The sequence below is a fragment of the Pinus tabuliformis genome, chromosome 4_2 (genome assembly GCF_031772625.1).
Source record: "Pinus tabuliformis cultivar Carrire ecotype Pingquan chromosome 4_2, CPIR1, whole genome shotgun sequence".
Taxonomy (NCBI): Eukaryota; Viridiplantae; Streptophyta; class Pinopsida; order Pinales; family Pinaceae; genus Pinus; species Pinus tabuliformis.
Genome location: NC_142304.1, coordinates 371,628,717 through 371,700,805, shown reverse-complemented (window position 1 = coordinate 371,700,805; position 72,089 = coordinate 371,628,717). Strand labels below are relative to the sequence as shown.

The 72,089-nt window shown below is 34.6% G+C and overlaps 3 protein-coding genes across 3 annotated transcripts; 2 read left to right on the top strand and 1 right to left on the bottom strand.

The window, feature by feature from the left end:
- Nucleotides 1-27,891: 27,891 nt before the first annotated feature.
- On the top strand, nucleotides 27,892-28,677 carry LOC149169479 (uncharacterized). The gene has a single exon (XM_089425215.1). It carries the CDS (start codon nucleotides 27,892-27,894, stop codon nucleotides 28,675-28,677), a length of 786 nt encoding a protein of 261 aa, XP_089281341.1.
- Nucleotides 28,678-39,924: 11,247 nt separating this feature from the next.
- On the bottom strand, nucleotides 39,925-43,005 carry LOC149169478 (cell division cycle 20.2, cofactor of APC complex-like). Its single transcript, XM_089425214.1, has 7 exons — nucleotides 43,001-43,005; nucleotides 42,838-42,850; nucleotides 41,878-42,077; nucleotides 40,968-41,062; nucleotides 40,786-40,838; nucleotides 40,244-40,513; nucleotides 39,925-40,158 (listed from the first exon to the last, which is right to left on the bottom strand). The coding sequence occupies exons 1-7, from the start codon at nucleotides 43,003-43,005 to the stop codon at nucleotides 39,925-39,927; spliced, it is 870 nt and encodes a 289-aa protein (XP_089281340.1).
- Nucleotides 43,006-43,199: 194 nt separating this feature from the next.
- Nucleotides 43,200-44,606, top strand: LOC149169477 (uncharacterized). The gene is made up of 3 exons (XM_089425212.1): nucleotides 43,200-43,308; nucleotides 43,404-43,533; nucleotides 43,880-44,606. The coding sequence occupies exons 1-3, from the start codon at nucleotides 43,200-43,202 to the stop codon at nucleotides 44,604-44,606; spliced, it is 966 nt and encodes a 321-aa protein (XP_089281338.1).
- The last annotated feature ends 27,483 nt before the right edge of the window (nucleotides 44,607-72,089 follow it).

Genomic DNA, 72,089 nt, shown 5'->3' with positions numbered 1-72,089 from the left:
TATTAACCAAATAAATAAATATGTTTTGTGTTTGAATTATTGCATGGCTTCTACATACAGATTTCATGAGTCAATTTTCAAAGCCTTTTCTATGTACAGACAGCTTCTTTTGCATAGTGAAAACCACAATGAAAAGCTTCCCCTTCCCTATAAGGACTTGCAATTGATTCGGTTCTAGCATCATTGGGTAGAGGAGCAACATAACAACACTCACCGAGGGAATGACCACTTATAGAGTTAGCTTTTGTTTTTTATTTTTAAAATGAATTGTTGATTACTAACAAATACTGAAAATAAAAGACCTTATAGTAAGGGAATTATGTCCCATTAGAGCTCCGTTAGCTAATAAAAAATTAAAAATACGGTTTCCAAAAAAATAGAAAATATGTTTGAGTTTACAGGAAAATAGAATTATTCAACATTTTCCCAAAAAAATAGTTAAAATTACAAAAATCACAAAAACTAATTAAAATTACAAAAATCAAAACCAAATAATTAGAGTTAATACTCCCCTTAAGTAAAGATTAATAATTACAAAATGGATAATGTAGAATTTATTTTAACATGTTTTTCAACTAAATTATAGAAACTATTTAAGCTATGATTTTGATATATAAAATTTTAAGCTATGATTTTGATCAATAAATTTTATATAGTATATTTTGAAATTTATATTAATTTTTTAAACCATTATTCATAATTTACATTTTTTTATTATAAATATAAAGAATAATGAAATTTAAATTTTAAAAATTCAAATATTTTAAATAATTTTTTTATTATATAAAATTGAGAGAATTACTTTGTAAAAATTATTTTAATGGGAACAATCAATTGGAAATTTTTATCATTTCCAAAGGGTATAGTTCATTTTGCAAAGATACTTGGGGAAAAATAAAATATCAAAAATTATCGACATAAAGTGGAATGTTAATTTACACATTAATATATAATTATATAATTATAAATTAATTTAATTACTAACTAACATATATTTATACTTTATAAATATTTTTTAATATATTCATAAAACCGAACTACGTAAATTCAAAAATTCAAATTTTTATTTAAATTATTTATATGATCATAAATATATAACAATTAATAATAAATAAAATAAATTTTAGAGGAAGAAGTTATTATTCACAAAATGCATTTTATAAAGTTATCATTTACCATATATATATAAAAAATAAAATTGTACCATACTAAATTTAACATTGGCAAATATCAAAGGTAATAAATTTAATTATACGAATGATTTACGGGCTTATTAATGTCACAGTCTTCCATATCCGCAAACAAATAAACCTTGGTTTAATACCTTTTTGGCATGCTTTCCCGATAATGTATCACTTTCATGGCGGAGGAGTAGTTCTAGGTCCCTCTGATACTTCTTGTTCTGGCATTTAATTGACTGAACCGGACACGGAAGAAGGGTCTGGAGTTTTTATACGCTTGGCAAATTTCGCACCGTAGGATCTATGTATGATGATCCAACAACTCGAGCGCCCAAGGTTTATCACCGTGTTGGATTTCTTGGTTTTTGTTGTTTGCGGTTTTCATTCAGCACTGAGCATATCCTTGTGTCTCGGCTTTGCAACCTAACTAAGGGTTTGAGGCAGCGGAGCGGTATCAGCTGGGTCTCCTCGTCCTAATGGGATATCTAAATAACCCACGTAACACAGCATAGATTTCATTCCTATAAAAACTCCTTCGTCGTGGCATTTTTTTTGTTTCGGGTTAATAACATAAATTTATTTCCGAGTAGGTAGTGTCACCACATTTTAAGCGCATGTAGCATTGCTGTTAATTAAAGATCATATGCAAAATATTGTTGCTGATACTCTTTCAATTTGCATGATTCATAGGTTATAACGTTCCCTTTCTACATTAATACCCCGTTGACACCTTCCTTACTTCCATCTGTGCAAACCATTAAAGATTGTTTTGGGTCACCTACTTTTAGCACGGGTGCAGTAGTAAGTAATTGTTTTAATTGCTCAAAGCTTTGCTGACATTCAGTTGTCCAATGGATGGTGTGTCTCTTTGTTTGTAATGAAGTCATAGGAAAAGCTATTTTCGAAAATCCTTTAATGAACCGATGGTAGTAACTGGCTAAGCCCAAAAAGGATTTAATACCAACAAAATTCTTTGGGTTAGTCCATTTCATAAAAGTTGTAATCTTTTCTGAATCCACTGCTATTCCCTTTTTTGATATAACATGACCCAGATACTTTATTTGGCTTTTGAAAAAGTTGCACCTGCTATACTTAGCGTATAGCTGATTGTCACATAGAATATGAAACGCTATTCTCAAGTGATTTTCATGCTTCTCTTGATTCTTCGAATAAATTAGTACGTCGTTAATAAAAATTAGTACCAACTTATCCAAAAATGGCCGAAAAATACCATGCATCGAACTCATAAAAGTAGCTGGAGCATTTGTAAGGGTGAATGGAAATACTACGAACTCGTAATGGCCGTAACGAGTTCGAAATGCAGTTTTACAAATATCTTCTTCCTTTATCCTACCATACCTTAAATCAATTTTTGAGAACACACTAGATACATGCACTTGATCAAATAGATCATCAATATGTGGTAAAGGGTATTTATTTTTAATAGTCAGTTCATTCAGCTGACAGTAATCAATGCATAGCCTCAAGGTTTTGTCCTTCTTTCGCACGAATAGTACGGGGGCTCCCTAAGGGGATACACTGGGGCAAATGCACCCTTTATCCAGAAGTTCCTGAAGCTACATTTTGAGTTATGTTAACTCGGGGATGCTCATGTGGTAAGGAGCTCTAGAAACAGGAGCTCCACTAAGGATTAATTCAATGTTGAAATCAATGTCACACTTAGGTGGAAATCCAGGAATGGATTCAGGAAACACATCAACGAAATCCTAAATTTTATGAATATTTTCCAAGGAAGTCATTTTACTCTTGGAATTTGTATATCCTACTTGGAAAGCATAAATCTGAAAACCCTTCCTAATGCATTTTCCCAGCTGGTTAGTAGTAATAGGACATAACCTAATATTTTTCTTGATTCCTTGTATTACCTTTCTCTGCCCCGACTCAGTGAGATAACTTACAAATTTCTCCTTACAATCAACTAGGGACCATCGTCCTTCCAACCAATCCATATCTATTAGTACATCGTATGAACCTAAAGGGAGTACATTGAGGTCGACATAGATTGGTTCTCCTGAAATTGTTATAGCGCAATGTTCTATATTTGCAGTTACCCTTCTTTTTGTCGCTGTGGCTGATTGAATTAACCAATGTTTTTTTAAATTTACTGCTTTGCAACTGACATTTCTCTACCACTTTAGGACTAATATAGCTTAGGCTAGCACCCGGATGAAACAAAATAGAGACATGTTGATCAGTAATCATACCTTCACTCTCAATCATGGTGGGTTGTTAGTCTGTTTGATGATCGTTCAAAGAAACATTAATTATGGGCATACTACATTTTCAACTGTGGATGATTCTTGCATATTTGAAAATTGTTATGTTCTCTCCCTATGTGGGAAATTTTTGTAGTAATGGGATTCTCCACATACCCAACATTGCAAGGGTTTTTTTGGCTGCTCATCATTAGCATGTTTATTAACTTCCTGCGACTGTCTATTTTTGGTGTAGACTGAAACCTTTCGCAGGTTCCTTGCTTGAAATTTATTGAAGGGTCTTTGCCATATATTCATTCCATTAGTAATCTTTGTCTGTCTACTTGGGGGTAAATTTATTCCCTTCCTGCCCAATGATCCTTTGGACCCCTCACTCTTCTGTTTCATTTCCTAATAACAGATACGGGATTTTCACACCACATCATCCATTTTTCTTGGGTAATCAAATTTTAGCTTTTCCTTCATAATGTTGGGTAGACTACTAATTAATCGTTGAATCTTATCCTTTTCTTCTTGCCTATATGGAACATATTATGATAGGCAAATAAATTTTTTCACATATTCATCCATGGTCAAGATTCCCAACCTTAAATCGTGGAACTGATTTTCTTGTTCATCATAATAACACTCAGTTAAATATTTATCCTTGAAATTCTTTTGAAACTCTTTCCATGTAACTTGTTCTTCGTCAATTTTTTTCACAGTTTTGATTTCTTCCCACCAAAGGGTGGCCTTACCTCTTAGTTGATAAACTGCCAATTGTGCTTTAAGTTTATAAGTGTAGTCATAAAACTGAAAGCACTTTCTCATATCAATTAGCCATGGTTCAACTGATTTGAACTCACCTCGTAATTCCACTTTTTGTCTTTCTGCCTTCCTCTAGTCGGAATCATTATCTGAATGTCCCTGTTCATATTCCCCATGTCGTTCTGTTGACTCTACATTATCTTCTCCATGATGGACCATTGGGGTCATCTCCCTATCCTCTGCACTAGGATCTGGTCCTTATTCATTCTATCAGTTGAATAGACCTTTAATGGTTTTTTCATGTTCCTGTGGCAATCATTCGTTATCCAACCTCAAGTTTTTCATCTCAGCACGTAAGTGTTGAATTGTTTCCAATAGGGCAGTATTGGTTTTTCGAGATTCTTCTTGCAATTGCATCCATATGTCCGGGTTGGTCTCTACATAAATTGCTTCTGGCTATTTCGATGGTCTGGGACTCCTCTGCATTTCTGCGCTTTGGGTGTTGATCTCTCTCTTTGTGTTCACATTCAAAATTACTCAGTTGTTTATTACTATATATATATATATATATATATATATATATATATATATATATATATATATATATATATATATATATATATCGGTGTGCAAACCTAAGCTCTATTACCCTTTGTAACACCTAACACATACATTAATTTTTTTTGTACCATACTAAATTTACCATTGGTAAATATCGAAGGCAATAAATTTAATTATACGAACGATTTATGGGCTCATTAGTGTCACAGTCCTCCATATCCGCATTGAATAAATCTTGGTTTAATACCCTTTTGGTATGAATTCTAGATAATGTATCTCTTTAATGGTAGAGGAATAGTTTGAGGTCCCACTGACACATTTTTCTGTCATTTAATTAAGTAACGGAAGAAGGGTCTATAGTTTTGATACGCTTGGAAAATTCTGCACTGTAGGATCTGGGTATGGTTATCCAAGGGCTCTAGCACTCTAGGTTTATCACAGTGTTCGATTTATGGGTTTTCGTTGTTTGCGGTTTTCGTTGGGCACTGAGCATATCCTTATGTCTCGGCTTTGAAACTTAATTAATGGTTTGATGTAGCGAAGTGATATCAGTTAGATCTCCTCGTTCCGATGGGGTATGGAAATAACCCAGGTAACACAACATAGATTTCATTCCTACAAAAATTCCTCCACACCTACTCGTCCATATGCCCCAAGGAGGACGAGGTAGGAAAGTCTGTGGTTTTATGGAGGTAATAACCAGGGCCAGCTACAACATTGTTTTCAGTTATATTCTACCTGCTATGAGCCACTAATAATTGTCACATGGTTTCCATATGCTAGAATTATTCTTCAATTTATTCTTCAATTTGGAGTTCCTCCAACTCAGGTAATGCTGAAACCCCTAAATGAATTACAAATTTCAATCGTTTAACCATTTTCCCACTATTGGATTTAAATCTGGTGTTTTTGCATTTGCAGGTAAGGTATAGGAAAACGCATTCTCGAAAGGTTTTTGGGTGCAAATGGTCTCCCTTAGACTGGTTTTCATCCTCTTCTTACAGGTTGGTCATACCATTTAACCTTTTGGCGAACCATCAAACTCATAATTTCTTTCAGACTTCAAGTAGCTATGAAAATGTTCGCCTTGTCGCATTTTTATGGTTTTGGTTTCTCTGGTTAGAGGGAAAGCCTTATGTGAAGGCTCAGGCCAGCATTAGATATGTAGATGTTATTTAAATGGGAAAGGGATTTTTTTTATTCTGTAGTGGAAAGGTTCCAAGAACCGGCATGATACAGACTTGCTGAGGGTTTAGTCCCGATTTTGTTATTTTCTTTCCAGGATCCGAATTTGCATATTTATATAAAATTTTATAATCTAAAACATCTTTTAATTGGCTGGCTTCTAGAACCATATTTGGTTTTTCTCAGTCAAAATGCTCAGATCTTTATTGTTATGGAAGCTAAAGATGAATGCATGGGGCGGTTAGCTCACAATTTTCCTTCTAGAATCGACCGAGAGCCATGAAGAACTCTTGCAATTCGTATCTTTTTTTTTGTAGCGTTAATGTTTTAAATTCTTTCCTATTCTACAAATGAAATGATTTAGTTCTTGACTGTCCATATATGAAGCCATCATTTATTTATTTGCGTTTAACCATAAGAGGTGGTGCTATTGTTGTATGTATGTAATTTTTATGATTCAAGTGGCATAAATCCTTTATAGAATTCTTACCGGAACATAATAACGCCTTTCCATTCTAGTATGAGCGCCGTTCTTGGTTATCATAATGTGTATAATATGTATCTCAATTGTGTATTATGTTTTAGTACAACAATGTTTTTATAGAAGAAACCATCCTCTCTAATGGACCTGGAATATTTGTAAGTCTTCTACACAACTCATATACTGTTACTCTGAATGAGTTTATTTTATTTTCATAGAAATGTTAAATCTGTAGACATTACATCATTAATATTTAACAATATATATAATACAACCGTATTCATCTAGCAACAGTTCCTGAAGTTAACTATCCATTATTAAGTAGACCTTTTCAGTTAGAATTGACTAAAACACAGGATTTGTTACTTATTTGTTCTTTGCTTTGCTTCTAACTGCATAAGTTCTTCCCCTTTTAGGAAGGACTCACCACCCAGCCCCGGATCTATAAATGATGTCCATATTTTCCCGCCGCGCTCTTCTTTCTCCCGATAGTCGAAGAAGTTTTTTGTAGTCAGTTGTCTTGGGCTTCAAGACCCATGATCCAGCCTCAAGTCATACCATTTTGACTGTATTCAATAGTTTTTCCACTGGTTTATTTCATCTAGCTCAAGGAAAAATATGAACAAACATGATTCATGCTCCCTTTTACTCTGCTCTTCTCCTATTTTTCCCAACCCCTAAGCTTCTCCCTCTTTTTTCTTTTGAAGGAACAAGATGAACAATTATTTTTAACTGTCTTGAGAGTTAATAACTATTTCTTTCAGTTCTTGACAAACTATTTTAACTCTTCATTAATGAATAATCAAGTAACAAAATATATTCTCGCTTTTATGTCAAACAAAATAAAACATTAAAATAATAAATAAAATTTGGTAACAAAGTAAATTTAGTAGAGTATAAAGTGTTATATCTATATCTATAAAAAAAAATAAAAAACATATAATATTTAATAGAACATATATAATGTTTAATTGTATTAAATACATTTGTGATATGATAATTAAATCAATAACTAAAATTGAAACTTATTCATTATAATTCAACAATATATATTTAATAATCACATTTTGGGTTATAAATTTATAAATATTAATTTATATATTATATTTAGATTTCTAAAATTTAAAATAACAATATAATCACTTGCTACAGCATAAGTGTTTGGACTAAAATTACTTTTCATACATTGAATATTTTTTAAGTAAATGTTCATTAATCAATTTCAAATTATAATCCATTTCTCTTACCATAAATTTTCGGCGTTAATGGAGATTATATTTAGGATTTATAGGAATAAAAAATGAAGTACAAAATCACCAATTTATTGTTACCATATATTTTTCATTAACTATTAAAAACATTTTTTTACCTAATAAATATTATGTTTTATATAATAATTTTATTTTATGATACCATGCATTATTATTTTTTATTTAGTTTTGGTTATAAAATATTTTTTATTTCATTTTTTAAGTTTTTAGTAAGTATATATTATATAATTTATTTTTTATTTTAATTATAAATGAATTATTTATTTTATTATTTTTAGTTTTTACTCATCCTTAATATTTATCTTGAATTGATATGTTTGGAAAAAACATTGTAATTTCTTGTGACAAATTCCTTATTGTGAATTAACAAAAATAAGAACATTAAAATTAATTGTAATTGTTTTTTATGTTTCGATATATTTTAAGAAAATTTTTCATTTTTATTATTATAATCATTAAATTATATATTTTTTATATATTTTTAAAAATGTTTACTTTTTAAATGGCTATGAAATATTAATAGGGATGTAAAAGTGTACGAATAAATTTTTTTGAAGGTTTAAATTATAATATTTGTTAAGCGTTTAAGGAGATAATTTATTTTGAAGGTTTAAATTATAATATTTGTTAAGCGTTTAAGGAGATGCTTTAAAAATGTTTACTTTTTAAATGGATGTTTACTTTTTAAATGGTTAGGAAATATTAATAGGGATTAAAAACTGTAGGACTTTAACAACGGATTTTTTTGACTACTTATTGGATAAGTTTTGACTAATATATTTTGAATCTATATATATATAATTAAAAAAAAAATTTGGCATAATTTAATTGGTTCATATTTTGAGGATCTTATTTCCAATTCCATAACACTTATATTAAAACATAATAAAAAAATTGTTATTTCAACTAAATTCTATATCACTCCACAAATTTATACAACTTCCATAACTATCAATGTTCTCAATTGTTCTTTCCACTTAATAAAATTTCCATGACTATCATTATTCTCAATTGTTCTTTCCACCTAACTCTATTAAGCTGTCCACCAACGCTATGACCGTAATTACCCTAATTATGTTGAATAATAAATTAATAAAAATGCATAACCATCATAAAAGTTTGTCATCCCCTCTAATACTTAATACGAGCTGGAGAATATCATGCCATTGTCCCGAGATTGTGGAAGCAAAGGGCTATTGTGAAGCATATCACTGAAATTATGCATGCACATCCAAAAGCGTTTACAAGCGAGATCCCAGATATAATTCTAATCTCATGAACCTAAAAACTAATTTAGCATCAATGAATTTGAATTTGGGTTTCTTTTGTTTTTTCTCATTATCGTTGGGATTCGATTTGATTCTGAACTCATGATCTAAGAAACTAATTTAGCATCACTAAATTTGTATTTAGGTTTGTTTTGATTGTTCTCATTAAGGAAATTAGCATTCAGAAAGTTTTAAATTTAATTTTGAACTCACGAACTTAGAAACTGAAGTAGCATCAACGAATATGCATTTGGGTTGTTTATATTCTAAACTCATGAACTCGGAAACTAAATTAGCATCAATGAATTTGCATTACGGTTTGCTTCGATTCTAAATTCATGAACTCTATAATAAATTAGCATCCATGAATTTACATTTTGGTTTGTTTTGATTTTTCTAATAAATGAAATTATCATTTAGAAGTTTGCATTTGCATTTGATGTGATCCTAAACTCATAAACTAAATTATTGTTAGTGAATTTCGTTTTTAGCTTGTTTTGAATCTCCTGATAAGTATTAACGATATGAGCATCGATTTGGGTTTGTTTTAATTCTTCTAATAAGGAAAATACCGTTGCATTTGAGTTTATTTCTATTCTAAGCTCATCAATGAGTTTTCTTTTTCTTGGGTTCTTCTCATCACTAAATTAGCTTGAGTTTCATTTGGATTTGTTTTGATTCTAAACCTGTGGCCTAAATTACCATCAGCAAGGTTGCATTTGGTTCATTTCGCTAAGGACCTAAATTACCATCAGTAAGGTTGCATTTGTTTCATTTCGCTAAGGTTGCATTGGGTTCATTTCACTTTTTTTTTTTTATAAACTAATTTAGCATCAAGAAGTTTGGATTTGAGATAGGTTTTTTTTTTTTTTTTTTAACAACTAAATTACGCTTGCTAAGTTTGTATTAGGGTTTGTTTTCATTCTTCTCTACTCTTAAATTGGCTTCATCATGTCCTACTTAAATCATATGACAATGTAATTATTTGAGGATGAAAAGGAAATAGATATTTTACCTACTATATTGAGATCACATGCCCGAGTATTTGAGGACAAAAAAAATTGGTTAGTTTAAATATTGCTATTTAAACGACATTTCTTATTTATCTCACTCTAACAAGCTAGACGGTGAAAACTGTGCAAATTCGAAGTATAAGATGCATACTTTGATGGAAGGATACAATATATGGACAATCGTGTCTAGAGATAAAGTGAAGATAGAGCCCCATTAAACCACAACTACTGTAATTCAAGATTGGGAGCGACGAGAAAAGAAAGCAAAGGTGTTTTTGCGGATGTCTGTTAAGGACAACATTATTCCACACATTAGAGAGTGAAAAACATCCAAGGAGGTGTAGGAAACTCTCAAAGGTTTTTTTAGATGAAGAATACAAACCAAATATTGTATTTAAAGCGTAAGCTTATTTCGATTAAGATGGAAGAAAATAAAACTAGTAGTAATTTTGTTTCTAGAATTAAGGATCTAAAAGATAAATTGGGTAACATTGGTTAAAAAATATCTAGTATAGATTTGGTTATCGTAACATTAAATGGAATTCTTGATGAATATCCAGTGTTTATTATTGGTTCTACAGCTAGAGAAAACACTCCTAGATTTGATGAGTTGGTAGGTATACTTATGTAGGAAGAATAATACACAACATTTTTGAATAAGAAATCTTCCAATTCAAATTTAGTGTTGATGGTTAAAGGGAGGAATTCCTACAAAGGAAAATAATGGGAGAAAAATAAAGGAAAAAATACATAGGAGAAATAATCTCAAGATACACCTTCACAAAGGTCAAATTCCGAATCAAGTAGAGATGATGTGTGTTATTACTATGGAAAATCTAGTCATTTTGCTAAGAATTTCAGGAAAAGAAGGTATTCTCAATTTCAAAAAAGACATCATATAGTGAATTATGTTGATAGAGATGAGCAAATCAGTCATGATTCTAGCAATCTTAAATTATTTTTGTCCATTGTTTCTTTATCATCATAAACTAGTGATGATAATGATTGGTTCACATATTAATGTGCATCATTCCACAGGTAATGCAAAAGGGATTAGTTTCATACATATCATGAAGTCAATAATTGTGCACATATTTATTTAGGAGATAACATCTCACATTAAATTAGAGGATATGGTTATATAAGTGTTACTATGCCTAATGGACAAGAAAAAAGAAATTCAAAATGTGATATATGTTGGGGGATTTAAAAAAAACTTAATACCAATCTCTACTATGACAAATCAACATTTAAAAGTTTAATTTGTGAAATAACATTGTTTGGTAAATGATATGCAAGACAACTACATGGTTGTTGGAAAAGGAGTCAAAGGTATGGACCCCTAAATCATAATGACCTAATGTTATTACAAAATAAAATGATGGTAGGACTCCAAAATATTAAGGGTGAACACTTTGAATGTGAAGGTTGTGCACTACGAAAGAAGCATAGGGAAGAATTTCATGTTCATGAAGATAGAATAAAACATGAAATCCTTAAACTAGTGCATACCAATGTATGTGGTTCTGTGCAAACTAGGTCACTTGGAGGAGCATATTAGTTTCTTATATTTATTAATGATAGAACTAGATACACTTGGGTGTAATTTATAAGAAATAAATGTGATGTGCTTGAATACTTTAGATAATTCAAGAGTATGGTTGAAAAGAAAATAAGAAAGAGCATTAAAATTCTTCGATCAGATAAAGGGGGTAAGTACACTTCAGCAGATTTTATCAAATACTACAAGAGAAATGAAACAATGCAACAATTTATACTACCACATACATCTACGCAAAATACAGTAGCTAAGAGAAAGAATATAACCTTAGTTGAATGTTCTCATAGTTTGTTTAAAGGTAAATGACTTTCTAATAGTTTTTGGGGTGAAGCCATTAATACAACAATATACCTCAAAAATAGAATTCCTACAAAATAAATTGAACACAAAACACCATTTAAATCATTTTATGGTTTTAAAGTGAAAGTTATTCATTTAAGTATATTTGGATGTAAGGAATTTGTTCATATTTATAAAGAATATGGGAGAAAATTAGATGCCAAAGCTATCAAATGCATTTTTATTTGATATTTTACTAACAAAAAATCATATAAAATGTATCATACAAGTACTCACAAGGTTTTTGAAAGTAGATATGTTATATTTCTTGACTATGTAGATAAGAAAATAAAAGAATATGAACATAATGTAAGGTATCCTCCTTATGACAACTTTAGAGGAGAAGAAAAACAAGTTGTGGAATCATACCAAGACCAAGAGACCATGGGATGTAGGAGCATTCAACCCAAGGAAAATCATTGTAGATCATAGACATAGGGGGTCATGCACTTTAGGAAATAGTTTTCCTAAGTATCAAATTAATACAATATTTAGGCCTTTAAGTGTGATTTAATTAGATAATGGGAGAATATGTAAATGCTCTCAAAACAAATAAATGAGAACATGAGAGGTGAATAAATGACAAAGAGTTAGAAGTCAAATCCAACTCTTAGACAGTTCTATGATTCAAGGAACAAGAGAGAGATTTTAGGAAATAATTAGAGTAGAAGTGGACCATTGAGATGATAAGAGGACTTTTCTGTTTAAAATAGAGAAAAATATGGAATGGATAAAGTCTCGAGGAGACTTATTTATCTACCACATATGTATGCATTTAGCGAGTTTTAGAGCTTTTGTTAGAGGATTGTTTGGATCCTTCAGTGATCCTTTCCAATGTATTCTTATAAATAGTGAACCTATGTGTTCAAGAGAGAGGAGGCCACAAATGTTGAGAATTAGGACTGTGTGAGATTGAGGTCTCTCGAATGTAATCTTGTGTTTTTACATTAATATATGCAAATTTTTCCTGAATTTGTTAGAGTGTATGAGACACATGTTATGTGATTTATTTTGGTGTGAAACCGTAGATTTTGTAATCATGGTTGCAGGCAAAGTTCTGAAGAGATACACAAAAGCATAAAATGGTTCAGAGGAATCATAAAGTGGGTCTTCGAATCCAAGTGAGGAAGCAAAGTGAAGCTCTGGAGAGGTAGTAGAGTGAGGATCCACTAAGGAGTAAAGCTCAGAGAAATGAGCAGTGCAGCGGAAGAAGTAAGCCCTTGAAGAAACTGGATGTAAAACCTGAAACATGGATAAATTGGAGAAAACATCGTAACATTCCAAGTAAAAGGGAACAAATGGAGAAGTGTAAAGTGATTCTCAACAATTGTTAGATCTCATAGATCAATGGCTGTGATTTGATCGAATTGGTGAGAGCCTTTTTAAATTATCGGAATGAGCCTTGGAGGTTCGCGAAGAGCGAGCAACAATTAATCGTGGATTTTCGGATCATGGCCAGATCAACGGTCACAATTTAAATCACAATCGGAAGTCGGAGGTGCAATGGTTAGCGATGGTGTTTAACGGAGTTGTGACATCGCCGATAGCAATATATCAGTGTTCAGCGTTTGGGATTATCAGCGATCGAAGATATCATCTAATCGGAGATTGGGCCTTAACGTAGTGTGGCACTGTGGAGTGGCTACAAGAAGTTGAACCGATGAAAAATATAGTTGCATGGTCTATAATATTTGAAGTTTGCATATTTGTTCGGGTGGCGTTTTCCTTTGTAAACGAAAAGGATATGTATTATGTGTGGATAGTGTATTTCTTGATTCTAAAGGAAAATCACATATCGGAAAGCAGTGGATATATGTTGATACATGACCAAGGGAAGATAACCGATAGCGATTGCGATGAGATTTAACCTTGGGGACTGCGCAAAGTCCCTACAAAGGTGGAAAGATATGGTTTGACAATATTTACTTTATTAATGGGTTTTATAAGAAATAATGCCTACAAAGGGTTTTATGTGTTAATACATATATTAACCAAGGTTTAAGAGGACTCATTATATATATGCAGCTATAGGCTTGAACTAAGGTTCTGAAGGGTTTTAATTACTGATAAAAGGATAAGAAATAAATACTTTAATGAAGGCTTAAATAAAGGCTTGAGGCCTGTTCAAAAGTTCCGGTAAGTGATTCAGGTGAGATGATTGGGTTCCAATACAAAGGAACTAGTGGTGAAGGGCCTTAACCATATATAAATATGATGTTTTGACTCCTTTATGAGTCAATTGTCTGGGACCTTTGTGTAATGCATTCTTATGCAATCTGTGGGTATGGGTGTGGGTATTACCTTACACCATTAGTGGTATCAGAGTAAAAGTTTGTTATCACAGTAGATCTATAAACACAACAGATTCGTATTAGAATAGAATTGAGGTTAGAGTAGAATTGTAAGTGAAATAGTTGGGGTTAGACAGAACATAAAAATTCTATGTGAAAGAATTAAAAGCCGAGATGATGTGTAGCAGTTCCAGTAGATGCTTGGAATAGGAAGGAACAAAGAATTCATTAAAGGAAAGAAAAAGCAAGATTTCTTAATGCAAGTTCTGAAGGAAAAAGGACTTGGAGACAAAATAGAGGAAAATCCATTCAAGTGTAGAAGAATGGGTGAAAAAAGATCATGTTGAGGTATTGAAGGAGAGGTAATATGTTATGTTATGTTTTAAATAGAGAATGTGTGTTTTTATGCTAATGCATAGGTGACAGTAAGAAAAGCCGTGAGAGGAGAACCAGATGTCCCATGCTTACCAAAAGACTGAGGGAGGAGAGCTTAGTGAAGTAAGATTACAGCAAGGAGGACTAGTTGTTACAGAGGCTTGTTACAAAGGAGCTCATGAAGGAAGAAGATAAGAAGATGACTACTAATAGTCATAGTAGAGGTTCAAAGAGAAGCCACAATAGAGGATATAAGAAAGAGGATGCCAAAACAAATGACAAGAAGATGAGTCAAGAGAAAATTGACCAAGAAGTTACAGAGTTAAAAGAACAACTCAATGCATTAAGGAGAATGTTTGAGGAAAGCCAGAGACTAGGTTGGGTCTTGAGGAAAAACCAGTGGAATGGCATGAAAATCAGAGAAGGCTACAACAAAAGCAAGTGAAGTGGCTGATGGGAAAACTCAAGGAGGTTGAGTTAGAAATGGGAGAATCCATTTGTGAACCAGAATAAGGAGAATTTATGGGAGAGACTGAAGATGAAGACTTGAATATTGAAACTTCAAGTGAGGCCAAAGGGTCACATGGTTTTAAAACTAACAATTTGTGTACGTATGTAGGTGAAACATGTAAAGAAGGACAATTGGTTGATATTGTCATAAAGGAGGAAGAAGACAAGCAGAATCCAAATTCTATTTTGGAAGAAGATGAGATAGATAGATCTCATATACAGCTGGAGAAAGATATCAAGCAACCAAGTGAAGGGCTTGAAGAGATTGAAGAGGAGACAATCGCAAAATTTCTAAATCATATGAAGGATTTAGAACAACAAGAAGATATGATGGTTGAACCATCTAGTGGGACCATAGAGTCTATTTCTTTTAAGATTGATAGTTTATTTGTGGATGCATAACAAATGCAGGAGAATATTAATGCAGATGGTGAAACAAGGATAGCTCTTGGAGAAGATAAACAACAAGGGACTGAAGGCAAACTTGAGGAAGAGACTATGTTAGCTAAAAACATAGTAAAGGATCATCAATTCACTATGATGATAGGCACAATGGAGATAGCCATGGAAACTGTTGAGATAGACAGTAGGGAAGAAGGAAATCTATTGAAAGATATTAAGAAGGAGGAACCCTATGCAAAGGATTTAACCTTGGGAAAAGGAACACTAACAAAGGACTATTTTGAAGAGGATGGACAATCTTTTGAAGATGTTGAAAGTTTGGAGGAGTACTCTAGGAGAACATAGTATAATGGAGAAGACCTCTTGAATGAGGGAATTAGTGATTTGCTACTGCAGAAAGACCTTGAAATTACAAGGGTCAGAAGAAGACAATGTTTTAATACTGTAACACAACATGTGAAGGATGAAGCTAGAAGAAGAGAGCATTGTGGTGAAGGGCTTGCTAAGTGTGAAGAGGAGATTAAATTGCTGGAGAAAGCTGCAGCTACAGTTTCTGAAGAAGAAGATGTATCTCAAGTAGCCACGGAGACAGGAAGATGTAGTAATTTGTTTATAGGTTCATTAAAAAGCATGAATGAGTATGAGTATGTGATCAAAGATATTGAACAGAGGTTGTTTGAAGATGGTAAGAAGACAGTAGGAATCAAACAATTTCAAAGTGAAGATAACTAGTAGTAGGTTAAAGGAGGATAAGTTCACTACTGTGAACCCAAGCAGGAAGACATCACTAGAAAAAATGGTGTGGAAGAGAAATTAACTGATAGTCTCATAAATTCTTCTGAGAATTTGAATCAGCATCCTGATGTGCTGACAAAGGAGAAGGAGAAAACAGAGCAGCAATCTAAATTGTTGGAAAAGGAAGATAAGGCACAACAGCCTTGTGTTTTTTATTTTAACAAATGTTTTGTGATTGTAGGTTTAGTTGCAGATGTTGGAGGAAATTTGGCACAGATGAGCAGTGAAATAAAGATGGAAGAAGAAGATCCCATGGAAAAATTTAATCCATGCAACTGAGATGTTAATTTGCTGAAGAAAGTGTTGAATAGTCAGGGTTCAATGATGAAAGAGGGTAAGGATGATAGGGAGGCAACAAGTAAAAGAGAAATCAACATAGCAGTCACAACAAGTGTTGAAGAAAGATTCAGCACAAAAGACAGCAATAGTAACATGAAACAAAAAGAAAGCGAAAGAAGTAAGGAGTAGAATATGGACCAGTCGAAAGATATGTCGGACATAGAAATTGAAGAAATGTGGGAGTTGATGATGAAGCAGTCCAAATGGAGGAAAATGGTAACAATAGCAAGCAAGATCAATAAGAAGTTGAACTTGATTGACAAGAAGAAGAAAATGGAACAAAAGATAGCAAAACTGCAGCAACAACAAAGGAATAGAGCACGTGGACAGTTACAGAACAAAGTATGGGATCCATGAAGACAAAGATCAGAAGACACATGATTAGGAGATCATGAATATTTTCTACTTTGGGAGTATGATGCAAGAGAATTCAGCCCAAGGAAAATCATTGTAAATAGTAGACATAGGGGGTAATGCATTTTAGGAAATAGTTTTCCTAAGTATCAAGTTAATGCAATATTTAGGCCTTTAGGTGTGATTTAATTAGATAATCGGAGAATATGTAAATGCTCTCAAAGAAAATAAACAAGAACATGAGTGGTGAATAAATGACAAAGAGTTAAAAGTCAAATCCAACACTTAGAGAGTTCCATGATTCAAGGAATAAGAGAGAGATTTTAGGAATTAATTAGAGTAGAAGTGGACCATCAAGCAGATAAGGGGATTTTTCTGTTTTAAAAAAGAGAAAAAGATGGAATGGATAAAGTCTCGAGGAGACTTATTTATCTGCCACATATGTGTGCATGTAGCGAGCTTTAGTGCTTTTGTTAGAGGATTGATTGAATCCTTCAGTGATCCTTTCCAATGTATTCTTATAAATAGTGAACCTGCCCGTTCAAGAGAGAGGAGGCCAAAAATGTTGAGAATCAAGGTTGTGTGAGACCGAGGTGTCTCGAATGTAATATTGTCTTTTTACATTAATATATGTAGAGTTTTCCTGCCTATGTTATAGCGTATGAAATGCGTGTTCTTTGACTGATTTTGGTGCGAAACCATAGATTTTGTAATTGTGGCTGCAGGGAGAGTTCTGAAGAGATACGCAGAGGCGTAAAATAATTCAGAGAAATCATAAAGTGGGTATTTGAATCCAATTAAGGAAGAAAAGTGAAGCTATGGAGAGGTAGCAAAGTGAGGATTCACTAAGGAGTAAAGCTCAGAGAAGTGAGCAGTGCAGCGGAAGAAGGAAGCCCTTGAAGAAACTGGAGGAAAAACCTGAAACATGGAGAAATTGAAGAAAACAGTGTAAAATTCCAAGTAAAAGGGAACAAATGGAGAAGTGTAAAGTGATGCCCAACAGCCGTTAGATCTCATAGATCAACGACTGTAGGTTAATCACATCGGTGGGAGCCCATTTAAATGATCGGAACGAGCCTTGGAGGTTTGCGAAGAGCAAGCAATGATTAATCATGGAGCATTGGATTGTGGCCAGATCAACAGTCACTATTTAAATCACAATTGGAAGTTGGAGGTGCAATGGTCAGCGGCAATGTTTAACAGAGCCGCGACATCGCCGATAGCGGTATATCGGTATTCGTAGTTTGGGATTATTGACAATCGGAGATATCATCTAATTAGAGATCAGCCCTTAACATAGTGCAGCATTGTCGAGCGGCTACAGGGAGCGGACCCGACGATAAATATAGTCGTGGGGTCTATAATATTTGATGTCCGCATATACGTTTGGGTGGTGTTTTCCTTTGTAAATGAAAAGGATATGTATTAGGTGTGGATAGTGTATTTTGTGATTAGAAAGGGAAATCACATATCGGAAAGTGGTGATATATGTTGATACATAACCAAAGAAAGATAGCCAATAGCGATTGTGATGAGCTTTAACCTCAGGGACTGTGCAAAGTCCGTACAAAGGTGGAAAGGTATGGTTTGACAATATTTTCTTTACTAATGGGTTTTATAAGAAATAACACCTGCGAAGGGGTTTATGTGTTAATACTTATATTAACAGAAGTTTAAGAGGACTGGTTATATATATGCGGCTATAGACTTGAACTAAGGTTCTGAAGGGTTTTAATTCCCGATAGATGGATAAGAAAGGAAGACTTTAATGAAGGCTTAAACAAATGATTGAGGCCTATTTAAAAGTTTCAGTAAGTGATTCAGGCGGGGTGATTGGGTTCCGATATAAAGGAGCTGGTGGTGAATGGCCTTAATGATATATAAATATGAAGTTATGACTCCTCTGTGAGTCAATTTCCTTGGACAATTGTGTTATGCATTCTTATGTAATCTATGGGTATGGGTGCAGGTAATACCCTGCACCAGCATGGATATTCCAAAATACATTTCAAGAACTCAAACTCCACAATGAAGTGATGAAGGCACTTCACAAAGAAGAAGAAGAAGGGAAGGTACTCCACAATGGAATGCACCACTCAGAAGGTAGACATGACAAATTCAAACCCCTATTAGGTATAACGATTATGCTTCAATACGTCAAGTGATGACTGTTGTTGAACCATTAGATTATGAAGAAGCTAAAAATCATAAAGAATTGATGAATGCTATGAAAGAATAATATGACCTCATAATGAAAAATAAAACTTGGGAATTAAAAAATTACCAAACATAAAGTTCCTATATAATGAAAGTGGTTATACAAGACAAAATTTAATGCAGATGCTAGCCTAGATAAATATAAGGCAAGGTTGGTTGCAAAAGGGTATTCTCAAAAAGAAGGTATAGAGGCAAGGTTGGTTGCAAAAGGGTATTCTCAAAAATAAGGTAAAGATTATGAAGAAACGAAAAGAAAATCTTATCTGTAAGCTAAAGAAAGCCTTATACAGATTAAAACAGGCACCCAAATCTTGGTATGAGAAAATAGATAAATTCTTCTTTCAACAACGATTTAGAAAAGAAAACAAAAATGATCCTAATTTGTATATTAAGTCAAATAGAAATACAAGTATAGCATTAATCTCTATATACGTTGATGATCTAATAATAACAGGGTGTATTGCTAAATTAATTAAATATATAAAAAGACAATTATCCCAAGAATTTGAGATGAAATGTCTTGGACAAACGCACTATTGTTTAGGTCTTGAAGTATTGAGAGATAACGAAAGGAATTTAATCACACAAAGGAAATAATAATATACAAATGAGGTAGTAAAAATGTTTTATATGAAATAATGTAAACATAATGAGTACTGCATTGGAGAAAAATATCAAATTCAGAAATGATGATGGAACACAAGAAGTCAATGGAGTGTTGCATTGAAAATTAGTGGGAAGTATGAATTATCTCACTACCACTAGACCATACATTGGTTATGAAGTCAACATACTCATTCAAATCATGGATAAGCCTCGTGAAAGCCTTTGGATAGCTACAAAAAGGGTGCTTCAAAATTTATAGGGAACTATAAATTTCGGTATTGAATATAATAATGATTGTGATGTTCAATTGACAGGCCATTATGATTCTGACTGGGCTAGAAATCGAGATGACAAGAAATCCACCATTAGTTATGTGTTCAATATAGGACCATGATACATATCATTGAGCAGTAATAAAGAACCAATTGTTTTCTTGTCATCAAAAGAATGAATGTATAAAGCATTATGTAGTGCAGCTATGAAGAAATACGACTGAGAAGGATACTTGAAGATGTTGCAGAAATACAAAAAGGCCCTACAGTAATCAAGTGTGACAACCAAAGCACCATCAAATTGGAAAAAAATATTGTATATCATCAACGGTCAAAGCATATAGATACACAACATCATTTTGTAAAGGAAAAAGTACAATAAAAGGCAATTGAATTATATATATTGTAATACAAATGAGAATGTGGCTGATATATTTACTACACCTCTTGAGAAGGCTAAATTTGAAATTTGGAGAAGTAAGTTATGTGTTGTAGAAAACCCAAATTATGTTGTAAGCCTCACTGAGACATAGACTAGCAGACATGTAAATTAAGAATCTGCTTGTGTCTTAAGTATTCTACTAGGGTTTATTTTGTGTGTTCGTAATATGGTTGGAATTGAGGACGGCTGTTTGGGAAACATTAATTCCAACCAACCTCATTAAATGCATTATGTAGGATCTCGTGGATTTTGGAGAATTGACCTAGCTTATTGAAGAAGCCATTGTCACTGACAATATAGATGGTCCAAAAGCTTCATCACCACGTATGAAAAACCTTCAATGGAAATGCAAAGATTGAGTTGCTCAGTTTTCACACTATGCTTCTTGATGAGAGTAAATAGAGGAAATTGAGTAACTTGTCAGTAGGTCCTTTTCTAGACAAGTGATAAGTCGAGTAAGACATATGTGTGTAGGGATCATTGGGCCTGTCACATAGGCCCATCCTCTGTGTGTCACATAATTCCACATTTATCAGTGTGACAATTTTCTGTAAAGATTCAAACCATATAGTGTCATTCTATTGTTTTTCAATTTTAGCTTTAGTCATATTTTTGTATTGATAAAAGCTGAATATATTCCACACTTATATGAAAGATATTTTTATAATATTTGTTTATAAATTTTTACTATCCTTTTTAACTTTAAATAGATTTTAAATCTTACTCATGGATTTCTTTACTTGAGCAGATGGGGATATGGGGATATTTTGTCCACCAAAATTAGTTGTGATTCCACTCCACAATCGTCATGGCATGATTGTGCTCAACAAAAATTTTAATTGATTCTTCACATCTATATACTATCAGCCTATTGTACCAATAATGAAATATTCATGAATATCTTGTTTTTATGCATTTTTGTCTACCAAAGTTGAATTCAAATCATGTTTAAGAAGTTCCATCTAAAACCATTATATTATATCCAATAGTAGGGGGGAATATGCATTCATCCTCAGCAATAACATCGTGTGTAGTGTTGGATATATTGACTCGGCCTTATAGATATGTTCCATCATATTATTCTCCTTATATTGCTAAGATGTATTGACTTTTTTTACCTTAAATTAATTTCATTTTCCTATTTTGAAATATTCTTTGAATTAAAGAATGAAGTCAACTATTTAAATTTTTTTAGATTTTTAGCCAAGCTTAGTGGTCTCCAATAATGTAGTTTTTATCTAAAATCACCCAACTTCACCATCATCTTTATTTTATTAATCTCATATACAATATAGTAGATGTAGGTAATAATTCCAAAATACCCCTAATTTATGATTATTAAGTTGTAAATAGGATTTTTTATAATACCATGGCTAATACAACATGTCCAAAGAAAACATAATTCATTTCACAAACAAATAGTTTATATATCGTATTCTAATTTCGTTTAATAGCAATTTTTTTTACGAAATTGAAAAGTAAAAAGTCCATAGATATTTTTAAAATAAATTTATGTTCTCTACCGTAACTATTATTAAAAATATTCTTTTCATATTTCATAAAAGGTAAATTCCTACCATCTATTTATTAATTATTGATAATTAATTACTAAAGATATAAAAATATAACTTTGAATAATAAATATAATTACATATGATTTTATTTTACTTATTTATATTATTTTTGGTAAAAAATATTTCACTTTTAATTAGTTATGAAAATTTTAAACGTTTTACTATAGGTTTGAAAAAAATATTAAAAGAATATTTTGAAAATTAAAAAATAAATTTTAATTTTTTAAATGTAATTTTGTTTTTTTCTAATTGGTTTATGGCTATTTTTATGTGGTTATGGCTATATATATATATATATATATATATATATATATATATATGCCAAGAGTCACAATGATTCTTGTTGCAGAATCCCATGTTATAGTTTCCCATCTTCATCTCTCGACATTGGATTATGTTCTACAAATACTGAAATAATAATCATTATTAAAAAATTTAAAGTTTACTTGAGTATTTTTATGTCATTAAGTTTTGTCCCTTTTTTTTCATTTAAAAATAAATTTCTAAACACAAATTATATAAACTTCATCAATTATATATGAACAATATTGTGATATCAATTTACTTTCAAAATATACTTGGAAAAAATAAACATATCCACAATAATTATAATATATTATTTTTATATATGCATCTAATAACATATAATGAATATGTTGGACAGATATACCAACTTACGAGGGCGATGAGCGCTAGGGTTTTCAACACTGAGCACCGCTGACGAAGGCTGCAGGTAGAGGCCTGACGAAGGTAAGAACGTTCAGATCTGCGAGCACAGCGGTCTCCGGCCTGCTGTCACGGGTGATCTCGGGAATACCAGCCGAAAACGGGAGCCTAAACCACAGAATACGCACTGCGCGGAATGGGGGAGCCAAGGGGGGGGGGGAGAGATCCCCTCCTTCAAAAACGTGGTAATGGGCGAGACTAGCAAAGGAGGAGGAGAACAACAAACGGAGAAGGAAGGTTATGCCCCAGTAATGGGTAATCTGTGGCAAAGAAGAATGAGAGGTAAATGCCTACCCCGGGCTCAAAAACAACCAAGGTATGTAATCCCCCATAACAAACTGGAAGAGTATAACAGCTATATGAAAGACCATGCCATTATATGCCGCTTTGTTGGGTATTGGCCGTCTGAGCGAGAGCTCCACAGATGGATTGATCAACGATGGCGACCAAAGGGACAGATAGATCTCAAACTCGGAGCCCAAGGTTTCTTCACAGCAATCTTCTCCAATCTGGAAGATAAGGACCGGATTTTTGAGGAGGGACCATATTTCTTGAATAATGCTGGTCTATTCATGAAATACTGGGAAGAGAGGTACAACCCAGAAAAGGAAAGAATGCTTGCGGCACCCGTCTGGGTCAGATTGTTTGGGCTTCCTGATGAGTTCTGGGACCCTGAAACTCTGGAAGGAATAGGAAATACGATTGGGAGCTTCGTCAAAATTGCTGAAGCCACGAAACGAGGTAAGTACAATGCTTATGCGAGAATCTGTGTTTATATAAATTTAGCAGAGCCCCTCCCAGAAACAGTAGAAGTAGAGTATCACGATGAAATCTGGAAGCAGCCAGTCGATTACGAGCATATACCCTTCCGCTGCCGCATCTGCCACGAATATGGCCATTTATACAGGCAATGTCCTTTGAACAAAGAGGAAGAATCTAAGAAAACCCAGGAGGATCATCAAAAAAAGGCTGAGAAAGGTTTTCAACAGGTAGTAAGGAAGAAACGACAGAACAGAGAAGCATCAAGAACGCAAACCCAGGAAAAACCGAGCAAAACAACTAACCAAAACAAATTCCAGGTCCTTCAGAGTGAAGATGAAGATTATGAAGTAAACCTAGAAGATGATGAAGACCCAGAAAATACTCCCATGGAAATAGCGGGAGAGGAGAAAGGAAAGGGAAATGAAACAAAAATGAACAAGGAAAACAGAGAAAAACCAGAGGAGGTACCAACAGAAACAGAACAGGAATCTAAGATGGAAGTGGAAATCCCGTCTGAAAACGAAGCAGAGGAAGAGAAAATTATGAGAAGATTGCTACAAGAATGGAAACACTTGGATAGCAGGTTCATACCTGAAAAACAAAAACAAATATATAAGGAAGCTTTCAAAAAATACAAAGAGAAAAAAGGAGAGCCCCCGGACAACCTCACCATATCGGAAAGTGAACAAGGGAATGAGGACAAAGAAATGACCAACTCTGGTAAAAATAGCAGGAAAAGAGGCCGAAAACCAATGAGCGAGACCATCCAGACAGTGGGGGAAATATTGATAAATTCCGGAAAAGTGATACCTCTATCAGAGGTATTCTTCCCCTCTTACAAAAGGTTTTAAATGATAGTGCTCTGCTGGAATATCAGAGGTTTGCATAGCAAAGGCAAACAGAGGTATCTAAAGGAAAAATTGAAGAAAGAGAGACCTAGTGTTATGATATTACAGGAAACAAAGATGTTGAACCAACAAATCGAAGAAATAATAGGAAAAGGCAAGTTACAGTATCAAGTAATGGGACAAGATGCAATTGGGTCTGCTGGAGGCATTGCAGTCCTATGGAACCCAAATGAAATCATCATAGAAAACTGGTCAAGTACGAGCGGCATCCTCACTGGGCTAGGCAGAATAGTAGGAACCAGTCATCAGGTGGTAATCTCAGGCGTCTATGGCCCCCCGTCCCCTGGGAAAAAGAAGCAGTTCATAAACAGTTTCAATTCGATCCGCAGACTTTACCCTGGAGTTGCTTGGATCATTGGGGGAGACTTTAATTTGATCAGATCCCTGGAAGAGAAGAAAGGAGGGACGAGGAAGTGGGATCCCCTCATGGACAACTTCAATGACATGATAGCTGAACTTAGGCTTGTTGACGTTCAGACCATTAACGGGGTCCACACGTGGAATAACAGAAGGGGAGGGAAGAATCAAATTGCATCCAGATTAGATAGATTTCTAATTTCTGAGGACATTATGAACAAAGATGTTTTTGTGGAGGCCAAAATCATCCCATCTCTGGGATCAGACCATTGGCCAATCAGATTAGAGATGGATATCAAGAAGATTCAGGGGAAACGACCTTTCAGATTCGAATCCTTTTGGCTGAGGGATCCTGACTTCATCAAGAAAATGGAGGAATGGTGGAAGCAATGTACCAGTAAGGGTAGATGTAGAATGCACACCTTCCAGCTTAAACTGAAAGAACTAAAAGACAGAATAAAAAAATGGAACAAAGAGGAATTTGGCAATATATTAGAAGATAAACAAAAACTGGAAGAGGAAATGACAGAGCTGCAACAGAAGATTATTCTGGAAGGCAGAACCGAGGACAGCATCAACAAGGAAGGAATAATCCTTGGAAGATTGGAAGAAAGACGAAAACAAGAAGAGATCCTATGGCGCCAGAAATCTAGGATAAAATGGTTAAGAGAGGGCGAGAAAAATACAAAATTCTTCCACCAATCAATGATCAAACACAGGCAAGGAAATAGAATCCTTTCGATCAAAGATAGGAACGCGAAAAGGGTGGTAGAGCAGAAGGAAATAGAGCAGGTCTTAATAGATTACCACAAAGAGATGCTAACCGAACCGCAAGTGGATAGATCGGGGGCCATCCAAGAGATCTGTTCTGCCATTCCTAACCTGGTCACTGAGGATCAAAACAAAGCCCTCATGAGGGCCGTGACCTTAGAAGAGCTGGAAGAGGTCGTGAAGAGTATGAAAAAAGGGACTGCACCTGGACCGGATGGCTACACAGTGGACTTCTACCAAGCAAGTTGGCATTTCCTGAGGAACGAGATTCTGGACATAGTAGAAGAATCAAGAATAAATCAAAAGGTATGGCAGGCTCTTAACTCAACCTTCTTTACCCTCATACCTAAGGGAGACAACTTAGAAGAAGCGAGTGGCTTCAGGCCTATAGCCCTCTGTAATGTCATCTACAAAATGATAACTTCTCTGATTGCCAAAAGACTAAAACCTCTCTTAGACAATCTTATCTCGGCTGAACAAACTGGGTTCGTGGAAGGACGGCAAATTCTTGATGGGCTGGTGGTAACTCAGGAGGTGATCCACTCCCTTAAGGTGAAAAAACAAAAAGGGATGCTGATTAAATTGGACTTATCCAAAGCTTATGATAGGCTTAATTGGAAATATTTAGAAACAGTTCTGGAGAAATTTGGTTTCCACCAAAGATGGATTGCATGGATTCATAATCTGATCTCCACCCCCCTCTTTTCTATTCTGGTTAATGGAAGCCCCTCAAAAACCTTTAATGCTTCCAGAGGCATCCGTCAGGGAGATCCTTTGTCCCCTTTCCTTTTCATTCTAGCCGCGGAAGGACTTGGTAGATTTATTAAACAAGAAAGGGCAGCAGATAGATTAAAAGGGCTGAAACTCTGGGGGAACAACCTTCCTTTAACTCACCAACAATTTGTTGATGACATTATGTTATATGGGGAACCAACGGTAAGAGAAGTTCGGCATCTTAAGAGAATCCTAGACTTATTTGCTGAGGCATCTGGGTTAGAAATTAACAGGGACAAGTCTTGCATCTTCATTTTCAATACAATGGAACAGATCAAATCTCACCTTATTGGAATTCTTGGATTCAAGAAAGGAGAATTACCTACCAAATATTTAGGTAATATTCTGGACCTCACCTCAAAAAAGGCAAAGAATTGGCAAGGCATCCTTGACAAACTAAACAACAAAATATCAAATTGGGCTTTCAGAGTTCTGAATATCGCTGGCAGAGTTGTTCTTGCCAAGTCAGTCCTTCAGGCGATCCCGATTTACCCATTAGCAAGTATGGCTGCTCCAGCTGGGGTTTGTGCCAAAATTAGGGAAATAATAAGGAAATTTATCTGGAGTGGTTCTGATCAGAAGAAAAAATGGGCCCTGGTTTCGTGGAAACAGCTGACAGAGAGAAAGGATAAAGGAGGTTTAGGTCTAAGGGACCCGGAAGTTCTTAATAAGGTGTTGGGAGCCAAATTATGGTGGAGATGGCTCAGTGGCGGAAACGACTTATGGAAAACAATATGGAGGACCAAATATAGAATGCCAAACTCCCCAGCTGACATCTTAAGACATCAGGAATTTCCCAAAGGCTCCTCTATTTGGGATCTTGCCTCCCAAAACAGAGATCTAATTAGCAAACATACTTTCTGGGAAATTAGAGGAGGCAGAGAAGCCAACTTCTGGGAAGATAGGTGGCAACAGCGAGAAAAATTAATGAACAATCAAGACCTCTTGCAGATACGGGGTAGAATTGAAAGAAACAGACCCAGTGTTAAAGACTATTGGAAAATAAATGAAATGGTTGAGGGATGGAGAGTCTGGGAAGACCCGACAGAGTGGGATCGGGAACTTTCCCCCGAGCTTCAGGATCATTACAAAAAAGAAATGAGCTCAAGGAAAATCAGAGAACGAAATGGGAAAGATATCCTCCGATGGGGATACACTATGAAAGGGATATTCACAACGAAAGAGGCCTACTTCTTAACGGATGTTCAAGACAGAATTGATAGGACCACGGATTGGAAAACCATCTGGGAAAGCCACTAGTGGCCTAAGGTATCCATCTTTGTATGGCTAGCTTCCAAAAACAAAATTCTGACATGGGATCGAATTCAAAAGAAAGGATTCATTGGCCCTTCTCGTTGCTATCTCTGCCAAAAGGATACTGAGACTAGGGACCATCTGCTGATCAACTGTTCCTACACAGAGCATCTCTGGAGGAGGACTAAACGACTCTTCAAAAAAACAAGGTTTCATATCAGAGATTTCACCGAATTGGTTTTCCAGTGGGATAAGGAAACATTTCAGTGCAGAGTTGTCCAGAGGGCTTGGAACCTCATCTCGCCCTTTATTCTATGGATGATCTGGAAGGAGCGAAACAGGAGGGTGTTTCAGAATTCTGGGAAGAATCCAGAGGATATTTGGAATCGGGTGATTGAAAGTATGCGCGAGACTATCCTGGTCGAAAAATGGGAAAATGAGGACTGGAAAACAAACTCGGAAGAACAGGAGATTTTAAACAAGTTAAATCTCAAAGTGGAAATGGTTCATTTCAAACGTTCGACCTCTCATGACATGCGAACTCAAAGTCCAGACAAATTCAGGTACCCGCGAGATCAGTTTATCAAGCTCAACTTCGACGGGGCCTCAAAGGGGAACCCGGGCGAAGCTGGCTTTGGGGGAATTTTCAGAGACTGCAACCACCAGGTAAGATGGATCTTTGCGGATTGGGGAGGGCAGATGACTAATAATGAGGCAGAGTTCTGGGCCCTGCACCAAGGTCTATGCATTGCCATTAGGAATGGCTATAACAACCTAGAAATTTCTGGGGACTCGAAGATGGCGGTTGACATGCTGAGAAGGCTCAGCAACGGGCAGGCATGGGAGAAAGTGGCCAAAAGCTGGCGCACCGCGGGCATTATTCAAGAAATTGCAGGCCTCATCAAGCGCATCAACTATAGACTCATCAGCCATGTTCGGCGCAAAGGCAATCAACCTGCGGATTGGCTAGCCAATTGGGGCTGTCGAGGACGTGGCAACACCATGGATAGCCAATGGAGAGCGGTGGAAGGTAATCAGGATTGGGAAGAGCTGGCAAACCTAATCAAATCCGATCATGACCATGCCACAAATGTTAATGAATGAATCAGTGAGCTGGACTAATACGGGGAGGTGGAGGCCTCGAGTAAAGGGAAGAAATTTGTTGGGGCATGGAAAAATCATCATGAAAGGGTGCAGAGAGAAGGATCGAGTCCTCGACTATAGTACAGTGACGGCGGATGGAGTGGGTGGGCGGGAGTACACTCCAGGTGAGGTAATTAATGGCCGAACGATGAAAGGTGCAGGCTGCGGCTCGCCTAACCTCACAACAGAAGGGAGGAATACCGATATGATGACAGGGAACAAGGGTTTACAGGAGTGCTACGGGCGGCACAGGACAACCGGATCAAACGGTTTCTCGAAGGAAAGAAGCCGGATATATTCCCTAAATCGGCTGAATGAAAAACCATCTTGCATATTTCTAAATTGGGTTAAGGGGGAGGTTCCTGTCAAGTATCATCAGAGAGCTGAGACTGTTCCAAGGAACCAGAGAATAAGGAACATCCGACCGTTGTTTACCATGGAAACTAGACAGCAGCGTAGGCAGGTGGAGGAAAACCAGAGTGTCGGGGTTGACAGCCGAAGCCGTAAAGATAAAGTCATTATGCAGCAGGACCCTCCTTTTACTGTTCTGGAAATTGAGGATGATTCGGGCGACGACCCAGCCCCAGATAATGGCAGCGATCGCAGATTACACGGAAATAACTCTCCGGGAGAAAGAAAGGAGCACCGGGAAGCGGATTTGAATAGTTTACAAGGCTCGAAGGTCCGGCGCTATGGCATGAGGAAGCGCAGCCCGCCAACTGATAAGGACCCTGACCGAGATGGCAAACGAATGAAAATCCAGAAGGGTAAAGGTAAGATGGAAGGGGAGACCTCCAGCGGGGATCAGGGGAAAAAACGGAAGAAAAAATAAACCGTCACCCACCGTATTCGCAGGGCGGAAAAGGCTTTTAACCGGAACGCTAAACCTGCTGTCCACAAGTTCATGCAGCACCTGGAAGAAGATTCGATCCAGGAACAATCTGATGAGGAGATGGGTGACTGGGAATTTCTTAACCCTGACCCGGGGCATACGCGTGGGCGCATGTCCTTATTCAAACAATCGCTCCACATCTACTGGGTTATGAAGGGCCTCCTGGCTAAAGCGCTGGAGCAGGTGGCGAAAGAAATGGTCAATCTGGCTAAAGGGGGTCCTGATATCCGCCGTGAGCTAGCTTTCCTGCGTGTAGCAATGACTGAACAGGATAAGAAGCTGGAAGCTATACAGCAGCAGCTGAATCGCGTCATCCCAGCCCCAGCGGAAGAAGCAGCTCAGCAACCTCCTGGCGGTAACGAATGATATGAAATATGTTTAAGAACTATAGAAATTTTTGTGGTTTTAGCTTTGAACCTGATATAGATAGTAGAAAGTATGCAGTTCAGAACAGTAGTTTTAGGCATAGTTCTAGTAAGGCTCATGATTGTATAGTTTATCTAGCTCAGACTAACAGACTGAGAGCCTTTTATTTTTGGGCTGCTTTCAAAAACTATCGATGGCACTGTTACACTAAAAAATGTCACCTTGACTACTTACAGTTAGTATGGCTCAAATCAACAGTCATGCTACCCTCTTAGGCAAGTCTTTATGCCTCTGTTATCCATCTCAAACTCAAAGAAGAGAGAAAGTCTTGTAAAAACTATGTTTATCTCTGGGGTCGCAGGTTCTCTCTAGCCTTACCTGCGGGGACGCAGGTCATGTTCACAAAAACTGCGTCCATGGACGCTCTGTATGTTAAAGGACAGGTGCGTCCTTCTGTAAAAGGCAAAATGCGCAAGTTTTATCTTGAAAAAGTTACTTGTGGTTACTTCTAGAACATTCTAGAGGTCGGTTTGATGAAATGGATGCGCCTCCAGTTGGTTCATGTATCTCTATTAAGAGGGGACTTATCCCATCAATAAGGGAGCCATCCCACCCATAGAGGGGGATGATCCCATTGATAGTGGACCTGAATAACCTCTTTACAACACTATAAATAAAGGCATTGAGCCAGAAGGAGAGGAGGTTGGAGCTATACATTTTCTTTGGGTAAATGCTGCAGGATTTAGGTCTTCCATTAGAACCTTTGTGAGGAGAGATTGTCTTTACATGATTCTACTTGGAAGTGGGTGAGCTTTGTCAAAGTAGAGGAAAACACTTGATGGACCCTGGGAGGAACTTGCACAACACCAAGGCCAGGTTGTAAGAGTTTCTTTGTTTCGTTATTAATACAAACTGGTTTATTTTTCTCAATAGCTTGTGTTAATGAGTTGTTTCATGTGTTCCTTGGTCTGCATGTTGAGTCTATGTTTTATTATATGAAATACAAGTGCTCGGTAATTGTTTGATTGTTTGTGGTTGCAGGAATTGACTTGAAGGAAGAGCTCATCCAGATTGGCAAGAACGGACTACAACAACAGCGTTTTGGAATAAGGTAAGCCTAAAAACTTGTACTTTTCATGTTGTAAAAGGTAGATTTAGAGAAAGATCACTCCATTTTGTCTTGTTTGTCGCTAGCGAGTTTAGACTCCTAGGGAGGTCAGTTGTGTCAGCCCAAATGACTTTTTCCGCCACGACAGGCACTCTGGCCCGGTTTCCCCTAGTGGGCGGGCAAAGACTGATTATGATATGATGTAATGTTTTTTAAACGAGTAATAGAATGAGAAACACCTCAGCTTACAAAAAAAATAAACATATAATGAATATGTTAATATTTTTTTATAATACTATTATGAAAAAATTAAGCAATACATCAATTACATTTATATACAAATTGCAGCAAATTTAAATAAGTATACTTAGTAAGAGTTCTTAATGCCCACACCATGATTATGTTTTCTATGTAAATGTTTTTTTATAGTACTTATATAAAAAATCAAGCAATACATCAATTACATTTATATAGAATTTACATGAAATTTAAATAAGTGAGTGCTTAATGGCCACCATTATTTGTGTTTTTTTCAATACTTTAATAAGTAGGAGTAAAAATGTATATGCGTAGATTTAATTTTATCATTTTACTTAATATTAATAACAAATCAGATAAAAAAATGTTAATAATAAATTAAAATGCTTATCAATTCAAACAATAAATAACTATGTAAATAAAACAACTATATTTTTAGTATTTATATTTTTCATTGTTAAAAGCAATTATTTTTTATAGAAAATACAAATACTAAGAAACAACGTAACATTTTTAGAATTATTTTTTAACAATATAATGAAGTAATCACATAATTAATATAATTTTTCATTAATAATAATTATTTAATCAAAATACTCATACCAATATAATCATGTATTTTTCTTATAATCTTATGTATTTAAGAAGAGTCTATTGGACATTATTTTCTTATCACTATAACCATGAACAAGGGTAGATTGGATGTATTTTCAAATTATAATATAACAATTAAATGGACATATGTTCCTAAGTATTCTATGATTATATACGTAAGTTATGGGATAGCTAGCACAATTTGTTAAAAAAAATAGTTTTCATAGAGGGAAAAACATAAGATGGATGGGGAAATTTAGTCTTTTCATGAAAATTGCAAATTGATATATAAAATGGAAAAAATAATTGCCAAATAAGGGGCAAGGAGTTGCATAAATTTTGGTGGATAGTAACCACTAGTAAGTTTATATATTTAGATAAATGGAAAATTAATTTCCAACTAAGGGTAAGGAGTTGCATAAATTTTGGTAGATAGTAACCACTATTAAGTTTATATATTTATATTTTTACTCCTACTTATTAAAGTGCTAAACTACACATAAATAATAGTGTGCAATAACTCTTGCTAAGTATGCTTATTTACATCTTGTTCCTATCTATTTCTTATCCAAATATTATTAAAAAATAGAGAGAAAGGAGAGAGATCCATTAAACACAACACCAAACACAATATATTTTATTGATCTCACGTACATTACATATATAAAAATACATGATATTTCTAGATCCGAGAATGGTGGATCTAGATTACTAAAAATAGCTAGTACACTTATTAACCTAGGAACTCACAAAATACAACTCAAGGCAACTTGGAAGTTATGGAAGCATCACTTCCAACACCCTTCCTTAATGCTTACATGTAGAAAATATTAAAAACCCATATTATAACAATAAATCAATATTTTTCAGATTTGTCTGATATGGTCATCATAGGCACCCACATCCACTTCGGAATCTTGCAAACAATGCTCTTTTACCACCACATCTTCTAGCTGTCACTTACCTCCATTTAAAACGTAACTGCATCTGACCATTGTTGATGAACTTTGTAGAATTGATGTTTCCCAGCCTCCCCTAGCGCAACCGTCAGTTTCGACAAATACCACTATATGTGAATCCACTGCCCTCCACAGTTTTCATCAGTGATCTAGGATAGCATTCTAGGTACAAAATTTCTTCAACAAACAATTCTACAACTTGACCTTGCATAAATAACTTGTACTGACACTCGCAGAGCATGACCGGTCACACTAGCTTGACCTTCTTAAGAACTACCTGTGACTAATGTCCCCAAGCATGATGGGTCGCATTAATCTGTTGAATAATTGGCCTTTGTGATTCTACATCACATGATTCAAAAAATATACCTATCTCTCAAAACAACACTATGTTTTTTTTTTTTTTATATAACTAAACCGCCATCATGAAAACAGATCTTAAAATCTAAATGAGATTTCTCCAAAAAAATTTCCCAAATATTCCAAAGAATGAAGCTTTAGAAATACTTTCTCAGGGAATACACAGAGAACAATTCAGCCCCACATTCCGCTTTACAACTTCCTGCAAAACCACATTCCACTTTGCAATTTCCAGCAATAGCACACCAGACAGAGAATAGCTGCAACTGTGATGAAACACTGCTCCAAACAAGCTCACACAATGTGCAATCAATTCGGCTTTGGTTTCGAAAGCATGCAGTTTTCGAGATAAACTGCTCTTCAATTCTGTGTAATTCCTTCCACAATTAGTGCTACGTCGTTTAGGTATCGTGCTGATACAATAGGCAGATTCAGTGAAAAACACTTGCAGTGCTGCAAGACATAATGTGATAACGTGAAATTCTCTGCAGCTTGCTATGGATGACATTCGAAAGTAAAGGGAGATTCACAAATGAAAGGATTCTCGTAACTATGGCAACAAGGAGACCCGATCAATGCTGCCAATGAATCAAATATTTTAACAAGCACTCTGTAAGATTAAATGGTCCCGTTGTCAGGCTTAATGGATTTGTGTACAACGAATCCCGAAATTCTGGTCTCTTCACACGGATCCACGATCCACAATCATGACAATGCCGCAACTATCTGCCTTTTAAAACACGATGCACAATTTCTTTTACGCCACTCCCTATCCCACATGCAATGATAGGCAGCGCTTTGTAGATCCATGGAATTGTTGATCCCTTTAAAAAATCGAGCAGAACTCTTATGATCCAATTTAGATTTAGAAAACTATAGCAAACCACACTCACACATACACATATTTATAAATAAGGGGAAATAAATCTCACAACATAACTTAATAGTAACACACTTATATTAATCTATCTATGTACAAAACAATAACACTGAAGATGCTCTCACATCTTCCTAGCTTTCCAGGGAGGCAATCAAGCCAAATCTAGCTCTAATACCATTTTAAAAAATAGAGAGAAAGGAGAGAGATCCATTAAACAAAACACCAAGCACAGAGTTCTTATTGATCTCACGGAAATTACATATATAAGAATACATGATCTTTCTAGATCCGAGAATGGTGGATCTAGATACTAAAAAAATAGCTAGTACACCTGTTAACCTAGAAACTCACACAATACAACTCAGGGCAACTTGGAAGTCATGGGAGCATTACTCCCAACAAATATTTGCTTAAATTTTGAAAGATTTTTAATTTTGGTTGGATTTCTTATGATTTTGAAAAATCACTCCATAAATATAGAAAATTGATAGCATAAATATTGCAATTGCATCCAAAAATTATTGCAAATCTTCATGTTTATAATCTAATGAAATGTTTGAAAATTAATTTTTGCAATAATATTGAAAAATAAATATTTGTTTCTCCAAGTTAAACGTTAAACATTATAAGTTGTAGTAGTCAATTTTAAATAAATAATCATCAATAAACAAACGAATTGCTAAAATCTTACCTTGGTAAAAACTAATAAATGTCTATTTCACCTCTCTTTCTTATCATTGTATTTATAAAAAAAAAAATAAACATATTTAAAAAATATAAATATAAATATATATATATATATATATATATATATATATATATATATATAAACTATGTTTTTTCCTATTAAACATATTTATTATAATACAAATTTTTTAATATTCTTAATTATAAAAATAAATATAATTAGAAAAAAATCAATCTCATTTTAGGATCACGTTAAGCGACGAAGAGTAATTGAAAATGCAAAATACCGCCACAATAACTAATTTTGGTTTTCAGTTACGTGATATGTGAAAGATTAGTGAGAAACAGAAAAGTACACGTCTATTCATGAAAAGTGTTGGGAGGTTGTCCATCCACTGATTTAGCTTTCTGTAACTAATTTTGGTTTTCAGTTACGTAATATGTGAAAGATTAGTGAGAAACAGAAAAGTTCACGTCTATTCATGAAAAATGTTGGGAGATTGTCTATCTACTGATTTAGCTTTCTGTAGTTTATCGTTCGAACATAATTATCATATATTATCATATGAACTCCAATATTTTATTTCAGAAAACTTTTGTATTTTTTAATACAAATTTCAAAGAGGTGGTTTATTTGATCATTAATATATATTTTTTAAGCATAAATTTAATGTGAGTAAGATTTGATATCAATTTGTTTTAGACTTAAAAAAATAATGTGTAATTTTTCATTATTTAAATTGTATTCTTAAATAAATTTCAATATATATTAATATTAATTAATATTAAAATATTTTATTTATATGATATTTTATGATATACAATATTTAAATATTTGATTTAAATTATTTTTCCTATATATAAATATATATATGAAGTTCATATTCACATAAATTAATTAATATAAATTTTCAAATAATTTATTTACATAACTTGTTAATATATTATTGAAAAATAAAAAATTAAAACATTGTAAATATTTTTTGAATTCTAATTACTTTACTTTACATGATATATAATAGAAATTTTTACAAAAGGTATAAAGAGAGGCAGATAGGATTATTAAATTGGAATTGTTGAATTTTTCTAGAAGAGTTAATTGGTTTGTAGAAAACCTAGTTTTCTTGAACTTTATCATTGTGCAATTACTTTTAAGAAACACATTGAATGTCTTATTTCATTTTAGAGTAAGTTAATTACCCAAAATCAAGAGGTTAAGTTAATTACCCAAAATCAAGAAACCTCTATAGATGGCCAAGCATATACGAAGAATACATCTCATTCATATGCATACCAAATCCATCTTTTCTTTTATCTAAGTAAAATTTCAAAAGCATGAACAGATGCCATTTCATATGCACAATAAACCCAACTTCTGAAATTTCAATGCTTGGATGCATCCCATTCATATGCTACAGTAAACCCATATTTTCCTTAAATTTCAACCCATTAACACATCCATTCATGAGCCATAATAGAACTAAAAAAACCAAAACCCAGCCCTGCAATGCCAAAGCATTATTCCCATTCAAAAGCAAAGAAGTAGCAAATATAAACGAAGTGCACTAATCTCCACTTGGCAGTGAGATTGGTATTCTATTGCAAACATGTAAAACAAATTTTGAATCTGAATGCAAACAGAGTCATTCCTACATGTTATTGATTAGCATCTTGTTTATTACTTGACTTTATAATGATTTGGCAGATGTGTTGATGAAAAAAGTGATACATTTAAATGAACAATGTGGTATTTTAGCTGACATTTGAAATGGAATCAACATGTATCTATTGTTGGGCATTAGACTTGGCACTGTTAAACAAATGAAAGTAGCCTTGAAACCATATCTGGAACAGAGCTATTCATCACGGGATTATCTGGAAGAAGCTTGAACTCAGTTTTATAGTGATTGCAAAGACGTACATTTTTAATTCCACAGAGAAGGACCAATGTTGACGAGACAGACAGGAAGGCCTACCATTTATGGATCACTTGGTAATTGCCAATTTCTAAAACAGTAATTGTAGAAAAGCGTGAAGTTGATTTCCAATAGTCAAGTTGAAGGGTGGAAAAATGTCCACTCTACTATTGGCATTTATAAATGCCGAGAAAAATAATGTGACAGACATCAATAAATATTGATCATTCATGTCAGAAACGAAGAGACATAATCAGGTAATAGTGACAGAAGAATGCAATACAATAACTAGAAGTTGCAAGGAAACTCATGCCATAAATGATAAAATAATATAAATATGACACTTATATGTATCAACAAGGGCTACTTAAAAAGTAAAATGTGCTGCAAAATTGTAGTGCTACTTAAAAAGTAAAATGTGCTGCAAAATTGTAGTGCGATTAGCTAAGTACAGAACCAACAAACAAGTGCAATGGAGGGACCATGCTAGTATTCTCTGTATGCTTCTTCTGTTGAGAGTTTGAATCCATCCATGTGCATCTTAGAATGTTGGCACGATCCCATGCTCCTTAGGCCTTCCCTAGGATTTTGATTCAAAAGGATGCACTGCAATAAAACAATTATTACTGAGTAATAGAAGAAATTCATGAGCATTAGACACATATTAAATGGCAGTCTTAAGTATTAGATAACCATGCATAACAAATTAGATAGTAGCTAAAAACTCAGCTTTCGTGATTAACTGAATTCTGCTACATTAGCTTAAAATTCCTAACAGTATATCATTTAAAGAGCCTAAGGAGGTGCCTTTAAAAAGAGGCAAAACTATAATTTCATCTTAATGATTTCCATTGATCCTTAATAGAATTCATTGTTGATACCTCATTATCCCCTTTATTGTTGACTAAAAGGATGAAAATTTAAAAAATCATTTGTTAGACATATGGCAAATGTAGTGCTAACTTGCTAAGTACCAATTAGACATGCATAATAAATTACAGATAATCTGCAAACTCTGAATAAAACTAAGTGACTAAATGCTGCCACATTAAATTTAAGAAACCTGACAAGTATCTCCTTTCAATTACCTTAGAACTTTAAGAATAGGGAAAACAAGGTTTTCCTCTGGTTATTTCTTACTCATCAATAAATGAATTCATTACCAAAATGTACTGGAAAGTGGAAATAAATAAATGAACCATGATGGAACTTAATTTACTTTATTGGCACTGAAACCCATACTATTTGGCATAAAGAAAGGTATTGGAAAACACATGTGGGTATGTTAAATTTTAGTACTAGCAAAAATATCAATTAGTGGGGCAGACATTATGAGAGGCCAAAATCTGACAAGGTCCCAGAGAAAGCAGTCACAACAATTAACAGGCACCGGATGGAAATCAAACAAAACAAAAAAGCCACAACATAAACTAATTTGGGAAGCAAATGAATATATGATAAATATGGTTGTTTTAATAAAAAAAGATAAATATGGTTGATCAGTCCAACAAACCAATAACAGATACCAGGAAATGAGAGGAATGATATAATAAATCATAGAACCAATGAGCATGAACAACTTTAACAAACATTCAAAATATGTAAGGTGTCAAAGGACAAGGATAACTGATCAGACCAACAATTCCATGAGACAGGATCTTGCAACAGGGGCATAGCAAATGATGATGAATATCGCTTGTCCTAGCAGCACATTAGAAGCTCTCAATTTAGTGTCTACTCATTCATGGCTATATCATCAATACCTGGTATGCATGGAGGTCTTTAGTCAGTTTTTCAATTCTTCTGTCGCAGTCAATATTTTTGTAAGGTTTAGAGTTGTAGCCACAAGTCAGGGTAATTCATGGAGTTCTTTCAAGTTTCAAGCACCTATGTATGTGACTATTTTTCTGATTAATGTCTATTAAAAAATGCTTTACTGATCTCTTGAATGAATATATTTGAGAGATGAATTTTGCAAGCCTAAGGAATTGAACTACGGTACAATGTAAAATATTACAAAAAAATTATACAAATGAGATAGCAATATAGATACAGAAATAAAATTCTATAGCAATATAGATATAGAATTTATCTCAGGTAAGAAATTACATAATAAGTGCATCATAGCAAAATGAAGAAGATAAATCATTCGAGAATTACCTATAATATTGAGTAGACGTGTGAAGGCTTTTGTAGAATGTGAATTATTCCATGAGTGGAGGAGGCATGGAGGTTTCTTTGTTGATGTGAATGACATACTTGCTAACACTCATAATGTATCATTTTTAGACCCTTCATTGAAGAATATAGGGCTCCAAAGACTTACCAAAACCATTTTAATTTTTACGATGTAGCTGAAGGAGTGGTTCTTGTCTCAGAAAGATGTTGCAACATTGTTTCATCAAGTTTCACAAAAGATAAATTCAAAGTTCATGGTATACAAGAAGAAAGAAAGAAGAAACTATAGCATATTACATTGAAGAAAGTGGAACATGCTCCATGGCAATCCAACAACCTGCAGAAGAGCTATGTGAAATAGAAAACACAACATTTAATTACTACCTTGAGTTAAACATCCTCATTTCATAAATATAGGAAGATGCTTATTAGCGGATGTAAGTATGACACTTGCTGAAAGCCCCATTTTGATATTTACTCTTTTCCCTTTTCGAGGTATCAGGAACTCCAAATACTTGCCAAAACCTGAGTGTTTCATCTGCTGCAACTGTGTACCCATCAGGGTTCTGAAGAGGTAAGGCATAAGAAGAATCATGAGTACAAATCCATTCATAAAGCGAAAGATGAATGCAGAAGTACTCATAAAAATAAATCAATTTCCATACATGTGCCAGATGAAGAACTTGACAAGTATGACCGGTAAGTTCAGTAATATTCACCATTGATCGGTATTTCCATAAGGTTAACTAGTTCTGAATAAATCCATGTGAACTCAGTAACTCATGTTCATGCCTATTCCAGAGTAATGAAAAAACATGGGAATGAGTGTCTATGGTATTTAAGCAGGCATCTATGTGAGTATTCCAAAACTTTATAGACCTATTTGCACTCCCTCCACCAGAGGCTAAAAGATTGCTTTGGAAGGGTCACCATGCCAAGGCCTTGACTGTTGCACTGTGTTCATCTAAGCGCTGGAGATATTGAGAGGTAGAATTATGGGATGCCATGCTCTAATCCCAAATGTACAGTAGATTGTCATTTCCCCCACTTGCAAGTTGTTGGCCAGAAAGAGACCATTTCAATCCACAAACCTCCTGGTCATGCGCTTTGTATGTTTCAACAATGTGCTCTCGCATACGAACATCATGATTGATTATGATCCCATCCCATCTTCCTGTTGTAAGAATAGTACCATTCCAAGCAAGGGCACCAACATGTACATGATGACCTTTCAATGCTCTTAACTTCAATTTTATCCATGTCAAAATTTGGAGATTTCCATTACATTAGAATGAAAAAACCTTGAAGAGATAAGGAGATTTTATTTACCCGTTTATCAGATGAAGAGTCCCATAGTTGTATAACATAATTATTCAACCCAATGGCAATGTGCTTCCCATCAGGTGCCCAACTAACACTAGTAACATGGCCTTCTTCATCGTCTACAATCAGAAGCTCTGATATAGAACTATTTGAAGCATCCCATAGGTATACAGTATTGCCAAGGGCTATGGACAACACATTGTCCAAACTCCATTCCAATAGGTTCAAGTAATAATCATCCACAATGTCTGGTGCATCCAGAGTTCTATTTGTAGACTATAATCAACATGGATAAGTTAAAATATTAAGGAAAAAAAGGTAAATGGCCCAAGGACAATTGTTTTGAGATGGGCATATCCAGTGTACTAATAACAAAAGCCCCAAATACTATTCTGTTTGATTGGACCCCAAGGGTATATTTAGAATGCAAAAGCGGTTAAATACCAATGGCTAGGATTAAAGTTTCATTCAGGAAAGGTATTTTTCAATGCTGAAATAGTTTGTAAATATTTTTAAAAATTGGATTGGGGTGTGGTAGCAAATTCAACATTAAGTGAAAAAGTATAAGGAGACTGTAAACAATCCACCAAATGGACTATTACTGCATTAACAAACACAAGCCATTTTGTACAATCTAAAAGGGCTTAAGGGTTTGGGTTTCTTACACAAGTAAACATCAACGGAAGATCCGGTTCTCAAAGCATTATATATAATGGAATATGATAGTGACCCTTTTTCTGGCCTTCTTCGGCCGCCTTTCGCCCGGGAGGCTTCATGCTCGCACACATAAAGAAGAATATCGACTTCAAACACTGCAACGTTGTCCTGTGGCGGAACAAAATTGGATAACCCAGTTCTGGAAATAGGATCCGCCTAAGATTTCCCCAGTGGCAATCTGATCAGAGTTTTTGCATAATAGGGCCAGGTACTTTATGCGCACTCTACTTTATAACCCTTATACAATTTGCGTCCCACCTCTAAACCCTAGAAAATTTTGTTTTACCCACATTTAGTCATTTTTTTCCTGAGAATATACACATCAGTTTCTTCATATGCATACTCCGGATGCAAATCCTCATGGGGTACTTTCTCCACAGTAAAATAATTAGGACTGCCAAAAACGTTGATGGGCCTCTAGAGATCGTATTTGATAACCTAATAAAATTACAGTATTCACTCCAGAAAGGTCATTCATGGTGGAAATCAAAGGCTCCACATTATTCTCCACATAAACAACATCCGTGGCAACAATGAGATCAAATGGAGGCTTCAATACCTAAATCTGCTTCTCGTTGTTCCAATAGAGCTGAGAAATCTTCACTCTTCCAACGTCGGATCTTGAGAATATACACATCAGTTTCTTGGTACGCATACTCCGAATGCAAATCCTCATGGGGTATTTTCTCCACAGTGAAATAATTAGGACAAATCTGCCAAAAGGGCTAATGGGCTTCTGGAGATCGTATCTGATAACCTAATAGAATTACAGTATTCACTCTAGAAAGGGCATTCTTGGTCGAAATCAAAAGCTCCACAATGTTCTCCAAATAAACAACATCCGTGACAACAATGAAATCAAATGGAGGCTTTAGTACCTGAATATGCTTCTCGTTGTTCCAATAGAGCTGCGAAATCTTCACTCTTGCAACGTCGGATCCCGGTTTTCCGGCTGAGGCGAGGGAGGCCACGCCGTGTTTTTCTTCACGTTGCCTTTGAGGGTGAGCAGAATGGGGGCGATGTCGGTCAAGACCACGTCGAGGCCGAGTAGGGCCAGGCCAATTCCAGCGACGCCACAGCCAGTCCTGAGTTCGATTCCGCGTTTGTTCTTGAGAGCACTAACCTGAAATTTGAACAGAAGAACTATGAGCACTTGAGTGAACGATTTCTGAACAGTGAAATGAGGCTGTAAACAGGGTATATTCAATAACCGATGGCTGGGTCGTGCACAACAGATTGCATAGTAGAAATGAAACACATCATTGCAGCAGTTAGTGGAAGAGCATGAAAAAATTATTGCAGCAGAGCGTGGAAGAGAATGGGAACAACAAAGAGCGGAAACAAGAAGAACAAAAATGGTCGTGGAAGAAAATAGGAAGAGCAGAGAGCTGAAGAGGAGAAACAAAAATGGAGTTCCACAACAAATGTCAACCATATGGCACTTGAAGGGGCATGCCAGCTGTCAAGCAGAGAAACAAAGTGTAGACAAAAAGCTCACTCAAAGGAAGGCCTATCGGCCTAATTAAGTCATATAAACTATTCATTAAACACCCCTAACTTATTAACTCCAAATTAAACAAAGACATCTAAAATGAACCACATTTGGAATATAAAATGTAAAATAAATTTAAAAAATTACCACATTTGGAACATATATTAATACAATGTGAAATCTATGGCAGAGATCCCTTGCAGATGAACGGCATTAAGTATTCACAAGAAACTCCCAGTCTAATGATATTGCACAGTGCGCTTTGTGCAGTATCGTCGTACTCCTTAGCGGCATTAACGGGAATGTCTAGGATCGTCGCACTGACTCACTCACGTTTGCACCTAGCCTATTAAATCGGCAATGTCTAGGATCGTCGCACTGACTCACTCACGTTTGCACCTAGCCTATTAAATGTGATTGACAAAAAGGATTTTCGTAATGAGGTACCAACGAATGATTTTATCTCATCCACATAAAATCTACATTGTGGTAGATTTTCGAAACTATAGAATACATTCCGGGCACATGGTCCGGATTACTACCTACCAATCTACCGCATTTTTAACAAGGTAGAAGCCACATGCTGCTCTATATAATCAAGCCCCAGCCAAATAGACAACCAAGTTAGTTTTTCTTATCTGTTGCCAGCTAAAAAGATTCTCAGTTGTGGTGTTACGATAGAGCTGAGGAGATTATTAGCTGTGTACTTACAGAAGAAGAGTATCCAGGATGGTTAGATGTGGTTGCTGCTCAATGGAAGGCCTCAAGCGGGGGACCTGGAGCGCCGAGGAGGACATTATTCTGTCTCGATACATTCGGATTCATGGAGATGGCGGATGGAGAAAACTCCCTCAGAAAGCAGGTGAATCTCAACATTAAGTTTATAATACTAGTGTAATAATGCATTCTTAGATATGAAGTGATGGGCTAAATAAGGGGAGAGAATTTCTTTTGCAGGCCTTAAGCGATGTGGAAAGAGCTGTCGATTACGTTGGCTGAACTATCTTTGTCCTGACATTAGACGCGGAAATATTTCATCCGCTGAGGAGGAGCTCATTATTTTGATGCATCGGCTTCTTGGTAATAGGTATGTTTCGTGGCCATTCTTTCTTATTTTGATTGCAGATTCCGGTATCCAACGATTATGGAGAAGATTCAAGTGTTGGATGCCAGAAATTGCAATCCAAATTAGCTCAAGGTCAGGGTTGGGGAATTGTAAAATCACAACTACAAACTCAACCTTCTCTTGGAATTTATAAACTGAATCTACAATTGATCGAGTTAAGAATATCCTTTTAGGCACTAAATTTCATTGATTCTTCTCGAATAAACTTTCTAAATATAGGAAAAATAATTGAGAATTTGAAATATTAGCAAAATGATTGTGAATTTGAAATATTGACAAACAGTGACGTACGTTACCATGTATGCAGGTGGTCGCTGATAGCAGGGCGACTGCCTGGGCGGACAGACAACGAAATCAAGAACTACTGGAACACTCACTTGAGCAAGAAGCTGTCAGTCAACCAATCTCAAGCTAAAACCAGGCAAAATCTCAAAACAAGGTCAAAATCTCCTTCTATCCTACGAAATCAGGTGTTTGAAACCACCCCCACCAGAATAACAACTGAGGTGAAACTGTCACAAATGGCAAGCCCAGAAGGACGGAGTAGTTTTGGATGCAGTAATGGTAAAAGTTTCGATCACGCATTCCAACCGTGCGGTACTAGAGAAATTATGAGTGCTTCCAAGTCAGGATGCAACTTACTTTCGATCGATTCAATCAGTAGAGAAGATAATGTAGCTGTTGCGAATTGTGATGTTAATGTTGGTGAAACAGAATTTAGAAACTTTACCTGTTCGATCTCCACTTTACCGGATCAGCGACCCCCAAATTGCAAACATTTAGCGGGAGATGCAGATGTAGTAGGCGAGAGTTTATGTTATCTGAAGGAGCTATCGCCTCCCCACTGGAATCTGTTCTCTTCTCCATCCAGTCCGTGCACAGCCGTTGAATTGGAAGAGTATGAAGGTATGTGTTCTGACGACAGCTTTAAATTCGCCGAGGTGCAAGGAAATGAAGAAATCTACGATATCATCCAAGACGTAGATTGGATTCATGATCTGGATTATATATATCTGGAGTTAATGTTTTCATGAACTGGATTGTTGTATATAATCGTGTTAGTGAACCTTGAATTACGTATGCTCATCTCGAACATGAAGTTACACTTTTATGTAATGGTTCAAATTATTTGGAATAATTATTAGTATATATGTAAAATTGCGGTGTTGGAGTTTTGTGGAGAGATTTTTTACTAATAATTTTAAATAAAATTATTTAAAATTGATGGATCAATAGTTATTATAATTTAAATTGAGCTTGTAATTTGACTTAAGTTAAGATATAATATACAAATTATTTTAAGTGAATCTATACTACATATTTACCCTTTCCATTGGTTTGGATTAATGAACTGGATTATATATAATCGAGTTAATATTTACTGGTTTATGTATAATCGTGTTAATATTTTCAGGAAGTAAGTGAACCTTGAATTAAGTATGTTCATCTCGAAATGAAGTTACGCTCTTCTGTAATGGTTGAAACTTGATCCTATCCCAATGGTAATCATAGGTCAAACTTCCCAGGTTTTAGCAATGATTACATTTCTATTTTCGACCTCGCCGGCAAGGCCAGAAGACCTTTTCAATTGGAATGGGATGGCTAGTTATTCAATTATGTTCTTGGAATAATATAATAAATGGTAGAATTATTTGTACCATCCTATGTTATTAGAGTAGTAGAACTGTATGGTTTCAATAGTATAATTGTATGGTAGATCAATTTGACATTGAAAGGCTTGTTCACTCTATGTTCTTGGAATAATATAATAAATGGTGGAATTATTTGTGCCATCCTATGTCATTGGATAGAATCGTATGGTTTCAATACTATAATTGTATGTATATCAATTTGACATGGTAATTTGGAAACGAAGGGTTTACACTTTAAAGGATGTAGCTTTCACTCAAACTTTTTAATTTCATAACCTTGAACCTATCATAATCAATTTTCATATGATCTCGTTATTAAATATACAATGGTAGAGATTTATTATTTATTATTTTAACATCTTTTTAACTATGAGGTAATTTTATTCATTTCGTCGTGTAATTTTACAATTTAACATCAAAAAAATCTATAAAAAAATAATATAAAACCAATACAAAGTTATAGAGCATCTATTATACGTTTTTCTTATCACATCATTTTGATGTTAATTTTTTGTATAAGTTTATTTTTAATTTTTTGTATGTTTAATTTTGTCAATTTTTGTTTTTTCATTTATATGGTTATAAAAAGAATATTTACTGGTTTTCTCTATTTTTTTATTATTATTATTGGTGATTTTTTTTTATTAGTGAAATAACAGATTGAAAATTTCATATTTTAAAATTAAATTTGCCAAAGTTAGTATATAATCGTTAAAAGACAATCTTAATGTAAAAAATATTTTTAATAATAATTTTTTAAAATAATTATTAGCCATCTGAATTAGGGATGGTTGTGAAAATGAAGTCTTATGATGTATGAAGAAGTATTTGGTTCAAGTCCCTTCACTCACTTTGTGAAAATGGGTATACTTAAACATTTAGATGCTATAGAGGTAGCTTTTAGCATCCACCGTTGTTAGGAGTATGAGACCAACTTAATTATTGATTCATGTAGAAAAATAAATAAATAAAATAAATAATTATTCATATTACTTAATGTCAAATTTTTGTATGTTTAAATGTTTCCCATTTTCTAAAACTGTTAGATTTAATAATTGAAACAAAGGAAATTTTCATCCATCGCTAAGGTTCAATTTCCATTTAAACTGAACCTGAACTACTAGAGCACTTTGAGGTAGTGATCTAGTAACCTATACATATATAAATGGATAAACTGTTGCCAATTCCACAAGTTGCCAAAAATAATAAAAATATATTATCCTCATAGATTATAGAAAAAGTTAACAAGTGATTTTTATTCACTGACATGTGATTCAATGTTCAATACACATTTTTTATTAAAAAAAATAAAATAATTAGAAACAAAAATATATTATCCTCATAGATTATAGAAAAAGTTAACAAGTGATTTTTATTCACTGACATGTGATTCAATGTTCAGTATACATTTTTCATTAAAAAAAAAATGAAATAATTAGAAACAATCAACAAATAATGTAGATGTCCCTGGTCCAAGTTAACAAGTGATTTTTATTCACTGACATGTGATTCAATGTTCAGTATACATTTTTCATTAAAAAAAAATGAAATAATTAGAAACAATCAACAAGTAATGTAGATGTCCCTGGTCTTCTTCTCCTATTTTTTTAAATTATATAAAAAAATTCGATAACAAATTTAATATTTAATTAGGATTCTATAGGGCTTTCTATTTCCAACATTTTTTGCTCGTATTTATTTAAAGTGAAAATTAGAAATAACTTTGATAAATGACAATGTAATGCACAAATTAATTTTTTAATTTTTGGTTGTGTAAATTTTATGCCATTCATTTTATTTAAGGAAAATAAAAGTTTTAGAATAAATATTTAGAAATATAATATAAAATCAAATTTGTTAAAGTAAGATGTTAATGGACAAAAGATTTAATGAAAAATTCACTTATGTCAATCTTACCATATGGGTTGATAAAGATGAAGAGGTTTCACTTACTAAAATTTATATGTATAGAATATTGATCGAGCCTTATTGAGGACAGTTAAAATGAGATTAAGTGCTTAAATAAAATTTTGAAAATATATCTATCAAGGTTTTATGAAATCCTTAATTTCTCTCTTCTCGAGCTATATAAGGGTGTATTATAGAAAAAGTTGTTACACTTGTAAACAACATTTTGATGTGTCTGGTGTATCTTAGTGTCAAATTACAAAATTGTAGTTAGTATTTTTCATCGTTTGGATTGCAAGGCAACAACCTTTCAGACAATGATTGCGTGGATATCCTATCTAATTATCAAGCGTGAGCCAAATCTCGCAACACATTGATTTTGGGTTGTAGGTGTATTTACAATGCAGTCAAGTACACATGGTGGGAGAATTACTACTTCAATCCCCCCTATGTTGTTGGAAATGAGGGCACGAAGGAGGGTATAAACTAAAGAAATATGTATCCCTGATGTCTACAATCACTGCATTAAAGCATCATGCTACGTAGTGTCCATGTCAAGCGACTTTGCACTCTGCAATGTCCCACAAGGTATCCTTATTCATTACCAATGTTGTTTCGAAAACATCTCAGGAATGTATACAATATCTCATAGAGTTTTATTTCTGGCTTATTTTACAGCTACTAACCTTTTATGTTGAGATTTCTAAAAAAAGTGAATATGATGCAAATGGTTGAGGCTTATTGTTTTCCCTATAAAATACCATGTATCCCAAACTTTAATGTTTTGAATATGGCATGTTGGTCCTCTCTAACTATAGCTTCTTCAAACTCTTAGCAATTTCCTCATGGGTTAGGATCTTCTCTTTCTTCTCCCTTACCATGCAAAGGATCCATTCCATTGTTGCCTATAGAATTAGCCATTCGAGCCTCTCAACACACTGGAGTGTTATCGCTGGCAAGGGAAAAGGAGAAGAAGATGAACTCAGGGAATTCATCATGGATGGAGGTGGTTTCTTCATCTAATTCATGTGTAAGATCATCCTCTGTGAATACTTTGTGTTCTATCAACAATCTTCTGTAATAATTTTCAGGGTTTTAGATGCCAATGCAAGATTATTTCCCTGTTGTTGTCACTCACCATTGAATTTACATCTACTGCAAGCTCTGATCACGTGTTGCTAGTGTTAACAGGCCAGTAACATAGTATCACAAAGTGAAGCTCAAGGGATACATTTTTCATTGGTCAGTAGGAGTTTAGTGAATCTCTTTTATTCATTCATTAAGTTTATGCCATAGTGGGATCAAAATTGTTGTATGTCATGTTATTTTTTAGTTGTTAGATAAGTGAAAGTGTAGAACCTACACTTGAATAGAATAACATAGTTTAAATTAGTGGTTGTCGACGTTCTTTAGTGTTGAGAGAACATATCACTAATATAATTACATGAGTTTTTTATATATTGATGGGTCCTGTTATGATTGAATATTCAAGAGCATCAATTACATGTTATTTTATGACCTCCTTATATGTTAGACAAGTTAATCGTATAATTGAGTGTTGGATATGCTCATTACCTAGACAAATTACCTATATAACTTTCAAAATTGTAGTTTGATGCATTTTAACATATGGTAGCTAGTCCATAAAGCGGTTCATTATCAATATTTTCCTTCAAGATGTCATGAAGCGTCAATTCTACAAAGTTCATCAAAGATGATTAGAAGTTGTTATGTTTGAAATGGATTTACAGTGGTAGCTCGAGTGGTGGTGAAGAAAGTGTGGTGTCTATGAGATTCCAAAGTTGATGTGAGTGCAGATGAAGACCAGTAAGACAGATGTGATTTATATGTGAATTATATTCATCTTTGTAATTTTAAATTTGTAATGTAAGTGCTAAAGCGGGATTGGAAAAACTCTTACATTAGCAAACATGTAGAATTGATTTGTTGAGTGGTCAGTTTGTTGATATATTTTATCAACAAATGACATATTAGTTTATAAATCATTGGATGCCATAACCACCATATATATTTGATGTAATTATGTGATCTAGTGTATAATAGACAAATTATTTTGTGTGTTATCTATGCACCATGTCTTCTCCTCCAACTTCTAAATGTTATCTCCATATTTTGATAGAGAAAACATAGCCAGAAGTTAATAAATAAATAAATAACTCATTTAGTTATTCTAGAATAAGTTGTAATCCACTATTAATCCATATTTGAAACAATGGTTAAGATGGAAAATGTGAAACATCACAAATCTAGAACAAAAATATATATTAAATGGATGGTAAACATTGATAACCATCAATCCATGATAGTTATAAAATCACTTACCTTACACTACTTTTTTTATTAAAAAAGGCTATAACAATTTTTGACATAAATATCATCCCTCTACGATCCACCTATTAATTATTGATAGTTAAATTGAAATTATGGAAGCCCTATTCCAAAATGGACATGCATATGGCTGTAATGATATATGATAATCCACAAGTTGATGAAGATAAAGTTATTGACAAAATTAAAGAGAGAAATAGATTAAAAAAAATTAATTAAGTGAAATATTAATACTAAAAAAAACTCATTTAGATATTCTGGAAAAAGTTGTAATCCAATATTAATCCATATTTGAATCAATGGTCAAGATGGAAAATGTGAAACACAATAAATATATAACAAAAATATATATTAAATGGACAGTAAAGATTGATAACCATCAACCCATGATAGTCATAAAAGCGCTTACATTACACTAATTTTTTTTTATTAAAAAAGGCTACAAAAATGTTTGACATGAATATCAACCCTTTATATAGGCTAAATCTCTACGATCCACCTATTAATTATTTATACTTAATTTGAAATTATAGAATCCATATTCCAAAATGGACATGCATATGGCCATAAAGATTGATAGTTAATTTGAAATTATAGAATCCATATTCCAAAATGGACATGCATGTGGCCATAAAGATATATGGTAATCGACAAGTTGATGAAGATAAATTTATTGAAAAAATTAAACAGAGAAATAAATAAAAGAGAAAATAATTAAGCCCAACAAAAGTGTATCTAACTAAAGAGTCTTCAAGGAAGGTGTGAAAGAAATATTACTACTTTTTAATTGAATTTGTTGAATCCATGTTATATTCACATATTTGATTGGTACTTTTCCTTGTGATTTATGTTTTACAGGAAACACATGTACACACAAAATTCATTGGGGTATATGTGAGAAGGTTCGAGGTTCAAATTTCCTTGATTCACTTGTGTCTGTGGAAGGGGTACACCTAAGAACCTAGAGGTTATAGTGGTAGAAGTTGGAATCGACCTAGTGACAACAAGTTTGAGACCATACTAGTTGGAAATTCTTATAGATTAAAAAAAAAAGGTACAATTAAGTGTTTTTACCTTATGCAAAGGGGTTGGATCTAGTGACTAAAATGAAATAAAAATTCACAATGGTTTAATGTTAAATTTACATAAAGACATAACTTGAAGTCATGGGGCACCTTGAGGTAGTGATCTGATTTTCTATAAACACATAAATAAATCACCCATTGCTGATTCTACTAGTTCCCAAAAAAAATTGTCCTCTAAATTTTTAGAAAAATTAACAAGTGATATTTATTCACTAACATGTAAATTAATATTCAATATATATTTTTCAAAAAAAAAATTGAAAACAAATTTACACAATGGAGTCGTTTCCTGGCTCATTTTTTCCAATATTATAAAAAAAAGACATATTAATATTTATCCAGCATTTATATTCTTTCTATTTCCAACCATTCTTTTCCCGCTTATTTAGTTAAAATGAAAAAATAAAAATAAATGCGAGAAGAAACAATGAAATGCGCATATTATTTATAACTTGTTGGTGATGTGACCAAGCACCATTGAGGAAGTGAGATTAAGTGTTTAAATATCTTTTTCCAAAATATATCTATCAAAGTTTTCTCAAACCCTCAATTGATGTCTTTCTGTGTTAAAATAAATGGTTTGATCTAGAAAATACCTATATTAAGTTATGATAGTAAAAGTGGTTAGCTATTTATAATGTTATAACTGCAAAATATCTAAAAGTTAATGAAAGTAAGGAAAAAAAAATGTAATATTTAAGTTAATCTAAAATTAATTTATATTTTAAGAAATAATTAGGATAGGGAAGCTCTAAGGGTTAGTTTATTTTGTCTAGTTATTATTGCTAAGTACCTGACAAGCTACTAAGTTATGAGTCAAATCTCCTTGACGTTCTTGTCGTTAGGCCCTGCTTGTTTAAAAACAATTAACAAGATTCTTATCCATAAATATTCTCCCCAATTTTACAATAGAAATTTTTAACATATATAAATTTTGCTACAATAACATAAATGAAAACCACACATATACATACATACATACATATATATATATATATATATATATATATATATATAGGCACACATATAGATATACATATTGTTATAGACAATTTTGTGCTTTACAGCAACAAGCATGAATTGTCAATAATCCAAGGGATCCAAAGTTCCCTAAACATGATGTTCCTACCCCTAGAGGAACAAGGTCAGCAAACCAACAGCTCTCAGATCAGTTCTCCACCTGAAAACACTCAAAAACAAGCAATCCTGAAATCAAAGCAGGTGCTTCACTAGGGTTCTGCGCTGAAACTCAGTTGCTCCATGGTGTGCCTGCGTTGCAAAGCAAGTGGGACAAAGGCCACCTGCGCTGAGCGAGAAAGGACAAGTGGCACAGTGAGTCATTGCTTTGGAATCTTCCAAAAATGACACTTGGATCAGGTATTTCGCCTTGTAATGAGTCAGAGGCTTTGTTTCTCCAAGTGGAAGCAAGGTTCACCAAGTGGACTCAAGAACTAAAGATCAACTAAAGATTAACTGAAGAGAGAGAGGACACAAGGCAGCTACACATCAGTTGCAAGCTGACTCATCCTTTCTCAATTCATCTATATATTGAGCTCTCTCCTATGAGCTCAGGAGGCTGGAATTTTGTGCTAAGTAATGATATGCTGTTGGTTTCATTATCGAGTTATTGGGTGATTGTTTGAGAGAGGTGAAGAAGAGCAATTCTTTCTGCTGGGAGGTGTTGCTGGGTTGGAGCCTTCAATGGTTGTAATACTCTCAGAACCTTTATTTCTTCATTAATAAAAGCTATTGAGGTTCTTCTATGTGCTCTTGTTTCAATTATTTATTGTGATGATTGCATGTTTGGTTTACACTAATCCATGAACCTGTTATGATTGCATGCCTCTTGTAGTTTCCTTCTTTGTTATTTTGCAGGATCTCATTGTAGCTGGACGAGCAGAAGGACAAAGAGCTAGGAGCAAGCGGCCAAAGAGAAGAGTTTGGATTCGACATTAAACGCAAGGCAACGGTTAGTGCTTTCTCCATTCTCTTTTTCTTTCATAAAGAAGTAAACCTTAAGTAGTTTGTTTTACAGTTGTTGCTAAGGAACTGTCACCCTTAGAGTGGGATAGGGTCATCCGAGTCGGATACTTTTCCCTACAACAAACTGGCGACTCCGCTGGGGATCGTATCTGTTTGATTGTGTTTGTAGTATTTTTGCTATTCATTTCCTGAACCAAAGAGTACCAAATCGAAAAGCTTTTGACTATATCAAAAGCGAAGTAGAGGGCAACTACTCTGGCTCATTTCTGAGCAAGTTCATGATTTGAAGAGCTGATCTACAAAGATCCTTGTAAGCTCTTAGTGATAGCTTTGCACCTTCTAAATGATCCCTTTGAGTGTGCTTGACTGAATGTCTCTGATTTGAGCAAAAACCGTGCATTTTTGAGAAAATTATGACCCGGAAACTGTGAAAACGCAATTCTCGTTTTCCAAAGCAGGTAGTACACAGGCTACCTGCTTTGCAACGCAGGTCCTGAAGGGGCTACCTATGCTGAGAGCCAGTTTGGCTGTGCAGAGCCTGCGTTGGCCCAAATTTGCCTAGTGCATTTGGGGTTTCCTCCTTTCTCTTGCCTGTTTTCACTTAGTTTTGCTGCTAGGTGTCAGTCTTGTGCCTGTTTTGAAACCAATATTACTTGCCTTCATTCTGCCTCTGTTATATAACGAAATTGTACTTGTTCTTTGAATTTCTTACTCATTTACAATTTCCCATAACGAAGAGTAAACTAGTCATGCTTTTGGCCTCTTAAATCTGAACCTGTGTTAGGCGTTTTTGCTGGTCTAAGGAGTTAGCTTGTTTGCTATCCATAGCTGAGTAGTCATTTTACTTTCGTTAGTATGGTTTGATTTCATGTATTTCCAGTGATTAAGCAAGTGAATCTTAAGGTGTCTTTTGATTTTGGACAAACTTGTTTACTTTCACTTTAAATCGAAATCAAAGTTATATAACCACTTTCTTTTGTATCCATCAACATTAAGAAAGGGAAAAGAAAATACATGCATTGTGCATTTTGCATTTAAAAAAGTTTGCATGATGATTTAGGAGAAAGTGCATTAGTTTGTGCTGTATGAACTATGTGAAAAGAATTTGCCTTTCTTCTCCCTCAGTAGTTAAGATTTTCATCAGTTAAAAAAGATTTCAAAAAGCTTGCTTCTCATCTTAGGCTGCATTTAGGAATTTGTCATATACATCTCGTGGTGAACCTTGAAAGGCAAACTTTAAAAAGATCAACTTAAAATATACTGAATGAACCTAACAACGCATTTGAAACATAACGCAAACATCTAGAGGTCTAGGTAGAGACGTGTTCCGGCGTCGTTAAACATAGTGACTGTCGATCTCTACGAAGGTGGGTGATTCCTCCTAAGAGTCGGTGGCACTAATACGGACTTGTGCTCCCACGTACCGTCGAGTATATATTGGGAGACCCCTATAGGCAATTATCCTTTATCCATAGGAAACCGTGTCGGCCGCCCTACTGATCGCGATGTAGTGAACACAGCATTCACGAAGATCGACCACCCGTACCGTAAAACGTATTCTGTGGTTTCGCGAAAGGTTTGGCACACCCTCTGCCTAGATCTCCAGAGCAGTTTCTTTTGGCCCTTTTCAAACTCTATAACTGAAAAGGTCCAACCGAGCATTTGTCACTTCGGGCTCGTTAATACATCGAAGGAGACTAGAGTCATCTTTAGCTTTTTCTCGACTCTTAAAACATGAAAAAGCAAAGTTATGTTTAAAAGCGTCTAATAAAATTCATTCAAATCGGAAACACAAATTTTTCCCTTTATATTTTAGTTGATCGAGTAATCTGCAATCGTGGAAGAAAGTCAATTGAACATCCGTCGTTCTCGGAGGCTTACGAGTCAACCATCTTTGTCTCCGGAATCGAGAACAATCCGGACAAAGCGAGCTCGTCGAACCAGTTCAAAATCTCCTTTAAAAGTTAGAACAAGTGTTCCAACAACATCTGAGGTTCTGGTCACTCGAAACATTTCTGGAAACCCTGCCTCTATAGAAGAAGTTCAATCGCCACAGAAGGACAGTAATACTGATCCTAGTCTGGGGGCAAATACTTGTATAACTGAACCAGTTCCATCTGTAACCGGTCTAGAGAGTTTTGTTCCTCAAACATCCGTCGCGGTCGATACAACCCCTTCTTCGGCACCGGAAATATTTTACGGACCTGACGGTCTTCCTCTTCCACCTGGTCTGATTGCGATAGAGGAAATTATAGAAGAACCGCAAGTATCCACTCCAATTCAATTTGGAGTAGGGGTCACTCTATTTCCTGCTACAACAGAAGTTTGTCCATCACCAGTGGAAGTTCCTGTAGAATCACTAGGTGATCAATTGGATAGACTAAAAATGACTGAACAACCGTCAACATCTAGGACTGTGTCGAATGACACGGCGACGGCAGAATTACCTGCTGCCAATCCAACAATGTTCGTCGGCATACCATCTGTCCCAACTAGCTCGCAGTCGCTAGAAGGAGTCCACCAAGAGACTATCTCGACAGTATGGTCTGTTCCTGTTTGTTCCGGAGTAATCTCTGGTAACTCTCATGGTGAGACTCATCAAATTGACCCTTTTGGGAATCTAATTAGGCCATCCAGTCCTCCAGGACAATCAATTTCCTTGAGTTCTGGGTTGCTACCGTATGGGGGGCAGTACCCATACGAGAGTTCTCAACCTTATTCAAGTTATGGCGGAATTGCAACGAGTAGTTGGGTACCTATGCTATCCCAACCACCGAGAGTTGTATATTCTATGCAACAGTGTGTACCTGTGACAAACATCCCAACTACACCGGCTATTGTGACCGTGTCGCAAGTTCAAACAATGCCTGTTGTATGTCAACCTCAGATTGCTCAGGTTCTCATGCAACAACCCCTTGACCCTGCGACCCAACCACAATCACCTACTGGTGGGGCAGCACAAGTACAGTTGGGTACAACTACCCCACATCTTGGTCCAATGGTTCGTGTAGCGCAACAACCCATGGTGTCGCAACCGTGGATAATGCAATACCAACAGCCGCAATTCCAACAAGTGTACCAAGGTTCTGAACAACAAATATTTGCGAAGACTGGACAACCGTATATTCAAAATGGTCAAAATCAACCACTTTATAGTGGTCAAGTCCATCAACCATATTCATCATACCAACATCAACTCCATTATGCTGGTATGCAAAGACCAACTGTTCAGGCGATTCCATCGTATCCTGGTTACGCTTCACCTAACTTGAATCAACAGTTACCATTCGTGGCGACTTTAGAGTTGCCTGATTTACATCGGTTAACCAATGATCCAATTGCTTACGCCCCTTGGTGGCCAGTGATTCCACACAAACTTCCATCCAACATTCCTAAATTCAATGGAAATCCAGGTAAAGACCTGTCGAATCATGTGATGACATTTCATCTATGGTGTTCATCGAACACTTTAAATGACGATTCGATAAGGCTTCGCCTCTTTCAGAGGACATTGACAGGTCCAGCGGCAAAATGGTATATAGAATTGCCTAGAGCTTCGTTCGACAACTTTAGCTCCCTTGCCACGACATTTTTAACCCACTTTCAATTACCAATAAGGTATGAAACGGGAACAGAGATATTGACTAACTTCAAACAGACAACCGCAACTCATATATCAGATCATATACATGAGTGGCGACGTCGACGAAGAATGGTTAAAACATACGTTCCTGATCAGCTTTTAGCTGAGTGGTTTATAAAGTCGTTACTTCCGGCCATAACGGAAGATGTGGCAAAGGGAGGAGTCGTAACAGAAGAGCAGGTTATCGCTCGTGCACAATATTTGGACTTAGTATATACTCAGTCCGGCACGCTCTATGACAAAATACCAAACGCCCCTAGACCAGAGTTTTCAATCCCTCCTCCTCCTAAATCAAATAGTTACTCTCATGCCGGCGATGGCGTGATTGGCACGGAAAACGCGAATCCGAGAAAGGCCAATCCCAAGAAGGCCCGTAAAGATTCGAATCAAAATGCTCAAGAAGATATTATTGCTTCGGAAGTAAATGTCGTATCAGCAGATAAGGGCAAAGAAACCAATCAACCAGGAAGCAAGAAAAATCAAAGCAAAGGGAAGAAGAAGAAACAAGGAGAGTCATCTCCTCGAAAAACTTCTTCAAGCCCTCCTCGAGATAGGAAACCACCTTATGGGTGTCAGATATGTGATGAGGATCACTGGACGAGAGAATGTCCATACAAAGCTGATCTAAAAAGATTCTTAAAGAGTTCGCAAACTCCAGCCGTGTTAACTGATCCGTTTCCCGATCGAGGAAAAAATCTGGTTGGTAGTAGAAATGCTTCACCGTCGCAAGTGCTTATGTTATCGATATCGAAGCAACAGAATGATGCTTTGATTTCGACAAGGAACAAAGATTACGGGAATCCACAGGTGTCGAACGATAAAGGTAAAGATCAACCTAGCAGTTCGACAACAACTTCGGCAGAAGTTGTACCCCCCATCACACATGAATTAACAATAAAACCGCCAAAGGGAGTAGTACACAAGTTGACATTTAATCCTCGTGCCAGAGCGGCACAACATTATAATATAGTGGAAGATTTGGCGCAATCGCCGTCTTCTATGTCGACTCTTGAAGTACTACAAAATTGCCCATCCCAAAGGCAGGCATTGTTATCAGCAATTGGTGGGGTGGATCCTAAAGATTCCAATCTTGTATCCTTTGATCACAAAGGATATGATCCTCAGTTACCAGCTCAACTAGCTTTCCTCGTCCAAGTGAAAGCCCTCAACAAAACTGTTCATCGAACAATTATTGATGAGGGGGCATCGACATGTATTATGTCGATGAGTTGCTGGAAAAATTTAGGATCTCCAACCTTGTCGCGATGATCGACAACATTAAAAGCATTCGACAGAAGGACATATACACCTTACGGTATCCTTAGTAACTTGAAAGTTGAACTAGGGGGCAAAACAGTAGAAATAGATGTTGAAGTCATCGATGGAAATCTTGACTATAACATCCTACTGGGAAGACCATGGATTTATGCCATGGAAGCTGTTGTGTCGACCTATTTTAGGAAAATCGCATTCCCCTTCCAAGGAGGGATTACGATCATTGACCAACAAAATTTCCTCCATAATGGTTCACAAGTTACAGGAAGCATTCCTCTGATCCATGGAAGCGACCATTCGTTTCAAAATATCGGAGTAGGCCTACTAAAAGATCCTACATTAATGGGAACTTTCACCCTTCCGCCAACATTCATTGTGGGAGAAGTGGCGACAGTAGGAACCTGCAATATGATATCTTCCGCACAAAAGATGTCAGAAAACGATATCAGCATGGATCATGCAAAGGTTTTGTCCCCAAGCCCATTGGAAATATTGTAGCAATCAATTTTCTTGGCCTGGGGGGCAACCCCAAATCAACGCTCATCAAGCGTTTGGATAGATAGGTCTAGAGAATATGGCACCCCTTTAAGTCCTTGGTCGCGAGTGCATGGAACCAACAAAGGAATAATCCAATCAATGGTAATTGACGGGGCACCATGGAATGATTCCCACCATCGTTCCCTTCTCCCGGGTTGTGGGGAAGATACGCAAAATAACCTTTATCATCCTTCAGTTTTCAATTTTCTATCGAGTACTGTAAATACAGTGGGCAACGAGGATAGTTCTTATATCATGTCAATCTCGTTAAAAAATGAAATAAGGAGTCAACAGGACAGTTCTTTACGATGTCAACCTCGTTAAAAAATGAACTGCCCCTTAAGGTTTAGAGGGCAATATGCCTCGTCTGCATTATTATGCTGGGGGCATCCATAATCGAGCAGTTTTAGCAATGTTCATACTCGTTAAAAAATAAACGCAAGAATCGAGCAGTTTTTGTATAGAGTTCATGCTCGTTAAAAAATAAACATAAATTGTGAGCAATCTTTCCCTATAGTTCAAGCTCATTCAGAAAAAATGAACCGGTAAATAACCTTGAGAAATGTAACCTTTGAAAGCCATATTAAAACCCTTGGTCGTGTTTATATGCCGTCACCTCCATCCGTTCATTTGGCCAATCGTTCATCTCCATATGTTTGTTTACCCATTTTGAGGAACAGCTGCGAAGAGTGATTTCACTTAGCCATCCTTGTGACACTGCCATGATTGGAAAATTCCAACCTGTACCTGGAATCTGCTGCTATCCCTGTTCATCACTCGTTCCTCAAAAGACGAGTCTTCTTTGAGCTCTTTTCACTGACTCGTAAAATATGAAAAGTTTGCCGAGTTTTGGCCTTCCAACTCGTTAAAAGGACCGGAAGAGCTATCCCTCCTCTAGATTTTAATCTTTTTGGACCTGAGGGATTATTGCACAAAAAGATCGAGCGCTTGTTTTGTTCGGCTCGTTAAAGAAATCGAAAATTCATCCCTTCTGTATTGTTTTATACTTTTTCGGACTTAAGGGATTAAATGACGAAAAAGGAATTTTGGAGTTAACTTTCAGTACCTTTTCAGACTCTCTAAAAATGAAAAGGACCGAGTTTTCTTTGTCGTTAGACTCGTTAAAATGATTAAATAGCGACAAACTTGTCTTTAGACGAGAACGAGTTTCCCTATCGCTAGGCTCGTTAAAACATAGCGATGGGCTTGCCCGAAGGGCAGGTTATAGAACAAGCATATGTTATCCTCCTCAAGCTTGACAAAAATAAAGAGGTACTGGTCAGCAATGACTGGGGAAAAATTGGGAGAACCTCACAGCATTAATGGTAGCAAGTCGCTCTTGAACATGACACTTTGTCCTCCGTATCACATCGGGTTGGGTTGTTTCATTCACCGGTCTCATAACCATGGTCCTCGCCACACCATCCGCAATTGGGGTAATGCTACCAATCCATCACATCAGTGTCGTTATATGTTCAAGAGATGTGGTTCTGTAAAGAGTCAACCGTGTTCCACCCACTGCCATACATTATCCTTCATCCACTTCATGACCGCCACCCTGAATCATACATCACAGTTTGTTTTCACCTCATCACAATCACTAGGTCCGTTCCGTGTCACTGATGTGGGATTCATTAAGGCCCTCCTTTGACGGATTTCTCCTTGTCGACATCAGCTTATTATCCAAGGAGTTGATCTAGGAACACCCCCCTCGGTACTTTGAAACTTGCATGCCTCAATGGCAAGTTTCTCACTTCCGGCGACAGGTATACATCAATGACCTTCGACCAGAAGATTTTGCATGGTGGTCGACGCCAAGTCCTTTATTCCCACCATGTAGATTGTACTGCCGTACCTTGAGGGTCATCATCCTTATCGGTGATTCCTCTTGCGCTTGTTAACGGTTTACATCATTGACCGGTAATCAAGCGATGTCTTTCCATGTTCGACTTCAAGAAATTCTCACATGGATCGACTTGTACATCGAGTGAAGATCGGAAGAGATTGAAGACCCCGGATCTAGTTTCATCCATCCGGGCTGCGATATATATTCAGGACATAAAGACATTTGATATGTACATCATTACAGCAGATGATCATCCTTCTCAAAGGATGATAATGTCGGCAGAGAATTATCAGTCTACAATCAGACGATCCTCTGTTCTATGTACCAAAATGTATTTATAAAGCTGAGCATGGGAATGCCCGCCTCAGCCAGATCATGAAAAATGTATGAAAAATAATGTATTGTATTGTATCTTATTACAGGACACTTCTCAGCAGATTGAATGAACTTCGGATCCTCTCAATAAAGCATTTCACCTGATAAACGACCTCATACTTTAGGGGGCATCTGTTACAGACAATTTTGTGCCTTACAGCAACAAGCATGAATTGTCAATAATCCAAGGGATCCAAAGTTCCCTAAACATGATGTTCCTACCCCTAGAGGAACAAGGTCAACAAACCAACAGCTCTCAGATCAGTTCTCCACCTGAAAACACTCAAAAACAAGCAATCCTGAAATCAAAGCAGGTGCTCCACTAGGGTTCTGCGCTGAAACTCAGTTGCTCCATGGTGTGCCTGCGTTGCAAAGCAAGTGGGACAAAGGCCACCTGCGCTGAGCGAGAAAGGACAAGTGGCACAGTGAGTCATTGCTTTGGAATCTTCCAAAAATGACACTTGGATCAGGTATTTCGCCTTGTAATGAGTCAGAGGCTTTGTTTCTCCAAGTGGAAGCAAGGTTCACCAAGTGGACTCAAGAACTGAAGATCAACTAAAGATTAACTGAAGAGAGAGAGGACACAAGGCAGCTACACATCAGTTGCAAGCTGACTCATCCTTTCTCAATTCATCTATATATTGAGCTCTCTCCTATGAGCTCAGGAGGCTGGAATTTTGTGCTAAGTAATGATATGCTGTTGGTTTCATTATCGAGTTATTGGGTGATGGTTTGAGAGAGGTGAAGAAGAGCAATTCTTTCTGCTGGGAGGTGTTGCTGGGTTGGAGCCTTCAATGGTTGTAATACTCTCAGAACCTTTATTTCTTCATTAATAAAAGCTATTGAGGTTCTTCTATGTGCTCTTGTTTCAATTATTTATTGTGATGATTGCATGTTTGGTTTACACTAATCCATGAACCAGTTATGATTTCATGCCTCTTGTAGTTTCCTTCTTTGTTATTTTGCAGGATCTCATTGTAGCTAGACGAGGAGAAGGACAAAGAGCTAGGAGCAAGCGGCCAAAGAGAAGAGTTTGGATTCGACATTAAGCGCAAGGCAACGGTTAGTGCTTTCTCCATTCTCTTTTGCTTTCATAAAGAAGTAAACCTTAAGTAGTTTGTTTTACAGTTGTTGCTAAGGAACTGTCACCCTTAGAGTGGGATAGGGTCATCCGAGTCGGATACTTTTCCCTACAACACATATATATATACACATACATATATACATACACACACACACACACACACACACACACACACACACATATATATAAAAATTTAACGTAATTTTATAACATTTTTTAATTAAATTAAAAAAAAAAGTTATATCTATGTTTGAGGTAAACATCAACCATTTATTTAATTTTAATTCCTACCATCTACCCAGAAATTATTTATAGTTAAATTGAAATTTTGAAAGAACTATTCCAAACAGGTTGCACCCACGGGCGTAATAATTTAAGATAACAGATACATTGATGAATATGAAGTTCTTGAGAAAGCTAGAGGGAGAACTAGATAGAAGCAAACAAAATTAAGTGAATATTAGGAATAAAATTAATGCCAACTCCTTACCCAACCATGGTGTATCTAACTAGAGAGTCTTGCAGGAAAGGATGAGGGAAATATTTGTAATTTTTAATTGCATTTTTTGAATCATTGTTATGTTCATATATTTGATTTATACTTTGGTTTGTGATTTACATTATGATTTGCATGTAACACATGTTCATATAAAATTGATTGGGGTATGTGTAAGGAGGTTCGATGTTCAAATTCCCTTGATTCATGGATGCATGTGAATGGGATATATCTAAGTACCTAGTGATTATATTGTTAGCAATTGGTTTAACCCAGAATAAGTGAGCATGAGACAAACTCACTTGAAAATTTCTGTAAATACAAATATATATATATATGTTATTTAATATGTGATAATTATGTATAATTACATATTTTCTCTATGTGCAAAAAGATTGGACCTAATGATTGAAACAAAGAAAATTTTCAACTTAGGCCATGGTTGAATTTCTATAAAGGCTTAACTTAGAGCCATTGAGTTACCTTGAAGTACAGTACTTTGAGGTAGTGATCACAAATAAGTTGATTACCGATTGTAAATTGCACTAATTATACACTAAAAAAATTGTCCTTCTACATTTTGAAAATATTAAGTGATTTGTATTCACAGCATGTGACTCAATATTCAATATATTTTTCATAAAAAAATTAAAAACAATTTACACATATTGTGTTTTTTTTTTATAAAAAAAAATATGATGACAAACTAATATTTAAGTAACATTTTATACACCTTTTTATTTCTAAAAAATATTTTCCACTTATTTATTTAAAATGAAAAATACAAATAACTTTAAAAGAAAACATGAAATGTGCACTACTTTTTAGAATTTTCCGGTTGTGTATTTTCTTATAATATTGATTTTCTTTAGAAAAATATAAATTTTAAAACAAAATTTTGGAGATATAATATAAAATCAAATTGATGAAAATAATATGCTATCCGATGGAAAATTTAATGGAAAGTCCACTCACACGAACCTCATTAGATGGGATGGTAAAGATAAAGAGGTTTCACACACTAAAATTTGTATCTATATAATATTGACGAAACCCTATTGAAGACTAACTTAAAATTGAGACTGAGTGCTTAAATAATAATTTTCAAAATATCTCTATCAAGGTTTTATCAAATCCTAAATTAATTTGTTCTCGACACAAAATAAATGTCTTGATCTAGACAGTACATATATTGAGGTATGATAGCAAAAGTCGTTATCTGCATATTGCTATAGTTCTCTATCAGGGCTTTATCAAATCCTAAATTAATTTATTCTTAAGATAAAATATCTTCGTGTAGAAAGTAAATATATTGAGGGATGATAGCAAAAGTCGTTATCTACATATTGCTATAGTTAAAACATAGTTAAAAGTTAATAAATTTTAACACTAAATTAAAAAATTACAATAAAAAATACAATAGCTAACTCACTTAGTTATTCTTCAAAAAATATTAATCTAATACTAATTTATATTGATAAAAAAAAATGTTAGTATGATATTAATCTATATTTTGATCAATAGATAAGATGGAGAATGTAAAAGACCATAAAACTAAGAAACAATATATAATAAAGGGTGGGTAAGGATCGATAGCTATTAATTAATAATATTTATTAAAATAAGTATTTTAATATACATTTTACATTGTTAAAATTAAAAAAAATAAATGGTGGGTAAGAATCGATACCCATTAATTACTAATATTCATCAAAATACATATTTTAATATACATTTTACATTGTTAAAATTAAAAAAAAAATGAAATAATTATAATTTTATTTTAAATCGTTATTTTTATTTATTATAAAAATATATGATATATGAGTCAAATATATATCAATTTTAAAAGGCATGTAACAAGACTTTTAACTATGAAACTTTACCAAAATTTTATAATGGATATTGTTAACATGTAAATAGTCTTTGTTACAATACCATGGGTAAATACCATGATATATTAATACCACATGCTCAAAAAAATATAAGTAGTTTCATAGTGAATATATATACACACACAATCTAACTTAATTTTATAACAATTTTTTAATTAAATTGAAAAACAAAAAATCTATAGCTATGATTGACATAAATATCAACCCTTTATCTATTAATTTTTTATAATTAAACTCTGAAAGCCATATTCCAAAATGTACACAACTCTAATGCAATAATATATGATAATTGACATTGATAAAGATGAAGTGTTTGAAAACATTAGAAAGAAAACTAGATAAAGACAAACAAAACTAATTCAACCCTAGAAATAAAATGTATGCCATTCAATTACCTAATGTGGCTTATCTAACTAGAGAACACATGACGAAGATATTAGTAATTTTTAATTAGATTTTTGCATGCATGTCATGATCATATATTTGATTTATATTTTGGTTTGTGATATTATCTTTTACTTTTAACACATGTAGACAAAAAATTGATTATGGTATATACCGCTATAATCTCATCAATATGTCCTCTCCCGAGTTTCAAGAATAGTTGGGAGTGTTAATAGTTTTCAAAGGGATGAAACATTTCTTTAAAATTTGGTTGCAAGTATAAGAGAGGAATTTAGTTATGACATATTTAATTGGAATCTTATATAACATTTTAGTAACATAATTAGATTATCTTTTAATAAAATTCAATGTTCAATTTTTATATAGATTAATAAAAAATAAAAATTGAAACAAACAAAAAAACATATTAGTATTCCCAAATACTGAACATGAAAAAACACTTGAAAGTGCATCAAAATATTTCTCTTCACTCAAAACATAAGGAGAAATCAAAATCTTTACTATCCATAGGGAGATTACAATTTGTTTGTGCTACCAGGGACTTCAATATGTCAAATTATAATAAGGTTGTCAAAATTGCTTCATATTTCAAGAAACAATTACTTCTAATAAAGCACTAAATTCATGATTAGTAGCAATGAAATCGATGAATTTTCTTATTGGGATATCATTTTGCAAGTATCACTACTAGATAAACTTCTAGAAAGATTAGAAAGAAGTTGGTAGAGTCACTAAATAAAAATCATTTTATCTAATGGTTTTTATCTAGAGGCAGGTAGTGGAACATTATAACAATGTTATGGATGTGTGTATGGGTGGAAATGTGCCACCCAACAGTTTGAAGTGATTCAACCACGAAGAGAGGCCCAATTATACTCTTTCCTATTTTGGATAGCAAAAGAGATCGGCCGAATTATATCGCTCAAAAACCAACTTTGATGGGATTTAATGACGAGAAGTGATGTGTAATAAGATAAAAAAAAATAACCCAAAATAATCTTATGAACTGCAAATTGGAGGAACTATAATTCAATAAATAGGATTATTCCATATTCACTAAGGCATAATTCAGCCACTACTTTATAAAGAATTAAATAAAGTAAAAAAATTGCAATTTGGAAAGCAACATTACTCTAAATCCATGTGAAGGAATTTTTTCCTGAAGCATGGGAAGTCCACGCAGTATAAAACACACTGCAACGAATGGTGAACAAGATGTGTGATGGATCGTCTCATATTTGCATTAGAGATATGCAGAGGTGCAATGGAGATATGAAGGGTCGCAATGGAAACAAAAAAAATGTAGTTGCCAAGAAGTTATTTACAAACCCTTGACTTGTTTGCTAGTTCATCCCGAAAACGTTAGTTGTTTATCTTTGACTATTACGCATACATCAATGCTTTTGATAGAATTTTTTTAAGGAGGATTTAGGAAATTAAGTTATTGGTGCTTTTATTCACAAGTTGCTGGAAAAGCTATTAGGACTATTGAGAATAAAGTGTTTTATTCTTCTAAAGGAAGGGAAGATGTTAGAGAGGTAACTGCAATGGGTTGAAATGGTATTCAGAATTGTAATGGAGGATGAAGTTTTTTATCCTTCTAAATGAAGGGAAGATGTTAGAGAGGTAATTGTAATGGGTTGTAATGGAGGATAAGATAATGACGGGAAAGAGAGAATATGTCTACATGAAAACAAATTTATTGTTTTATAATTAAGATCTTGTGTAGATGGTTAAAATTTCAATTGGTTGGTTTCTCCAAAATATTGATTTTGTGTTTTTTGTTTATGTAATAAATTTCCACTAAATAATTTTGAAATGTGTCCCTAAGTTATTGTATAATAAATATTATTTGAATTTCTTTAATAAATTTTATCCACATTATGTTAAATATGGGAATTTTTATTGTGTGTTTGATTATATATGCATTGCACTTTGAAGCTTGACAATCAAAAGAACTAACCTAAGTTGGAGCATCTATGTCTCCCATTCTCTTGAAAAACCTTTATGGTTTCTTGCAATTCCATCATGATTCCTTGGGTGACACCTCAACTAATACCATAAGTTGAATATTTCAATGTTGGAGGAGGTTTTGTTCACCCATTCCCAAACCCTGTGTCACTCCTGTGTGAGACAACAATTGTTATAATCCCCTTTTAAAATAATACGGGATAATAGGATGACCCCTAACTTGAAGTTTAGTACTTAATTTTTTTACCTAATATATGTTTAGGAATCCATTCTTCCCACCACCTTTCTCTTCCCTCTCTTCAACAAGCATAGTCCATCGAGGACACCTCTTTTTCTTCAATGGAAAAATAAAATTGATACTCTACTCAAGATTGAAGAAGAAAGAGTCAAAGCCATAATAAAACTCATTGGGAATCAATAAGTGGTGAATAAATTATTTGAAAAACAAAAGGCTAATGCCATAGAGTTCATCCTATAGGAATTAGTCCTCAAATGGGGGAAATCCAACAAAATGAAGGTAATTAATTGAAAATTCTAGCGTATGTACTTGCGCCCTTTCCAGGTCTCTTAAAGAATGGGACATGGGATGTATGACATAAAAATACTTAAATGGAACTCATATTCCATCACCATCAATAGGACATTTCTAAAGAAATACTTTTCCTAGGCAAGAAGCAAATTTCATATTTATATTGTACCATAATTTTCTATAATTTTTTCTTCTACTTGTTTTCTTAATTTCATTTTTCCCTACAAATATGCACCTTCATTATTCACATTTTGGTATTTTACATATCTTTTATATTTATATATATATGTAATTATTTGAGCCTAGTATGCCAGTACATGATTATATTGCTACATGGTTTTGTAAAGGAATTCATAAGAGTGTTGAACTCGTAGAATCCTGAAATTATGCTATGACATCTTAGGTCATGGTGGTTTGAAATAAATATGTGTTACCGATTAAGAAATAAGAAAGGACCTTGTTATGTTTTTTTAATAGAATTAATGAGTGACTCTTTTTTTAGTTTGTTATGATCTTGAATGTAGCATTCATGTATCAATTTGAAAAAGTATTCAAAGATTCTTCATATTTATTCTTATAAACAAAAGTCATCTTGGCATATCTAAGAGGGTGCATTAGTAGACCTTGTATATATAATAGAATTCTCATTTAACATAAATCATCCTTGTGTATTTTAAATTCTACCAACAACTATGAGTTTCATTTAAAAGAAACTAGTACGTTATTCCAAAATTTTGCACAAAGAATATAAAGGGTAAAAAATAAAGAGGGAGGGATGTAGAAACTCAGACCTCAATGGAATGTAGATATCATTTTTTAGAATATGGATTCCAGCTAGTATAAAATAAAGGTTTATGATGTTAGGATGACTCCATCATGGTTATGGACTCTCGTGGGTAATGGAAAAACCCCAAGAGATCAAAAATATTTGGCAAGGGAAAAAAACATCCCACCCTAGGGTTTTTGATATGTCATTTATGCATAAGAACACTAATTCAAGGAAAAAATTCTAAACTCACAAGAGAAAAAACTAATGGAATGCTCTTCCAAACTTCTAAACATATGATTAGATCAAGGGGAAATTTTTGGGTCATTGCAATGGTTCAAACCTTCTTCTTCCAATGATAGAAACATAACACTTTATATAATACAAATTTTCGTGATAATATGTCCAATACATAGAGATTTATGGGATCTATCTAGCAAGTCACCAACTGTTGAACATTCAATAGAGCTAAGACAATTATGCAACATATTCATTTTAATGGGTACCTACCATTAAATGTTTCAGATTTTGTTTGATTTCAAACTGAATTGATAGTTCCGATATCTTCATTTTTAACATGTAACCATGTTCCCCTCGATGGAATTATTCAAAAAAAAAATATTTCTTTCCAAGAACTCTAATGTATAATCAAGATCAATTGTCAATTATGTCGTGTTGTGATTTCATATTTGACCAACTTTCAATCTATCATCCTAATCACTATTCTATATTCTTAGACTTTTCCTTACTATTTCTCGAGGCATTTACTCCTTGCTTCTCGGATTCACTATTGATCATTGATGTGTAGGGTTAATGGATTTTCCCCTATCAGAACCCTACTTAAGTGCATTAGGCATTTCAATGATCCTTTTGTCAAAATTTTTGCAAGTTGTCAACATAGATGGCCAACAAATATTTTTTTATCACATGTTCCTTTACTACCCAAAATGTTTATCATCTATTGTCTCCATCTATAAATTCCCACTAGCCATGTCTATGGTTATTGGATATGTTTATCATAAAGTTTCACCCCAGAAATATCATTTACCCATTGACAATTCATTTATCCAAGTCTACACTAACTACTCACAACTATGACTTGCAATGTTTACATTTGCAATCAATCCTTTACCACTCCAAACTAGTTATTCCATAATGTTCTTTACTTGATGATTTTCCACTTTTGTACATGTATGATGTATAGAGTTATTATTATTCAGTGATCTAATACTTATGAAGTTAATTATAACTAATGTGTAATGTCAAATTCAATGTTAATCATCCAAATGTATAGCTAGAAATTCTTTGACTATTAGAGTTTCCTTGGCAACACTCCACTCTTCCATATCCAATATCTTGATACTTGATGAATTGTTCTATTAATGAATGTTGTCCATACATGGACTACTATTGTCCTCTATGAAATCAACATCTTTTGTATCCTCTTTGTTTACCAAATCAAATCTTTTATTTACCAACATGTACATGCATGACTAAGTACTATATTGTGATATAAACTTCTCGATGAGAAATAATGGCTTTTATTTCCTGTGATGGTTATATTGCCTTAGTACATAGATGCATGTCCTTATGATGTCCCACTTTGTTGAAATCCTTATTCCCATTAATTTTAAAAGATATGACACCCACATCCCTTTCTCAATCTTAGGTGGCGTGTCTCAGTTATGTATCCATAGATAAGTATCTCCTTAATTCCTAATAATAAAAGTAAGAGATGTGGGCTTTGTATTGATCAAGTTCCCATACGGTTTGGAAACATGAGAACAATTGGACGTAACTTAGTTAGCATTAATTTAGGCCATATCCCATGCATGACGTATTCCCCTTGAATATTTAATGACTTCAAAAACACCTAAGGGGCTAGGGAAATTATGCTAAAAATATGTAAGGATGAAAATATTCATATTATCAAATCCTTCTACTTAGCCCGATGTAACATTTGAATAATTAAGAGGTGTCAAGGGAGTAATGTTCATCCAAGCTGAAAGTGTCAATGAAATATAAGATATGAACCTCAAATTATGTTGTGCTCTATAAGCTAGATCTCTAGCTTATAAATTTTCCATTATATTGTGTAGTATCTCATTCCTTTCCCCCTTGAGTGTTTGATTAGATTTGAGAATTTTCTAGATATTTCCACGTTTGTTAAATATGCACCCCCAACCCCCTCCCTGCGCCACGCCGCCCCCCCCCCCCCCCCCCCCCCCCCCCCCCCCCCCACACACAAAAAAAAAGAAAAAAAAAAAAACAAAACCACTATAGGAAGGCTACACCCAACCCAAATATTCTCTTTGGTAATCCCAAGGCTAAGCTCAAGTGGTGTTGATGGTGCTAGAACAATATTAGAAGAAATGGGAAGATGTAAAATGCCTATTATGCTCCTGTAAATTTGTGAACATGTTTTGGTAGATTTTCACCTTGACATAGACTAAAGGGTCCACCTTGTTAATTATAAGGGAAGGAAATGAGGGATTTTGTGCCCTAGAAATTAAGTCGAAAACCATTTTTTAGAGAGAATTTAGCTTATTATGAGTTCAACACATCTTTCATAGGGAAAATGATAGGCACCTAGGTCTAAAACATATTTCCTATTAGTGCATTTTACCTAAATAATTTCCAAGAGCTAACCATAGAAAAGAGGAAGTCCATGCTCAAAAGTTCTAAAGAATTTTTTTTAGAAATCATTAATTTAATCAATTTTTCATTAGGTGTAGCTTGAACCAATTGCGTAGCCTTCTTTCGAATATTGGAAAATTCCTTGGAAATGTTAAAACCTTATGATTTCTATTGATTAGGTCTAAATGCAAAGTCGCTTAGATGGCATGCCAAACAAGCAAAGAAATTGGGCATAAGGAATCTTAAGTAGAAAACTGAATATGGGAAATAAAAGGAGAGGGAAAATATGATGATGAAAGAGTGGGGGTGTAGATGGTGATACCTAGACCAACTATTATAGATTTGAATGATGGAGATGTTTCAACAAGTCAATGGATTGATAATTAGATCTTATAACTTCAAGCATGGAAATTTCCTACACGCAGAATTTGAATCCTTAGGTAACAATGCAACCCTTTGATAAGAGGGTGGTGGAATTCATTGGGCCAATCAAACCTATGATGAAGAGAATTTATGCATTATATATAATAAGCGCAACAATATACTTGACTAGATGGGTACAAATTGCACCGAAAGAAGATTATAGTCCAAAAACTACAAAAAAAAAAGTTTTTCTTCTAGCACATGGTCACTCAACTTGGCTATCCGAGGATACTAATAACAAACCCAGGAACTCACTTATGTAACAAGACCATTAAAGCAATGAAAACATAGTTCTAGGTTTACAACAAGAAGAGTACACCATATCATCTCTAGGAGAATCACATTATAGAGGCTTGAATAAAGTCATGTTGAATGATTTGAAAAATATCTATAATGTGAATAGGGATGATTGGGATATAAGGATTCCTACAATATTATGGAAATACCCTAAAAATTAAATAAGCTAACTAGGAAGACCCCATTTCCCCTGGTATATGGACATGAAGTAGTTATTTCAATGGAGTTCATAGTCCCTAGCCTTCGAATTATTTTGATGACATAGTTGATGGATTTTCTCATGGTGGAGGAAAGAATGATGGAGTTGCTATAATTATAAGAGGATTGATTCATAGTGGGTTTTAAGAAAAATGTACAAAAATCTCATGAAAAAGCATGGAATGATCACCATATAAAGTCGAAGCAGTTTTCGCCTTGCAATTCAGTTCTACTATATGAAAATAAGTTTCTAAAGCACCCTAGGAAATTTCAAATGCATTAGCTAGGACCATCTGTTATTAATTATTTCAAAGAGGTAGGAGATGTCCAACTGGAAAAGGTAAATATTGAAACTATGTTGGGACTCGTTAATGGATGTAAACTAAATTGTACCAAGACAGTTAGCCTACCCTTCATAATTGATTTGTGGTTTCTAAACAAAATATATTTATTTTAGTTTTTTATAGGTATGTCTATAGGAATCATGATTGTCCATGCAAGAGATGATGTTTAACAAACTTAGGTGTTAATGTTATGATAGTGTTGACACACAGTGCATATGTAAATATTGATTAGTTGGACAGATAGTGGTGGAAGTCTCCTAGAAATGGTAATACAACTGGTACTTGTTTAGGCACTGTAATAGGAGCTGAAAAAGGGGTCTAAAATGGAACAAAAAAACACATGCCACCTCTACAGACTGGACACAGTGGAGCTTTGTTAAGATCATATTTAGGAATATTAAAATCCAAATTTGATCAAGATAAATGGAAGTGACTAAGAAGCTTCTAACACGAATCTCAGCAAGTTCAAGTCCACAAAAATTGTCTTAAGTTCCTCAATAACCTTCCCAACTTAGACAATTCGAATGTGGAAAAATGATTTTGCAATTATTTCCATCATGCATAAAATATTTTGAAATCATTATTCTTAGGTAAGTGTGCAAATTAATTAAAATATCCATAGTATTTCCCCAATTTATCCTTAGTCATTTTTATCTTTTGTATTTTGTGAGCCAAGAATAATAGTGTACCATAGTATTGAGTGAGTTATAGAACCGATAGACTAGTTGTAATTTTTTAATGAATAGATCAATTGTAAGAGTCTTGACCAGAATCTATGTGGTAATATGGATTTGTTGTTAAGCCTTAAGAAAGTCAAGA

Excerpts from the sequence above, each read along its gene's own strand:
- LOC149169479 (XM_089425215.1), top strand. The coding sequence starts at position 27,892 with ATGATCTGGAAGGAGCGAAACAGGAGGGTGTTTCAGAATTCTGGGAAG.
- LOC149169478 (XM_089425214.1), bottom strand. Across the intron at positions 41,063-41,877 it reads CGGGATCCGACGTTGCAAGA|GACAACGTTGCAGTGTTTGA; the intron begins GTGAAGATTTCG and ends GTTCCGCCACAG. Across the intron at positions 40,159-40,243 it reads ACTCTTCATCTGATAAACGG|TTAAGAGCATTGAAAGGTCA; the intron begins GTAAATAAAATC and ends ATAAAATTGAAG.
- LOC149169477 (XM_089425212.1), top strand. The coding sequence starts at position 43,200 with ATGGAAGGCCTCAAGCGGGGGACCTGGAGCGCCGAGGAGGACATTATT. Across the intron at positions 43,309-43,403 it reads AAAACTCCCTCAGAAAGCAG|GCCTTAAGCGATGTGGAAAG; the intron begins GTGAATCTCAAC and ends TTTCTTTTGCAG. Across the intron at positions 43,534-43,879 it reads CATCGGCTTCTTGGTAATAG|GTGGTCGCTGATAGCAGGGC; the intron begins GTATGTTTCGTG and ends CCATGTATGCAG.